Source organism: Dipodomys merriami, unplaced genomic scaffold (genome assembly GCF_024711535.1).
Source record: "Dipodomys merriami isolate MVZ:Mamm:240054 unplaced genomic scaffold, mDipMer1.0.p SCAF_28, whole genome shotgun sequence".
NCBI lineage: Eukaryota > Metazoa > Chordata > Mammalia > Rodentia > Heteromyidae > Dipodomys > Dipodomys merriami.
The window spans coordinates 7,517,296-7,570,720 of NW_027204270.1; the positions used below are offsets into that span (position 1 = coordinate 7,517,296).

At 58.0% G+C, this 53,425-nt stretch overlaps 5 protein-coding genes across 15 annotated transcripts in view; 3 read left to right on the forward strand and 2 right to left on the reverse strand.

The window, feature by feature from the left end:
• Positions 1–20,643: 20,643 nt before the first annotated feature.
• Fbxo2 (F-box protein 2) lies at positions 20,644–26,700 on the reverse strand. Its single transcript, XM_070037363.1, has 6 exons — positions 26,534–26,700; positions 22,978–23,352; positions 22,723–22,852; positions 22,549–22,644; positions 21,255–21,393; positions 20,644–21,010 (listed from the first exon to the last, which is right to left on the reverse strand). The coding sequence occupies exons 1-6, from the start codon at positions 26,553–26,555 to the stop codon at positions 20,876–20,878; spliced, it is 897 nt and encodes a 298-aa protein (XP_069893464.1). The 5' UTR covers positions 26,556–26,700; the 3' UTR covers positions 20,644–20,875.
• A 26-nt stretch (positions 26,701–26,726) lies between these two features.
• On the forward strand, positions 26,727–32,879 carry Fbxo44 (F-box protein 44). 9 transcript variants are annotated; one of them, XR_011375570.1, is made up of 8 exons: positions 27,404–27,490; positions 28,137–28,422; positions 30,556–30,656; positions 30,817–30,912; positions 30,988–31,123; positions 31,917–32,095; positions 32,197–32,310; positions 32,401–32,879. XR_011375570.1 is itself a non-coding variant. In XM_070037366.1 (7 exons), exons 2-6 carry the CDS (start codon positions 28,158–28,160, stop codon positions 32,090–32,092), a joined length of 774 nt encoding a protein of 257 aa, XP_069893467.1. In that variant the 5' UTR covers positions 26,727–26,804; positions 28,137–28,157; the 3' UTR covers positions 32,093–32,095; positions 32,197–32,879. The 9 variants fall into 9 exon arrangements, 8 of the variants coding, with proteins under 8 accessions (XP_069893467.1, XP_069893468.1, XP_069893465.1 ...); XM_070037366.1 differs by lacking the exon at positions 27,404–27,490 and adding an exon at positions 26,727–26,804 and having other exon boundaries at positions 32,197–32,879; XM_070037367.1 differs by having other exon boundaries at positions 30,556–30,685; positions 32,197–32,879.
• Positions 32,880–33,899: 1,020 nt separating this feature from the next.
• On the forward strand, positions 33,900–41,637 carry Fbxo6 (F-box protein 6). 3 transcript variants are annotated; one of them, XM_070037373.1, is made up of 6 exons: positions 33,900–33,983; positions 36,959–37,253; positions 39,370–39,496; positions 40,215–40,310; positions 40,984–41,119; positions 41,205–41,637. In XM_070037373.1, exons 2-6 carry the CDS (start codon positions 36,989–36,991, stop codon positions 41,439–41,441), a joined length of 861 nt encoding a protein of 286 aa, XP_069893474.1. In that variant the 5' UTR covers positions 33,900–33,983; positions 36,959–36,988; the 3' UTR covers positions 41,442–41,637. The 3 variants fall into 3 exon arrangements, with proteins under 3 accessions (XP_069893474.1, XP_069893473.1, XP_069893475.1); XM_070037372.1 differs by having other exon boundaries at positions 33,909–34,171; XM_070037374.1 differs by lacking the exon at positions 33,900–33,983 and adding an exon at positions 34,804–35,067.
• Positions 41,638–41,770: 133 nt separating this feature from the next.
• Mad2l2 (mitotic arrest deficient 2 like 2) lies at positions 41,771–46,630 on the reverse strand. Its single transcript, XM_070037376.1, has 9 exons — positions 46,522–46,630; positions 46,153–46,210; positions 45,934–46,052; positions 44,060–44,131; positions 43,482–43,582; positions 43,072–43,166; positions 42,804–42,877; positions 42,364–42,456; positions 41,771–42,191 (listed from the first exon to the last, which is right to left on the reverse strand). Exons 2-9 carry the CDS (start codon positions 46,190–46,192, stop codon positions 42,150–42,152), a joined length of 636 nt encoding a protein of 211 aa, XP_069893477.1. The 5' UTR covers positions 46,193–46,210; positions 46,522–46,630; the 3' UTR covers positions 41,771–42,149.
• A 6,164-nt stretch (positions 46,631–52,794) lies between these two features.
• The window catches only part of Draxin (dorsal inhibitory axon guidance protein), a 26,543-nt gene continuing 25,912 nt past the window's right edge, over positions 52,795–53,425 (forward strand). Inside the window, exon 1 of the mRNA XM_070037377.1 lies at positions 52,795–52,870. The gene's annotated coding sequence lies outside the window, so the exon portion shown is untranslated. The remainder of the gene's footprint in view (positions 52,871–53,425) is intronic.

Here is a 53,425-nt window from a genome sequence, read left to right on the forward strand (position 1 = left end):
GACAACACCCAGGCCCAGGGTTCAAGCCCCAAGACACACACACACACACACACACACACACACACACACACACACACACACACACGTGCACGCGTGCATGGGCCACATCTGGTCAGTGCCGAGACATGAATATTAGGGAAGAGCTCATTCTGCGGGGAGATGACCGTGTGGCTGTCATGTCTGGGGAAGAGGTTTTAACCTTCAGCGACATCACTGAACTGCAAGTTAGACACTGTCGGGCGTTTTTGGTAAGAAGGGTGAGGCCACACAGCTTGGCCCGAGTAGTCATTGTCGGCAGCGTGGTGCACTGAGGTCCATTGTTGCCCTATCTTTCTAGTGAATCGGCTCAAAAGTTTTCATAATGAAAAACAGAAAACCAAAAATAGGATCTGGGATGAGAGGTTTCCAGGCAGAAGTGCCACAAAGCTGGCAGTTCTCCACTCTGGCAGGTTCGGAGAGCAGCTGGAATGCAATGCACGATGGGCGGAGCCACAGCAGGGGCCGGGCAGCAGGGGGCCGGGCAGCACTGAACTGCCCAAGGAGCCCTGAGAGCGGAGGACAGGAACTGTTGCACAGACTGCTTCTTCAGATTGCGGTGACTGTAACAAAATGCCCCAGGCAAGACACTAAGCACAAAAAAGAAACCAGTTTGTAACTCTGGGGAAGAGGCTGTAAGATGAGAGACGCCAGGCTGGGCTGGCCGGCCTCTCGCGGGGCCACTGTGCCAGCAGGGAAGATCCCCCACCGGCCCCCCAGTTCAGAACCCCAGGCCAGGGGATAACGTGGGACAGTGACCCCAGGAGCGCAGCTGTAGCCTGGGACCCCAGAGAAGGAGAGGCAGAGGGGAGGAGCCTGCCTGCACCCCAGGGCTCACCTCTGAGTTCAGCATCTGAGTGAGCCCCTCAAACACACATGACCTGTGCAGTTGACACTCTGTGTATGTAAGAAAGCTCCAGGTGTACCCTCACATGGGCCCCAGGACCCTTGCACAGGCCACCCCAGGCCTCTCAACATGGTTATTAGCTTGATAAACCAAGTATATGCTGGCCCATTCAGCATCTTTCTGCCACAACAGGTATTGCCTGAAGTGGGCCAGAAGGCCCCTCAGGGCTGACTTTTGCGAGGGTTCCGGGACACAGAACTCCTTCTGGACCAGGAGATATGGCTGGAACAGTGCAGCGCTATTGCCACCATGAGGAAAGTCAACATTAATAGCGGGAACAGAAAAGAGTGGACAGATGGAGAAATAACTGGGCCCCAGCTGACACTCCTGAGCTGCTGAGTCCAACAGCCATGGAGGCTGATTCACTGCCACACGCAGATACAACGCGCATATGTCCGCTTTGTTCAAGCCCCTTCGAGCTGAGCTGGAAGTGAGTTCTTCTGTAGGGACAAGCAGAAAAGCTGCAGCTACCAGCTTCTCCCTAACATGGAGGGAGTCTGTGTCACAGGCTCAGAGGCTATTACATCCGCATTTGCCTGTGGAAAAAGAAGGGGGAGGGGAGAGGAGACAGACAGACAGACAGATTTTGATTTAGGGACTGGCCAATGCTGCAGCTCAAGTCTGGAGGTCGTCTGCGGTAGAGCCCTCCCTCACCCCAGGGGTGTCGGTCTTTACTTCCACGCACCACTTCCACTGATTGGACAAGGCTCACGCACGCTCCGGAAGGCACTTTGCTTTATCAAGTTGGGCAGATGTAAATGTTCATCTCCGTCCAAAGTCACCTCCCAGAAGCATGGCATCATAGGCCAACCAAACAGACTCATATATTATCTGTCCCATGTGTTCAACCCCCTAAGATAGACCAAAGTAACTCAGGTCCCGAGAGGCCCCGTGGTCTGTCCAAGGTCACCCAGCAGTGCAGCAGCAGAGCCTGGGCTCCCTCTGCCCTTGCTGCACCCGCTGCACCCCCAACCCCCCCCCCCCCGGGAGCTCACTAGGACGCTAGAGCTCATCTGGGCCATAAGTCCCAGAGGACAAAGGCTGGCAGGTGTCTGATTTGTATCTCATTTACATGTCATTCCCTGAAGCTCATAACACACATGTTCCCAGTTGAGCCCCTCAATACACACACACCCCTGACCCCTGCTTCGTCCCCAGGCCCAGGGCACCAGCACCCCGGCCTGGTCACCTGCTCACCACTGCTTCTCCAGCCTCCAGAGGTAATTGGGCTCCAAAGCCAGGAAGCCCGGGCCCCTGCCCCCCTCCCCCCTCCCCCCAGGACCAGGGATCTGCTCCTGTGCCACACACAACGTGGGAAGAGGCCGAGTGGGAGCTGCTCTCTGGTGGGGCGGCGGGAATGGACATTTTTTATTTTAATGGTCCTGTATTTATTTTTATGTAGCTTTGAATTTATGACGAAGGATGTCGGTTTTCCATTTACGGCTGTAATGTAATGTTTTCCTTAAACTAGATTTCAGTTCTTTAAAGTGAGTCCATGGAAATAAAAAATAGTAAGTGAATAACGGAAAAGGCGGGTGTCAATACAGCCAAAGCAAAAAAGAGGAGTTCCATCAGCCAGTACTGCGGGGAGGGGCCACTCAGGGGTGAGGCCCTGTGTTACAAACGTGGGCCTCTTCCCCTCCCCCACCGCCATGTCTGGCTTTTGTTTTCCTACCCATGAGCCAAGAAGTAATGATTACACATACACAGATATTATGTGATCATTCAAATCAGGCAATTAACCTAACTTCCTGGGATAGTCATCATTCCTTTGTGATCCGTCTTTTTTCGGCAGTTCTGGAGTTTGAACTCAGGGCTTTGTGCTTCTGAGGCTGGCGCTCTGCTGGGTCACGCCTCCATTCCTTTTGGCTTTAGGTAATGTTCAGGGATGGCCTCATACTTTGGTTCATGTTGACCTCCAACCTCAGCCTCTCTCTTAGCTGGGATTACAGGCAGGCACTACCACACCAGGCCCGAATTCATCACTCCCTTGTTGTGAAAGCACTCAAGTGTGTTGGCTTGAGGACACGCCCCAGCCACCCAGTCAATGGGATGTGCCAGAGTCCTGGGGTTCCAGCTCAGCACCGGTTCTCAGGACCCCATATCTTGTCTGCAGAGCATCTTCTCCTGCTCGATTCCTCCCAGGCTTTCCAGAAGGCAGTGATGTTTCTCTCTCTGGCCCATTCACCCACACGGAAACAAACCCTTCTTCCACCCAGAGAAAGTACCGGTCCCCCCTCCCCTCACCCCGCCATCGTTAATACGCCTGCTAAATTAATAACTTGCAATGAATGGCCCAAGAGCCCTGGCTTCGCACCTTTTTTTTTTTTTTCAATCGGCAAAAGACCCGACGCGAATTTGAATAGAAAGGCAGTTTTCATGTCTGAGCCAGTGTCGTGACTCATACCTGGAGAGCGGTGCGGCGTGGGCGTCCTCTGCGCTCCGGGGATCGTGAGCAAAGCCGCGGCTGTGCGGGGCGCGGGGCGTGACCGAGGGGCGGCGGGCTGCGGGCCGTCCGTGCGTCCGTGCAGCCGGGCGGGTGCGGGCGGCAGGGGACACCCAGGACCCCGCGGGCCCGCTGCGTCCTGACGCGTCGGGGGCCTGTCACAGCCACGTGGGGAACGGCCACGGACCGCTCCGGCCGGGCCCGGGGCCCTGCTCCCTGGCGCGGATCCACGCCGGGCAGTGGGCCGGGCCGTGGGCGACCGGAGCTGGGGCCCGGAGGAGCCACCGGAGGCCAGGCTGCGGCGTGTCCGGCTCCCCGCACGCCCCGCTGGGCCCTGCCGGCCTCACCCGCCCGGCGCGCCCTGACAGGGATCCCACGACGCCGTGGCGGCGTGGGCGGCGTGACGCCGGCGTGGTGACGTCATGCGGCGAGGCCAATGAGAGAGGGCGGCGGCTGGGCGGCGGCCCGTGCGCCGCGCTGACCTCGCCAGGGCGCCACGCGAGGACGAGGGGAGCGGGACGGGGCGCCTGGGCCCCCCCCCCGGCCGGCCCGCGCCCCCTCCGAGCCCCACCGGCCGCGCTCCGCCCTGACCACGCTCCCGGCCCGCCCGCGCCGCAGAGCCCGGGCTAGACCTGCGGGAGCTCACGCCGCTGCTCGCCCGGCCCCGGGAGAACGCGGGGACCCTGCGCAGGCGTGACACCCGACCTCGGACCCTCCGCCGAGGTCAGGCGGCCATGTGAGATCGCCAGGCCCAGCCCCTCCCCCCGTGGGCATGGGGTCCCCCACCTCAGGACAGCCACGTCCTCAGCGCCCGACACCCCACGCTGACAGCCCCACGCACTCCCTCCCTCCCTCCGGCTGTCTCCACACACCCCAGGCTGACTGAACCCCCAGCACCGCCACGAGCCACACACGCACACGGACACACGGACACCGCACACACGCACCACACCACACACACACGCCACACCACACACACGGACACTGTGCACACACCACACCACACACACCACACACACACACACCACACACCACACACACACGCACACACCACACACACGGACACTGTGCACACACCACACACACGCGCCACACCACACATACACACACCACACACCACACACACACCCCACACACACGCACCACACCACACACACATGCACCACACACACCACACACCACACACCACACACACACACACACACACACCACACACCACACCACACACACGCACACACCACACACCACACACACACACCACACACACACCACACACCACACCACACACACGCGCCACACCACACACACGCACCACACCACACACACATGCACCACACACACCACACACACCACACACCACACACCACACACACACCACACACACACACCACACCACACACACATGCACCACACACACCACACACCACACACCACACACACCACACACACCACACACCACACACCACACACACGCGCGCCACACCACACACACACGCGCCACACCACACACACACCACACACACGGACACTGCACACACACACCACACACCACACACACCACACACACACACACCACACAGACACTGTGCACACACCACACACACGCATGGACACTGCACACGCACCACACACACTCACCACACACACACACCACACACACGCACGGACACTGCACACACACACCACACACACGCATGGACACTGCACACACCACACACACACACCACACATATGCACGGACACTGCACACACACACCACACTCACCACACACACACCCGGACATTGCACACACACCACACACACACACCACACACACGCACGGACACTGCACACACCACACACACGCATGGACACTGCACACGCACACACCACACACGCATGGACACTGCACACACCACACATGCACAGACACTGCACACACACACCACACACACACACCACACACTCACACACGGACACTGCACACACACCACACCAGGACCACCAAACTCCCTCAGGCAGCAAGGGAGGCATCCGGATGGACAGGAAAGGCCCCTGGAGTGGGGAAATTCTGTCTCTATCTGTCTCTGTCTCTCTCTCTGTCTGTCTGTCTGTCTGTCTCTCTCTCTCTGTCTGTCTGTCTCTGTCTCTCTGTTTCTTTTCTCTTTCTCTCTCTCCTCCTCTCTCAGCGGTGATTAAACTCTGCTGTGGTATAGCTGCAGACAAAGGAAACCTATAATAGGATTAGAATTGTCATAAATTAAAATCAGAAATGCAATAGCTGCGTTGCGGGCCTCCCTCTGTGCGCTCAGAGCCGCTCTGTGGAGGCCCAGGCTGAAGGTTCAGCTGCAGGCCACGACCCCCAGGCCAGGACAGGGGACCCTTCTAGAATACTGCACAAGGGCAGTCAGGGAAAACTCGCACAGGCCCCAACCAGGGCAGGCAGCTGGGTCTCCCCAGAACCCCATGATGCAGCCCAGCCTCGCTCTCCACCAGCTCGGGGCCTGCGGACCTGCTGATGCACACGCTACCCCCACCCCACCCCCCCCACCCCCGTCAGATGACCCCAGGCCCTGTGATAGAAAGGCCACTTTGCCAGGGGAAAGTCCTGCATTGGAGCTTCATCTAGCCATTCCTTTGGACATTCTGTGTGCATTTATTGAGTGTCAACTGTATGCCAGACTCCCTCCTCATCACTAGTGAAGCATCAGCAAGCAGCACAGGCAAGGACACACAGCTGACATTTCAGTGAGGTGGGGGGTGGCAATTTCATTTGTTATTGAGGAGGAGCCTGAAAGGAGAAGTCCAGGAACCCCAGTAAATGTTGAGTGGGAGGGAGGGAATATATGGCAAGAGATTCTTGTGAAGATCTAAAGTTACAGCTGAGTTCTAAAGGATAAACTAAGAGGGTGAGGGAGAAGAACATGTTCAAAGGCCCTGGGGTAGGGCAGAGAGGATTCCTGTCTGAAGTTTATCCAACTTGGGTGATGGGGGGGAAAATGTGTGGCTTTTTTTTTTTTTTAAGAATTGTACATTTAAAGCCGGTACTCATGGCTCATACCTATCATTGTAGCTATTGGGTAGGCTGAGATCTGAGGATCCCAGATCAAAGCCAGCCTGAGCAGGAAAGTCGGTGACACTTTTATCTCCAATTCACCACCAAAAACTGGAAGTAGAGCTGTGGTTCAAGAGGTAGAGTGCTAGCCTTGAGCAAATAGCCCAGGACAGTGTTCAGGTCCTGACTACAAGCACCAGGACTGGCTCTCTCTCTCTCTCTCTCTCTCTCTCTCTCTCTCTCTCTCTCTCTCTCTCTTTCTCACACACACACACACACACACACACACACACACACATAATGCAAATTTAGGCATGAATGCAAATTTACTAAAAGATATTTTTTAAAGCTGACAAATATCACAAAATACAGGGGGAATCTTTTTATATTAAGTGTGTGCCATACTTCAATAACATTTCTTCTCTCTGGAGAGAACTGTATTGAAGACCCTCAACTGGGAACCAGCTCTTGGGCTCTGACTGGTCAGCGCCAGTCACAGCCAGTGCCTGGGTGGCAGGGACCCTGCACACCTATCTTCATGTCCTGACCTCAGGAGACCTGGGCTGGGCGTGGGAATGCTCCTTACATGCGCTCGGGGACTGTGAACGCACCCTGCCGTCTCCCACACACGCACCTTTGCCACAGTAGCACAGAGCCGCACGGCTGCTGACCTGGCTCCGCTCCTCCAGGGCGGCAGGACAGGACGGACAGGCAGGCGGGTGGGCCAGGTGGGTGCTGCGGGGCCCGGGCAGCTGGGAGGTGGCCGAGTAGGACTATGGAGGTGGAGCATTTTGTGCTCAAGGGTGGCACTTTGTCCTTGAACCACACCTCCACGTCCAGCTTTTTGATGGTGAATGAGAGGTGAGTCTTTTCTGCCTGGGCTGGCTTTGAACTGCGATCCTCGGCTCTCAGCCTCCTGAGTAGCTTGGTTTAAAAGGCATGAGGCGTGAGCTTCAGCAGTTCTTGAGGCTGAAGCAGGAGCTGTCCCTCAGACACGCTGGCAGGACCCCACTCAGGCCCAAGCCCTGAGCTCACCCCACTCTTAAGCCCACCCCACCTTCGCCCTCTGCGGCCTCCATCCTCTGTACCCCAAGGCCCAAGCCCAGCCAGAATCATTGCGCGCACTTATTAAGCCACTAATTAATTGAATTTTTCCCCCTCATTGCATGCTGTTAATTAGTTTCTTGTAGTAACAGACACTATTATTCTTGGAAGTAATAACTTGGTCCGGCAGGCAGTTTTAATGTTACTTGTAATTACTGGAGGAGGCGGGCCTTGGGCCCCGGTGGGCGGGGCTAAATCGGGAACAGAAAAGGAGCTCTAGGCCCAGCAAGCCCGGGTCTAAAAGACAGTTTTTATTTCCTCTCTTCATAGTATTCTGCATTTTTGCAACTTTTCTCCAATAAAAACCACTCTTTCTGCAACAGCATCAGTAATCTTTTTGCTGGGCACCGGTGGCTCTCACCTGTCATCCTAGCTACTTCAGGAGGCTGAGATCTGAGGATCATGGTTTGAAGCCAGCCCAGGCAGCAAAGTCCGGGAGACTCTTATCTCCAATAAACTACTTAGAAAAAGCCAGAAGTTGTGGCGTGACTCCAGTGGTAGAGCACTAGCCTTAAGCACTAAGAGGCTCAGGGACAGACAGCGCCCAGACCCTGAGTCCAAGCCCCATAAACTTTTGTGGGAATCACTCAAACCACATCCAGAGTTGAGCTTGGTGATGCACACCTATAATCCCAGCCTTTGGGAGGCTGAGTCAGGAGAACCACAGGTTCAAGGGCAGCCTGGGCTACATAGACCCTGCATCAAATAAATACATAAATAAATAACTGATGAGATAAGACATATTCACAGTAGGGAACCGCTGAGCCTTCTTTGCCTCAGCCTCCTGGCTCAGAGTTTGCAGACTAGTGAGAGGCATGGGGGGGGGGGGGAGAGAGAGAGAGAGAGAGAGTACTGTAGGGAGAGAAAAATAGCCTGCAGATCAGATAGCCAGGGTCCCCTTAAGAAGATGACAGCTAAAAGAAGAGGAGCAGGAGGAGGAAGAGGAGGAGGAGGAGGAAGAGGAGGAGGAGGAGGAAGACATCTAAGCACAAATCAGGAAAATGAGGGAAGAAAAGAAAACACGACACATCATTCGTACAAAGAGAATGTTCTAGAAAATCCTCTCTAGAGGAGGCCCTGCTACCCAGAGCCTACGGCAACGGGAGGAAAGGAAGCCCGCAGCCTGGCCACTGCTCCCGGGACTTCCATCACGCCCGCTCGTGAGAGCTTTGTGGAAATAGTGGGGTGTCAGGAGGAACGGAAGAGGGGGTGAGGGCCGGGGCAGCACTTTCCCCTCACCCTGCTTCCTCTGAGGCTCACTTCCTGGGGTGCCCCCTGGATGGGCCTGCCTCCCCCACCCCCAGAGCTGTCCATGGCCTTTCTGCGGCCCCAGGGCAATGGTCCATTCCAAAACCATGTCTGCCCCCCACCCCAAGATCCCAGGCCTAAGCCCACCCTCCCAGGCTGGGCAGGAAGCAGCCTTTCCCACTAATTACAATAACAGATCACCGCTGTCTCACAACCTAAACGTAATTCTTTTCCTATTTGCCTGGCACCTAATAGTCTCTCAATAAATACTTGTGAATGAACACAGGCCTGAGAAATAGCGGCGGCGCGGCCTCGCCCCTCCCATCCCTCTCTGCCTTGTTACAGCCCTAATCTTCCCACACTGCACCGCCATTTCTCAGCCCCACCGGGCTGTAACTCACCGGCTCCCAGTGCAGCCTAGTCTTTTCCTTCTTTCTTCCTGCAGTCCCCCAGATGTCCCTAGCCCATCCCTTGACGTGGGGATCACTAGCCCCTGACCCCACGGGGACATCACATCTCTCTGTATCTCTGAAGGGAAGTAGGAAACTCAGGTCAAGATTCCAGAGGTGAGTCAGGGGGCGGTGCCTCCCATCTGTAATCCCAGCTACTCAAGAGGCTGAGATCTGGGGCTGGGAAGGTGGCTTAGTGGTAGAGAGCTTGCCTTGCATGCCAGAGGCCCTGGGTTCGATTCCTCAGCACCACATAAGCAAAAAGAAAAAAGCCAGAAGTGGTGCTGTGGCTCAAGTGGTAGAGCACTAGCCTTGAAGAGCTGAGGGACAGCGCCCAGGCCCAGAGTTCAGGCCCCACAACCGGACCCAAAAAAAAAAAAAAGGCTGAGATCTGAGGATAGCAGTTTGAAGCCAGCCCAGGCAGGAAAATCCCTGTGAGACTCTTACCTCTAATTAACCACCAGAAAACCAAAAGTGGCGCTGTGGCTCAAGTAGTAGAGCACTAGCCTTGAGCACTAAAGGGGTTCAAGGACAGCTCCTAGGCCCTGAGTTCAAGCCACACAACCAACAAAAAAATAAATTAAAAAAAATTCCAGATGTGAGCCAGGTACCGGTGGCTCACACCTGAAATCCCAGCTACTCAGGAGGCTGAGATCTAAGATCGCAGTTCAAAGCCCAGACAGACAAATCCATGAGACTTTTTTCTCCAATTAACCACCAAAAAGCTGAAAGTGGAGCTGTGTCTCAAGTGGTAGAGCACCAGCCTAGAACAGAGAAAGCTCAGGGCAGTAAGTACCCAGGTCCTGAGTTCCAGCCTGAATACTGGTGTGCTTATGCATGCACACACACACACACACACACTCACACACACATCAAGTCCTGGGAAGGCCAATGTCTATAGGCTTTGCAGACAATACGAGTCCTGAGCCTGGGGAACTTGAAGGCCCCGTTCCCAACTTCCCCAGGATCAGCGGGCGATGGCAGAGACGGCCCACTACCTGCCACTCCAGCAACACTTCTACTTATACCTGAATTATGCAAATCAATACCAACGTCAATACATGATTTCCTCTAACAAGTGGAGAATGTGTAGGAAGAGGAGACCTGGAGAGAGAGGACGCCCCATTACAAGCTCGTTGTTCTGCTTTTCTCTTGGCCCAAGGGACAAATGGCTGCCAGATGAAGAGAAGGTTTGACGGGCAGGGCGGGGCAGGAAGAGGGCAGAACATGAGATGGAGGGGTCCCTGGACCCTCACTCACAGGATAAAGCTGTGAGCTTGGAGACATTCTTTCCTACTCAGTGGTTTTAAGTGTCGCCCAAGTCGGAATTCCCCCTCCCCCCCAGAATACATAGAGGTTAAGAAGACAGCAGTGAGGGGGGCTGGGAAGGTGGCTTAATGGTAGAATGCTTGCCTAGCATGCATGAAGCCCTGGGTTCGATTCCTCAGTACCACTTACACAGACAAAACCAGATGTGGCGCTGTGGCTCAAGTGGTAGAGACAAAAGCAGCTCAGGGACAGTGCCCAGGCCTGGGCCGGGGTTCCTCACCCCCACCCCCATCAGTGCTCTACCCCTTGAGCCACAGCACCACTTCCGGTTTTCTGGTGGTTTATTGGAGATCAGAGTCTCACGGACTTTCCTGCCCAGGCTGGCTTTGAACCGTGATCCTCCAATCTCAGCCTCCTGATTAGCTAGGATTACCGGCCACTGGTGCTTGGCTCCATCTCACATTTTTGCCCTGGCCAGCCTCCGCTGGGACTCTCCATTTACACTTCTGGTATGGCTGGGATGACAGGCGTGGGCCACGTGGCCCAGCTTTGCTGTTGTTGTTGTTGACATGGGATCTTGCTAACTTTTTTGCCTTTGCTTCTTTTGGCCAGGCTGGCCTTGAACTTCCATTCTCCCCATCTCTGCCTCCCAAGCATGTAGAAAGCACAGGTGTAAGCCACTGAGCCCAGTGAACGCAGGGCTTCTTGCTCTCATTTAGTTGGGATTGCTTTTGTTTTTGTTTCTTTTGGGTTTTGTGCCAATCCTGGAGCTTGAACTGAGCACCTGGGCTCTGGCCTTGAGCTTTTGTTTTGGGTCCGGTTGTGGGGCCTGAACTCTGGGCCTGGGCGCTGTCCCTCAGCTCTTCAGCTCAAGGCTAGCGCTCTACCACTTGAGCCACAGCGCCACTTCCGGCATTTTTTTTCTTTTTGCTTATGTGGTGCTGAGGAATCGAACCCAGGGCCTCAGGCATGCAAGGCAAGTGCTCTACCACTGAGCCACCTTCCCAGCCCCTGTCCTTGAGCTTTTGGCTCAAGGCCAGTTGCTCTCCCACAGCTCTACTTTTGGCTTTTTTTTTTTTTTTTGGTAGTTAATTGGAGATAAGAATCTGATGGACTTTCTTTCCCAGGCTGACTTTGAACCAAGATCCTCAGATCTCACCCTCCTGAGTAGCTAGGATTACAGGTGTGTGCCACAAGCACCTGGCTCACTTAGCTTTTCCACTCAAAAACTTGAGCACCCTTCCACTTCTGGCTTTTTTTTTTTTTGTCAGAATGGGGCTTGAACTCAGGGCCTGGGCACTGTCCCTGAGCTTCTTTTGCTCAAGGCTAGCACTCTACCACGTCTGGCTTTTTCTGTGTATGTGGTACTGAGGAATCGAACCCAGGGCTTCACACGTGCCAGGCAAGCACTCTACCACTGAGCCACATTCCCAGCCCTTTCTGGCTTTTTTTCATGGTGAACAGGAGGTGAGAGTCTCATGGACTGGTCTTGATTTTCGATCCTCAACTCTCAGCCTCCTCAGTAGGTAGGATTACAGGTGTGAGCCACCAGATGCTGGTCCCCTGGTCCCCAGGCAAGAGACCAGGACACAACCCAAGAGCCCTTTGTTCAGCAAATGAACAGTCACCAGGCTCCGCAATGTGGTGGCTCTGACCCTGGTCTCCGGAGGCGGATGCCGCCACCGAGTTCCAGCTCTAGTCCTGAAGGCCAAGTTACCCTCCATGCCTCCATCCACCCATCTCTAAAGGAGACCAGAGCCGGGTGCCAGTGACTCACGCCTGTCATCCTAGCTACTCAGGAGGCTGAGATCTGAGGATCGCAGGTCAAAGCCAGCCCAGGCAGAAAAGTCTGTCAGACTCTGATCTCCAATTAACCACCAGAAAACCTGAAGTGGTGCTGTGGCTCAAGTGGTAGAACACTAACCTTGAGCTGAAGAGCTCAGGAACAGCTCCCAGGCCCAGAGTTCAAGCCCCACAACCGACCAAAAATAAATAAATAAATAAATAAATAAATAAATAAATAAATAAATAAATAAATAAATAAATGAGATGAGTGTCCAGGTCTGATCCACAGCAAATACTCAGCCCTTCTGGCTCCCAGCTCTTCAGACAAGGAGAAGGGAAATAGATCGTACCGGTACATCAGCTGTGGTGAGCCAGAGGTCGTGGATGATTGGGGGGTGAGGGGGTGAGGCCCTCAACCTGGTTCGTTAGTCTCTGGGGAGGCCACGGGGCACTCTGGGAAGGCTTCCTGGAGGTGGTGACACTGAGGCCAGTCATATGTGGTAAACCAGAAAAGTAATGGCTTCTTGGGAAAGGGCTTGGCTGGAGGCAGCCGGGGTATGTGCAGCCAGCAGCCACAGCAGGAAGAAGTAAAAAATGGATAGAAAAGCACTGTCCAGTGCCTGGTGAAGGCCTCCAAGAGAGCCAGAGGGCCCTGGACAGGGACAAAATGAGCTTTGCTCCTGGGCAAGGCTGTCCTGCAGGTGTGGAGGGGGCAGGTGCAGAGGTGTGGAGGGGTGAGGCTAGGGGCTTAGGCGAGCCCAGACCCCCCCCCACCGCCTGGCTTGCACCTCGCAGCACCAGTCCCACCCCGGGGGCTGTGGCAGCCGGGGCTCGGATGGGAGAAGTTATTCATGGCTCCTCCACACGGCAGGCCGTGGCGCATTTGCTGCTTTGCCCGGTCTGTTTTGAAACTGGGAAAAGGAGCCCCGGGCTTCCAGGCAGCCCTCAGAACCCGCCCCGTTCTGACATTTAAATTACAGATGGCGTTTTCCATTAAACAGGCGCTGGCGGCCGCTTGAATGTAGCTATCAGTTCGGGTTTGTTCTGGAAGAGATGAAAGGGGAGAGGCCGGCAGAGGGGAGGGGGCACTTCCAGGAGGGGCTGAGGTGCCAGGGCCATCTCCTGGCTGCCCAAGAGTCCTGGCCACCGCCCGCTCCCCGTCCCCCTTGGCACCCCCACTTACACAGGGGATGGGGGGCGGGGTCTGGCTGCCAGGGGGTGCAGAGAGCAGCCTGGGATGAAAGATGCCAGGGACCCAACGAACTCTGCAGGAGGGCGATGTGACACTAACTAGCGGCACACTGGGCCCACCAGGCTGGATGTAAGGTGAGGCCCAGGGGGGCGAGGGGCTGATGTCCTGGGACAGCCTCGCCTGTCCAGGCCTCTGCCCGCCTGCGCGGGCTTGCTCTCCTACCTGAGGCTGCTGCTCTCCAGGCTGTTGGGCGGGCGCTGTCCAAGGTGCTGAAATCCGCCATCCCGGCCTGGCCCCGCCAGGCAGCTTGCTATGAAGATCTCCATCCTTCTAGCTCAGTCTCCCCTCCCACCAAGGTGACTAGCTCCCACATGGAACATCACAACGGGAACCCCAGCACCCCAACTTGGTGAGGCCACAGCACAACTGGAGGCTCTTCCGGGAGTATCCTGGGTCCAGGCCGGGCCCCCTCTCCCCCCATCCCCAGTTTCCTTCTAGACCCTGGGCTGAGGGGCCCAGTCCTGAAGGGCCAGCTTTGAAGGAGCCTTGCGCGCGTGCGCAGCAGATGCCTGGGCAGGTGCGAGGCCTGGCGCATCCCCCTGTCCCCGCCCGCGCCCCCGCCCCCGCCCCCGCCCCTGGTCAGCAGCCCGGGGCCCAGACCACCCCCCCTCCACCCCAGAAAAACATACAGAAAGCCCTTCCAGCAGGCCTGGAGCAGCTCACCCCAGGATTAAGTCGAGCCCAGGAGAGAACGAACACTCACAAGACTGCATGCTCATCGTGTAAAGTAGAATTTATTGAGACGAACTCCAGGAAATGGAAACGAGAGGGTTTTCTTTTTCTTTGTTGCTGTGTTTGTTTTCTTCTCTTGCTGTCTTGTTTGAGAGGGGAAGGAGGAGGCCCAGAAACGGAGGGATAAAAGGTGAACAAATGCAACAGTGATACTCCCTAGACTATGGCAAAAACTAACTGTACAACTTGTGGGTGGGGATGGGGGGACTGATAGAGGGGGAGAGAGGAGGGGAGACATTATCCAAAAAGAAATGTACTTTTGCCAGGCACTGGTGGCTCACGCCTGTAATCCTAGCTACTCAGGAGGCTGAGATCTGAGGATCGCAGTTCAAAGCCAGCCCGGGCAGGAAAGCCCGTGAGACTCCTATCTCCAATGAACCATCAGAAAACCGGAAGTGGCGCTGTGGCTCAAGTGGCAGAGCGCTCGCCTGGAGCTGAAGAGCTGAGGGACAGCGCCCAGGCCCAGAGTTCAGGCCCCACGAGGAACAAGCAACCAAATAAATGTACTGCCAGGTGGCTGGCACTCTGCCACCCCCTGCCAGGCCCCAGGCCAGCACCCTGTGCACCCAGCTGGCAATGTGTCTCTGAGACGAAATCCAATCTGCGAGGCTCGGCCGGCTCAGCAGCACGGAAGGCATCAGACCACGAGCCTGCTTTTCGGGGAATCATTCATTGTTCCGGTATTGGAGAGGAGAGTAATTGATCTGAGGGGAGGGGAGGGGCTGCGGCTTCCTCCCCGGCCCACGGCCTGATTTCCAATGCAGCCGGGAGCCTGTCAGGTCAGAGTCACGGCAATAAAGAGAGGCGCCGGCCTCCGCAGATTGGATTACTCCCCTCGCTGGAGACGAAAAACAAGATTTAATTCCCCCAGAAATGCCAGCCGAGAAAAATCAGTTTCCCTGCCTGCTTTCCTTTTGCTTTTTCTCTTTGCCAGACATCTTTGTCTTGGCGCAGCCTGGGAGCGCCTGTAATCCCGGCCCCCTCCCCGGCCCCCTCCCCGGCCCTCTCCCCGGCCCCCTCCCCAGCCCCCTCCCCAGCTCTGCCCCCCCAGCCCTGAAGCCTGGGAGAGCCTCCAGAGCCACGGTCCTCCCCCCCCCCCCCGCCATCGCCATCCATCGCCCTGGCAGAGAGCCATCGCCCTGGCAGAGAGCCATCACCCTGGCAGAGAGCCATCGCCCTGGCAGAGAGCCTGCCGACCTCTGGTGCAGCCGACCTGTGCCCGGAGGACAGAGGGCCCACACGGGAAGCCTGGGGCTCCCAGGGCAGCCCTGCAGCCCACTGCGCCACCGCCGCCAGGAAGCTCGCCCGGCTTTAGGAGACAGAGCTCCAACACCCAGACTCCTCTCCTGCCCTCTTACTATTCCACCAGTTACCAAACTCGTCTGCTTCCTTCATTTCTTTAGTTTCTTTCTCTCTTTCTATTGGCAGCATTGTGACTGGGACTCGAGACCTCAACTCTACAACTTGCCACACACACACACACACACACACAAAACCAGCCCTTTGTGCTTTATTCTTTTCAAGTGAGATCATTTTGCCCCAGTGGACCTACACGACCCTCCTGCCACCTCTGCCTCCCTTTGAGCTGAGACTACAGGTGCTCCCTACCCTACCTAGCTTGTTAGTTGAGATGGGGGCCTCCATAGCTGAGCTCATCTCCCACTGTGAGCCCTCTGCTCCCTGCCTCCCCATCCCTGGAATTACAGTCATGAGCTACCAGGCCCAGCCTCAGTTTCTTTCACAAATTTGTCCACAACTCCCCTTATAAGCAGCCTCCGCTGTGAGGGCTGGGTGAACAGGCCTGCATTTGCTCTTTACCACAGTGTCCCGCTGGAATGAAGAAACTGAGGCAAGCTGGCTGAGGTTTGCAGCGAGGAGGCCAGCGCTGGAAACCCCACCCTCCCTGTGAGCGTCCTGGGGGACAGGGACCTCAGCGTTGGGCTCCGGAGGATCGCAGTCTGGCATACAAGTGGTGCTCAATACACGCTCACCTGCAGACGGCATCACCCAGGAGCTGCAGGTCTGGCACGGGCCCGCTCCCCTCCCTTGTCAGTACCCCCTCCGCCCCCAATTCCAGGGTGAAGGCCTCAGCGGACCCCCAGATTCGCAGAGGAGCTTGCTGTGTGGCCCGCGTGCGGTCTCTGAGTCGCTCCTGGGACGCGCAGCCCAGTGGAGCTCAGCGCTGGACAATCGACCGCAGCGCTTTCCACGCGCCGGGCTCCGGGGACTGGAGCCTGGGGACCCTGGGGCACAGCCCTTGGGCATCTGAGAAAATGAGCTCTGGGTAGGTGGCGGGGTCCCTTCAAAGCCAGTCTCCCCCAAATCACAAGCCCCGCCTCCTTCTGGGAGTTACCAAGAGTCACAAACTGAGATTTGGTGGCCGGGACTCAGTGCAGCCCACAGCCGGGTGGGCTGCAAACTGGAGATGGAGGCCTCACCCCACTTGGTCTGCAGGCCACAGGGAGGACCCCACATCTCAGAGCCCCGGTTTGCTCCTACTCACACTGGGTGACCAGGCGGAGAGCCCAGGGAGGATGGCAGGAGGGAGAGGAGGCTGGGGACCCCTGCACTCAGCTCACCGATCAAAGTTCACCCCAGAAAAGCAAGACACGACCCGGTCACCCGCGTTCTCAGGTTGCAAGTGTTATGAGTAGGTGCAGGGGCCCCAGGAGCTTCCATAGAACCTTCTAGCATAATGTGCATGCTGGTTCCACACTCCCCATTCTCTTCCTGGGCTCCAGACCTTTTCCTCATCCAGGAAGTCCCTCCTCACATCTACCTGCAGTCTTTCCTGCTGCCTAGACACAGACTTCCAGCAGAAGCCTCGGAGACAGCCCCGCCCCCTTCCAGCCGGCCCTCCCCCCCCCACACACACACAGCTGATAGTGGCTGGCTCAGGGCCATAATCTTGCTAAGGATTAATTGGCTTTTGTTGGGGAATGAATGCCATCTCATCTTAATCTTCTGCATTATTCTCCTTGTTCTGCAGAGTCAACACAAGATTAGGTTTAATTTACAGGGGGAGAGAAAAATAGAGAAGTCATTACTCACTGGGCGCGCAGGGTCGGATCGGCCTGGGTGTGCAGTGCTCACGGCTGGGGTTGGGGGGGGGGGGGCGGGAAGGCCTGGGCTCCACGGAGGCACAGACCCCAGACCCCTGGGTGCCACCAGCCTGTCCCTGTCCCGCAGGAGACCCAGCTCCAGAGATGAACCTCACGACCCCTGGGGCTAAGAGCAGCTCCAAAGCCCAGGCCCTGAGGACAGACAGCCATTCAGCCCAGAGCAGAGGGGAGAGAGATCTGGGTTTGGATTCGAATCCCACCTCTGACAGTGGTACATGAGTTGTGGCTGGGGCGCCTTGACAATACTGACACCTCGTGGTCAGCGACGGAACTGCTCCTTCCAGCTCCACAAATCCATGACTACGAATGCTTCACGTTACAAAACTCGGATTGGAAGGGCGACAGGCACTCGCCTGTAATCCCAGCCACTCAGGAGGCTGAGATCTGAGGACGGTGGTTCAAAGCCAGCCTGGGCAGGCAAGTTCGTGAGCCTCTTCTCTCTCCGATTAACCACCAAAAGGCTGGAAATGGAGGTGTGGCTCCAATGGTAGAGCAGCAACCCGCCTCCCTTAAGCAGAAAGGCCGAGCCAATAAAGCTGAGTGAGAACCCAAGGCCGTGAGTTCTAGCCCTGGTACTGGCACCAAATATACAGAGGCAGATTTGCAGGGAAAGCAAATCAATCCAAGAGGCACAGAGGAACTTTTTTCCCTACAAAATTGCAAAACAATTGCTAAACAAAATTGCAAAACAGAGGTGTCCCCCCCAAAAAAAAAATCTGCATACTTGCTTTTACCTCCCAGCCCCTAACCAAAATGTCCTGGAAGCCCCTAGCACCTCCTCCTGCTGGGGCCTAGGATCCGTGTCGCCTTCATCTGTCGCTCTCCGTCTATCTGCTCGCCCCGAAACCTCCACAGCCATCTCTGCCCCCTGGGGGGGGGGACCACTGAGCAGATGGACTCAGCCCAAGCACTTAGCACAAGACCCTCCTGCCAGCCCTTGGCACCTACAAAGATCTGTCCCTCCAGGAAACTGATACGTGTCTGCTTTCTACAACGCTGACACCCCAGAGGGCAGAGCACACAGTGAGTCCGCCAGAAACCCTTTCGGGGTTGCCAGCTTCCATCTCCAAGTTCATTGTTCCAGCCATAAATAAATAAGAGTCATTCATTCCTAGCCCCAGGGCCTTTGCACATGCTGCTCCTGAAGATCTCCCCCAGAAACCTGCTCATCTGATTCCTCTTCAGTATCCCACTCAAGTGTTAACTCTTCAGAGGTCTTTCCTGATTGCCTTGATCAGGAAATATTTCTCCCACTCATGTCTCCTACTTTATTTTTCTCTACTATAGAGGTTCCTGAGTGAGTAGAATCTTTTTTTTTTTTTTTGTATCAGCCATAGGACTTGAACTCAGGGCCTGGGCACTGTCCCTGAGATTTTTGTGCACAACTGGCTCTGTACCACTTCGAGCTGCAGCTCTACTTCTGACTTTCTGGTGGTTAATTGGAGAAAAGGGTCTCATAGACTTCCCTGCCTAAGCTGGCTTTGTTGCTTGTATTTTTTTTTCTTTTTGCTTATGTGGTGCTGAGGAATCGAACCCGGGTCCTCATGCATGCAAGGCAAGCGCTCTACCACTGAGCCACCTTCCCAGCCCCCTAAACTAGCTTTGAACCACAATCCTCACATCTCAGCCTCCTGAGGATTAGGATTGCAGACATGAGCCACAGACACCTGGTTTAGAATCTTACTTATATGATTACCTAGCTTTGTGGCCTGAGGCAAGTTACTTTACCTCTCTGTGCTTTTGTTTTTTCATCTGTAAAAACTGGGAAACATAACGGTGTCCATTTTATAAGGTTATTGTGATATATGTATGCATACATACCTATAATATTAATTTATAATCTTAGAGCCGTGCTGGTTTGTACACTGAGAGCTGTATCGTGTTGGTAATTATCTTGGTTTTCTTTACGTTTGATTGATTACATTTACCTTTCTCCTTCTAGACTGTAAATTCTGCAGTGTGCGCTCCAGAACCATTGATAAATTAGGAGGCAGCCCAGGGGACACACAGGCCCGGTGGGCCATTGGCTGTCCCTGTCGGAGAGCTCCGGGCTGCCCCCTGCTGGACAGCTGGGGCCTTGCCTTGAAGGACAGGGCTCTCGGCCTTGGGGTAGAGCCGTGGGTGGAGGGAACTTCACAGCCAGGGGTTGGGGCACAGAGGAGCTGATGCCCCTGGGTTGGGGCTCTGTGTGTCCCTGGCCCCGAGTGTCTCCCGTCCGTGTGCCCCGTGTGTGCCGCGCAGCGGGGGGGGGGGGGGGTGAGCCTTCGGGGGGGGGGACGCGCCTCACACCCGAGACCCCGGCCTCAGGGCCGGCGCCTGGACGGCTCCATGTCCACTGTCCCTCCAGTGAAAGGTGCTGGGGCAGCAGCCCGAGGGCCACCCCCAGATCTCCTCGGTGGGGTCCCTGCCCCCCCCCAGAGGCCACAGCAGCCTCGAGGCACAACACCCAGCCTGGGGTGTCTGGTCGGGGTCAGCCTCTCCGCGCCCCCCAGCCTGTCCCTCCCCCGTCCCACCCCTCCCCTCCCGCTGCCAATCTCCAGCTGGAGCCCTGGCAGCTCCCCTCCCCACCCCCCAGGGGATCCCCCCATTCAGAGAGCCCTCCCCCTCCCAGCACCCCCTGACCTCCGGGCCTGGGGCGGGCCTGCTCCCAGTTCCCCACTGCCCTGGCCAGCCTCCTCCGGGGCGCGGCGGGCCTCGCCACACCAGGGAAGGACCGCCATGCCCACCCCTGCGCCCCATTAGCCCAGGGCCCCCGGACACCTCCCAGGGGTGGCACTCCCCTGGGACACCTGCCTTCGCTCCAGGGCCCCACACGGGGGAGGGAGGGGGTTCGAATCCCGGGAGGGAAGGAACGCATGGGGGAAGGACCCCCCCCCCCCGGCTGCGCCGCGGCTCAGCCGAGTCCCCGGAGGTCTGAGCGCAGGACCCAGGCCGCCCAGGCCGCCCAGGCCGAGGCCCCCGGCTGGATCCGGTCGTTACCCAGCGCTGGGGCAGCGGAGGGGGCCCCGGGGCGCAGCCTTCCCCCCCCCAGCCCGGGTCCGGGCAGCTCGGTGCCCGGCAGGCGCCAGGCCCCCGCCCCCCCCCCCTTAGCCGCACAATCCCAGCCTTTGTCCGCGGCTGCCCAGGCCCCGGCGCCCCTGGAAACGGGATCCGCTGGAACCCCATCAAGTACTTTTCCATCCGGGCCAGGGGCCCTCAGGAGACGGGGTGCAAAGGGGAGGCGTCCGCTCAGCGCCTCTCCGTCCGTCCGTCCGTTCGTTCCTTGGACAAATAGCCTTTATTGAGCGCCGCCCGCAGGCAGGCGCGGGCTAGAGCGCGGGGTCAGCAGCGGGCCCACGGCCCGGGTCGCACGCGCGGGGGGCTCGGTCTCCCCCCAGCCAACCCCTCTCCCCCCGCGGGGGCCGGCGAGGATGCACTACCCACTAAGTTAAGGCCTAGCTCCCGGCCTCGGCCTCCGGGGCGGCCGGGGGACGGGGGGGGGGGGGGTCACTCAGGGCTCCACCCACACGCTGCTGTTGGTCACCCGGGCCCCGAACCAGCCCTTCCAGTACACGGAGTCCTGCCCGGCGTGCTCGAAGCGGACGAAGCGGACGCCCGGCCCGTAGTCGGTGAAGGTGTGCGAGATCTGGGAGGACGAAGAGAGTGAGTCAACGCCCCCGGTCCCGAGGCCACGCCCTCCCCGCGCAGACCACGCCCCCACCACGGTCCCCGCCCTCACCGCACTGGCTTATAAGACCACGCCTCCGGTGAGGTCACGCTCTCACCTTAAGACCACGCCCTTTACGCCACAGGCCCCGCCCCGTGCAAGCCCCCCGGAGGAGAGCTTCTTTGTGGGCGTGGCTCCCACGGCCCCGCCCCCACGGCCTCACCTCCATCCAGCCGCCGTCCTCGCTGTCCTGGGGCACGGCCACCTGCCCGCTGTTGAACTCGGCCAGCACGTCCTCGTGCTCCGACAGCAGCCTCACCGTGAGCTCGTACAGGCAGCCGGCGTCGTTGCGGCCCGAGTACCTGGGAGAGGGGAGGGCAGGGCAGGGACGAAGCAGCCCCTGCTGAGCACCTCTGGGACCTGCCCTCCATCCTGTCAGCTCAGCGTCCCTGCCCGGCCAACGTTCAACCGGTGACCCCCGATTCCCAGATAAAGAAATCAGAAAAGGAAGGGACTGGGCCCCAGATCCAAACCCCAGTCAAGGCACGGAACCACGTTTTGTTGGGAAGGTGGACTGATCACACGCACACACACACACACACACACACACACACCAATGTGCTAACATTCAAAACGCAGGAGAAGCAGGGCGCTACTGGCTCCTGTCTGTAATCCTAACTACTCAAGAGGCTGAGATCTGAGGATTGAGATTCGAAGCCAGCCCAGGCAGGAAAATTCCATGAGAGTCCTATCTCCAATTAACCACCAAAAATCCAGAGACAGAACTGTGGTCCAAGTGAGAGAGCTCCAGACTTGAGTGGAAAAGCTAAGAGACAGTGTCCAAGCCCTGAGTTCAAGCCCCAGCACCGACACACAAATAACTAAGAAAATAAATAAACAAATATATATCAGGAGAGAAGATGAAGGTCCACTTTTTCCTAAAGATTGTAGAGCTGATAGAGGGGGTGAGGTTGAACACAGTGCATGCACTCATGCGTACAACTAATGTTCAGTAATTAAAAAAAAATAGGTAGGGCTGGGAAAGTGGTTCAGTGGTAGAGCGCTTGCCTCGCATGCATGAGGCCCTGAGTTCGATTCCTCAGCACCCCATACACAGATAAAACGGAAGTGGCGCTGTGGCTCAAGTGGTGGAGCGCTAGCCTTGAGCTGAAGAGCTGAGGGACAGCGCCCAGGCCCAGAGTTCAGGCCCTGAGCCTGCCCCCCCCCCCAAAAAAAATTAAGTGATCACAAATCTGGCCTCCCGCCCCCAGGGCCCAGGCCCCGCCCCCAGCGCTCTGGCCCCGCCCCCAGCGCTCTGGCCCCGCCCCAGCACCCTGGCCCCTCCCCGAGCGCCCTGGCCCCGCCCCCAGCACTCTGTCCCCGCCCCAGCGCCCTGGCCCCTCCCCGAGCGCCCTGGCCCCGCCCCCAGCGCTCTGGCCCCGCCCCAGCACCCTGGCCCCTCCCCGAGCGTCCTGGCCCCGCCCCCAGCGCCCTGGCCCCGCCCCAGCGCCTCTCACCAGTCCTTCACCACGATGGCCGGCTGGGTGGTGTCCAGCAGCTCCTCCCAGTAGCCCTCAGCCTGCAGGTCAATGACCTGCGCTTTGCGACACCACCTGCGGGAACCGGGGTCAGGGTGGGGGTGGCGCCCCCTCCCCCTGGCCCGCGCCCCTTCCTTCTCCCTTCCCCCTTACTCGAAGGAGGAGGCGAAGTACTTCTTCACGCTGTCGTCGTGGATGAAGTCCACGCCGCCGTCCCCGGGCATCTCCTCCACCCTCCAGCCGTCCCCGCCGTGCTCCACGTCGCTCCAGCCTTCCAAGTCCTCTGCGGAGACGGGACAGACCCCGCCCGGGTCAGCGGCCCCGCGGGGGTCCTGGCCATGAATGGGGTGCGCGTGCGCGACCCCTGGATGATGGGGGGCACGCTGCAGCCCCGCCCGCGGGCCTCACCTTCCCCGCAGGGGTTGCGCAGCAGGTTGCGGCGCCGCTTGCTCAGGAAGTAGAAGTGCTGCCAGTGTTCGCGCGCGTCGTCGGCGTCGCCCGCGGGCACCAGCCCCTCCTGCTGGCACTTGAGCAGCCACAGCGGGGCGCCGTCCACCAGCTCCTTCCAGCGCAGGCACACCAGGCGGCAGGCCTGCACCAGCTGCGCCGCGGGCAGCTCGGCCAGCACGCGCAGCAGCAGCGGCTCGGGCAGCTCGGCCAGGTACGCGGCCGCCGCCGCCGCCTCCTCCCCGGGCTGCTCCTCCTCCGCGCTCCCCTCGGCGCTCGCCGCCTCCTCCCCGGGCTGCTCCTCCGGGCTCGCCTCCTCCGGCTGGCCCACGCTCTCTGCGGGCGGGGGTCGTGGGGGAAGGCTCTGACTCCCCTAGCCTGACCCCACGGCAAACCCTAGATCCGTCCTCACCCACAACTGACCAGAGATTCTGCGATGGGGGGGGGGGCCTGGGCCCAGGGAGGAGACCCAAGAGGCAGACCCCCAGATGGGCTCCCCTCATACTGAAGAAATGACTCAACTGCCTCCCCCCCCCCAGACCCCGGCAGAGGAAACTGAGGCCCGGTGGCTTTTCTCAGGTCACACCACAGAAGGGATCCTGACATCACTGATGGCAGATGACTCTAGCATGTTACTGTTTTTTTCGGTGGTGAGGAGGCGGAGAGACACTCCTGGGGCTTGAACTGTGCTGCCCCTGAGCTTTTGTGCTCAAAGCTAGCCCTCTACAGCTTGAGCCACAGCTCCACTTCTGGCTTCTTTTGGTGACTAATTGGAGATAGGAGTCTCACTGCAGCCAGGCACTAAGTGGACTCACACCTGTAATCTTAGTTCCTCAAGAGGCTGAGATCTGAAGATCATGGTTCAAAGCCAGCTCAAGCAGGAAAGGCTGAAAGTGGAGATGTGGGTCAAGTGGTAGAGCACTAGCCTTGAGTACAGAAGCTAATGGACAGCACCCAGGCCCTGAATTCAGGACCTAGGACTAGTACTACCACCACCACCCCCAAAAAAAAAATCTCACAGACTTTCCTGCCCAGACTAGCTTTGAACTGTGATCCTCAGATCTCAGCTCCTGAAGAGCTAAGATTACAGATGTGAGCCACTCATGCCAGGCTCTAGCATTGTTCTAATACTTCAATCCACCAAGGCCCTTGCTCCCCTCCCCTCCTCCAGATGCCTTTCCAGTCCCCTGCCCCCTCTTAAGTCCAGGTTCAAAGGCAGTAAAATGGCTTCCTATCTTTGTCCTTGGGTGCAATCCTCTCATAAATGCCTTGGTCTTCAAGGGGTGGCCTGATCTGGAGAAGATCAGAACTGCCTCCTCCCCAGGATGCTTACTGGGATCTTAGCAAACGTGAGGCACTGTTCTAAGCATTTCAATTGCTCCTTACATCCTCATACCTCATCACCTTCCAGGGTGCCCCTGTGTTCACCAATGAGGAATCAGGCACAGACAGGTGAAAGGACTGCGGGGAGGGGGGGAGGTGGTCACAAAACTCTGGCTGAAGTCTACATTGGCACCCAGAGAGTTTGGCTCCAAGGCCAACTTTGTCACAGTGCCAACAAAAGAATTCATTGAGGCTGGGCACAGGTGGCTCATGCCTGCAATCCTTGCTACTTCAGGAGGCTGAAAGAGAGAGGATCACAGTTTGAGGCCATCCTGGGCCAAAAAAATCCACTGGACTCCATTTCCAAAATAATCAGCAAAAAGCAAGGCTGGAGGTGTGGCTCAGGCAGTAGAGTCACAGCAGAGTAAGCAAACGGAGCAAGTGGAAGGTCCCAAGTGCAAACCCTGAGAAAAAATCATTGAATGAATAGGTATGGTTATGAATTTGATTTTGTGGGTGAAATGGTATGTGATTTGTGGAAGGTTTGACCTGCCAGGATTAGGGAAGGAGACAAGAGGACCCAAGAACTGGGGAGAAATGAGGACAAGACCGGGAGCCCCAACTCTCCCCAGCTGGCCACTCTGTATGGCTCAGGAGCCAAGGAGCGGTCATCGGTCAGAGAGATGTACAGGTGTTTGGGAAAGGAATATGTCACCCCTCATTCTCCCATACCTGACCCCTAGTTTCTTCACCTATGAAAGGGGGGGTGACCATTGTGCCAGGGCATTGGGATGATGCTGTGGTCCTCAGAACACAGTCCCCAGCGGAAAAGGCAAGGCTATTCTCATCCCAAGACCTGGGCAGATGTCTGGGCCCACGGGACCTGCTCTTGGATTCCAGCCCACCTCATCTGGGCCACCTAAGACTTGAGTAAACAGATACCAAGTTACCAGTATCTCAGGAGGGAGAACCTGAGGGGAGGATTCACAGAACCACTCTGGATGGGTTGGAGGCTACCCCTCGCTCCCAGACCCAGGGAGGAGGAATTCCAGAGGACCCTGGACAGCCAAGGGAGTGGCTGTTAGGGAGTGGGCAGGGGGCAGACCCTGGGCTGCCGAGGGGAAATGCTGCTCACAGCTCTCTGGGGACTGAGATCCAGTGTCTTCTCGTTCCAACACCACTCCTGCCCTGCCCTGGCCCCATTGGACACCTGATGCTCCCCGAAAGGTGCACCTCCCTCGGTCCCCTCTCTGGCCCCTAGGCCTGGCGCTGAGGCCCCAGATCCGATTACGGGCCCCAGCCCCCACTCTCACCCACACAAGTCCCCACATTGTTGCTGTCGGAAAGTTATCTGGCTCTGAAAGCGGCCTCTGGGCTGATTCACTTACCTGGGTTGGAGCGGACCAGGGAGTCCAGGGAATAGCTAGGCCTTGGGAAAAATCACAAGCCCTTTCTGGTGCCCCAGTTGCATGGGGGCCAGACTGAGGGGAGGGGGGAGCTGGGGTTTCAGGACTGGAGAAAGGGTTGGTTGCCTAAGTATGCACTTCGGGGTGTGGGTGATGGGTAGGCCGGTTTGTCCTCACCCTGACTCAGCAGGCCCAGCGGGCTACTGGAGACATGGAGGGGGTCTTTGGTGCCAGAAAAGATGACTGGGCAGTCCCGGAGAGCCCAGGGCACTGGCCAAGGCCAGCCCCAGACTCTTCTTCACCCCTAGCATGGTCCTCACTGCGCATGCCCGCCCCCCAGCCTAAGGGCAGCCCCTCCAGAGGGAAGCCCAGGAGAGGGAGGCTGGGATGGGTGGATTCGAGGCCAGGAGTAAATCCAAAAGCCTACAGGAATCCAAGCGCTCGAGGCTGGAGCTGGCATATGGAAGAAGTTGCTGGAAGAAAAACCTCGCAGGCACCTCCATCCCAGACGCCTGGGGCGGGAGGGGGAGGAGGCCCCGCACCCTCTGGAAGCCGGGAGGCCTCCGAGGCCATTTCTGGGCCCCAGGAGTCCTCACTCCCGCCGGTCGCCTCTCCAAGCCCCCCGCCTGGCCGCGACACCGCACGGAAGCCTGCGCTCCGGGGCTGCGTCCCGGGCTTTACGCGCGAGGAAGTTTGCGCGCCGGATCTCGGGGACCCTCTTTGGGGCGCTCGCCCGCCTGCCCCGTCTCCCCTCCGCTCTGGGGCGACTGGATCCAGGCGGCAGCTACCTGGGTCCCCGTCTCCGTCCATCGCTGCGGAGCGCGGTCGCTAGAGGAGGAGGAGGAGGAGAAGGAGGAGCCGAGCGCTGCGGGCCGCGAGTCCCGGCCGGCGACGAGTCCCAGGCGCTGCCCGCGTCTGGCCGGGTCCCGACGGCCGCGCCTCTTAAAGGCCCCGCGCCCGCCTCGCCCCGCCCCGCCCTTGGCCCCGCGCCCCGCCAACCCCGCACCCGCGAACCCCCGAGGCTGCCGGCTCCCGGGAAGAACCAGGAGGTCAGGAAAGGTCAGGAGTCGGTTTTTAAACTGGCGAGGGTGGGTGGGCCCCAAGGGTGCCTGCAGGGCGGAGGGTCAGGGCGAGCTCGGGGCTCGCGGAGGATGCGGGGCGCCGGCCTAGGCGGAGTTAGGATGGATAAAGCGGCTCCCTCCGCCCCGCCCCCGACCCGGGTAATTTTCCTTGGACCCGATTGGGATGGGGGGGAGGGAAAACGCGCCTCGCGGGGCGGGGCCCTGCAGTGCGAGGGGCGGGGCTAGAGGCGGGGCCCGGCGGTGGGTGTGCGGGGCGGGGTTGGAGGCGGGGCCCGGCTGTGCGCGGGGCGGGGTTGGAGGCGGGGCGGGGCTGGAGGCGGGGCCCGGAGGTATGCGGGGCGGGGTTGGAGGCGGGGCCCGGCTGCGCGATGGGCGGGGCTGGAGGCGGGGCGGGGCTGGAGACGGGGCCCGGAGGTATGCGGGGCGGGGTTGGAGGCGGGGTCCTGCTTGTATGGGGCAGGGCTGGAGGCGGGCCCAACAGTGTGCGGGGCGGGGTTCGGCGGTGTGAGGGGCGTGGCCCAGAGGTGTGGAGGGCGGGGCTGAAGGCGGGGCCCGGCGGGGCGGGGCTGGAGGCGGGGCCCAGCCGCATCCTCGGTCACCCAAGGCCTTGACAGCTGCAGCCCCGCGGGCCCCGCGGGATCACGAAGCGGAGGCTGAGCGTAGGTAACGCTCGAGTGGGCTGTGGGGAGCGCGGGGCAGGGGGCGTCCGCCGCAGGCTGGGGTCCTGCGGGGCGGGCTCCGCCGTCCCCGCCGCAGTGCGAGACTCCCGGGGAGGCCCGGCACCAACCAGGCCCAAGCCGCCGGGCTCGGGGCTGCGCTGCCCCGCGCGGCCGGGTACGCGGGCTGGGGGTGGCCATCGGTGTGCGGGGCGGGGGGTAGGGAGGCCGGAGGGGGCGCCCTTCCCCATCGCCCGCCCTCGGTCCAGTCCCAGGTGGGCGGATCGCTTTCTCTCGGACCGTGCGGGGTCGGGGTTTGGCCCGCGCCCGCCCATCTCCCAGCTCGCGTTCGGGGTGGGCGGGGGGCTGGGCCCCGCTGCGTTCGGCTCAACGACGCGGATCCGGACGGAGAAGGGCTGCCGCCTCGGGACGGGCTCCTCCCTCCGCCGGGCTGCGTGACCTTGGGCCGCTCCTCCGGGGCTGTGCTGCGGGGCGCCAGCGGGGGGTGGAGGTCGGAGCTCACCTTTCCCGGCTCTCCTGCCCCGTGCGCCGCCCCGGCACGGCCCCGGGGCCGCGGGGAGCCGCCACCGCCGGGGGCGCCGGGGGAGAGGACGCCCGGGCACGGGCCTCAGCCGGGCCTTCCGCTCCCGCAGGAGGGGCGTCCGGGCCGGGCCATGGCGGTGGGGAACATCAACGAGCTCCCCGAGAACATCCTGCTGGAGCTCTTCACGCACGTGCCCGCCCGCCAGCTGCTGCTGCGCTGCCGCCCGGTCTGCAGCCTCTGGCGGGACCTCATCGACCTGGTGACGCTCTGGAAGCGCAAGTGCGTGCGCGACGGCTTCATCCCCCGGGACTGGGACCAGCCTGTGGCCGACTGGAAGATCTTCTACTTCCTGCGCAGCCTGCAAAGGAATCTCCTGCACAACCCCTGTGCTGAAGGTGGGGTGCAGAGGGCCTGGCGGCGCGCACGCGCGTCCACACACACACACACACACACACACACACACACACACACACACTCACACCATGAGGGCAGCTAATGTTTGCTGAACTGCCAAGGTGAGCCAGGGCCTTTGGCTGGCTAAACACTTCTCACGATAACTTAGAGGTCATTCATTACTGCATCCATTTTTTCAGATGGGTAAACTGAGGCCAACTAATCCACTTCTGGATTCGTTCTCCCAGCTAGGTACTAATAGCTCACTCCTGCCACCCTGGCTACTCATGGTGCACTGAGAGTTGAAAGATTGAGGTTTGAAGCCAGCCCAGGTAGAATAGTCTGCCAGACTCCAGATTCTATCCCCATAACAGCCAGGAAACAAAAGAAGAAAAGAAAAGCCAGGCTAGAGACATGGCTCAAGTTGATAAAGCACCAGCCAAACAAGCTCAAGGATCTGAGTTCTGAGTTCAAACCCTGGTACCAGCTCCCCCCCCCCAAAAAAAGAGACTAGATCTTCCAGGTCCTTCCTAGAATAGGGAATGCCCAAGACACAAATCAGAGCCAGGGGGGAGGGGGATTGTTTTTGGTTTTGTGTCAGTCCTAGGGCTTAAACTCAAGGCCTGGGTACTGTCCTTGAGGGTTTTTTGTTTGTTTGTTTGTTTGTTTTACTTGAGGCTAGAGTTCTACCACTTCCAGCCTTTTGCTGGTTAATTGGAGATAAAGAGTCTCAGACTTTCCTGCCTGGATTGGCTTTGAACTGTGATCCTCAGCTCTCAGCTTCCTGAGTAACTGGGGTGACAGAGGTAAGCCACCAGTGCCTAGCGCAAGCCATGTTTTGTTGGCCTCATTCACTGATTTCAGGGTTAGGTCTACTGAGACTGTCCCAGATGGCAGTCTTGCTTCTGGGAAACCCAAGACTTCTTTCTAGCATGAAGAGTGAGAAAATAATTTTGAAAAGAGCTCCAAGTCAAGTGGCGGTGGCCCACACCTGTAATCCTAGCTACTCAGGAGGCTGAGATCTAAGGATCATGGTTCAAAGCCAGCTCAGGCAGGAAAGTCTGTGAGACTCTTATCTCCAAATAACCACCAGAAAACTGGAAGTGGCACTGTGGCTTAAAGTGGTGGAGTGCTTGTCTTGAGCTGAAGAGCTCAAGGACAGCGCCTCGGCCCAGAATTCAAGCCCCATGACCACCCCCACCCCCAAAAAAATGGCTCCAGAGTTTTAGGGATCTGTCTGCCAGGACTCACCAGCACCCAAGCTCTTCACCAACATTTTGCAAATTATAGTCCACCAGCCAAATCTAGCCTAGGGACTAGTTTTATGTTTCTAAAGGGTTGTAAAACACAAAACAAGGCCAGCAGTAATGTCTCACTTCTGTAATCCCAGCTACTTGGGAAACAGAGATCAATAGACCAGCCTAGAGAAAAAAGTTACTGAGAACCTACCTCAGGCCAGTGAAAAGCGGGGTGTAGTAGTTTATGGCTATCATCCCACCAACTCAGGAGGAAGAACCTAAAGTAAAAAGGGACTGGTGGCATGACTCAAGTAGAAAAGCACCTGCCTGGAAAGTCAGTGCATTCAAGCCCCAGTACCACTGAGAAAGAGAGAGAGAGAGAGAGAGAGAGAGAGAGAGAGAGAGAGAGAGAGAGAGAGAGAGAGAGAGAGAGAGAGAGAGAGAGAGAGAGAGAGGAAGAAGAAGAAGAAGAAGAAGAAGAAGAAGAAGAAGAAGAAGAAGAAAGAAGAAGTGGAGGAGAATTGTGGTCCACAAAAGCTAAAATCCTGTGGCACTTTGTATCAAGTTTTCTAGATTTTGTTCTGTTTAATGAAAAGACCAAGCTCAGAGGGGAAAAGCAGTTTATGTAGGGACACACAGCCCAGTACTGTTGGATTCTGTGAGACACGAGTCTGTCCGGCCCATGGCTGTACCCTCCATGCAGAAGGGGCCTGGTACTTATTCTTAGTGCCCCGGACACAAGAAACACCTGATGCTGGGGTGGGGCCTGTCCATTCGGTGGCCCACAGGGCAAGAGGGCAGCTTGTCGGGGCTTCTGGAGCGGAGAGGGAGGACGGAAGGGGTGTGTGGAAAGGGGGTGCAAGGGGACATCCTGCATGGGGAACTCTGCCTTCCCAGCAGAAGGCTTTGAGTTCTGGAGCCTGGATGTGAATGGAGGGGACGAGTGGAAGGTGGAAGACCTCTCTAAAGACCAGAGGAAGGAGTTCCCCAATGACCAGGTCAAGAAATACTTCGTGACATCTTATTAGTAAGATCTGGGGGTCTCGGGGAGTGGGGGAATGCCTAAGACACCCTGAGGGCTTCTGGCCTGGGGGAGGAGCAGCCTAGCTCCCAGTTCCTGCTGCTGAGCCCCAGCCCCGTGCCCCTCCACCTCCCCAGCACCTGCCTCAAGTCCCAGGTAGTGGACCTCAAGGCCGAAGGGTACTGGGAGGAGCTGATGGACAACACCCGGCCGGACATCGAGGTCAAGGACTGGTGAGTGCCCGGGCAAGGGGAGGGGGGCTCAGACACTCCACCCCCCCCGCCCCCATCCCCTCCCTCTGTCTGCAGGTTTGCAGCCAGGCCAGACTGCGGGTCCAAGTACCAGCTGTGCGTTCAGCTCCTGTCCTCCGCTCACGCACCACTGGGGACCTTCCAGCCCGACCCTGCAATGATCCAGCAGAAGAGCGATGCCAAGTGGAGGGAGGTGAGTTAGGGCAGGTGGAGGGGCTGGGCAGGCCCTGGGGGGGGTGAGGGCGGGTGTGCCCTGAGCGGGCGTGATGGGGGGGGCGCAAAGAGGCGGGACAGGGTCCTAAGAGAGACTGCTGAGTCAGTGCAAGGGTCAATTCTAAGCTCTGCCTTTTTGCATCTGGGTTTTGGAACTCCGGAGCCTGGCTCACTTCATCTGTGAACTAGTAATAAGAAGCTTCCTGGGGGGAAGAGGGAGGGGGAGGGCAGCTGGGAAGGTGGCTTAGTGGTAGAGTGCTTGCCTAGCATGCATGAACTGAGTTCCATTCCTCAGTACTATATGAACAGAATAAAAACAGAAGTGGCGCTGTGGCTCAAGTGGTAGAGTGCTAGCCTTGAGCAAAAGAAGCTCAGGGACAGTGACTAGGCCCTGAGTTCAAACCCCAGGACTGGCCAAAAAAGCCAGAAGCGGAAATGTGGCTCAAGTGGTAAAATGCTAGCTCAGAGATAGCACCCTGGCCTTGAGTTCAAGTCCTAGGACCACATTTGCAGCCACAATAATAGACTTAAAAAAAATAACTAATTTTAGTTCAATTTAACAAACCCATACACACACCTGGTATTGGCTCCATTTTACAGATGAGAAAACAGAGGCATAGAGAGCTAAAATGACCTGCCCACAACCACAGAGCTAAGCCCCAAACTGCACCTGCTGACCCAGGTCCAGCCTTGAGGACAGAGCCTTTTTCTTGCTCCCTTGGCCATTTGGGGCCAGCTCATCTGACCCTCTCCCTCCTTCTTCCTGCCCCCAGGTCTCCCACACATTCTCCAACTACCCACCCGGCGTCCGCTACATCTGGTTTCAGCACGGCGGCGTGGACACTCACTACTGGGCCGGCTGGTACGGGCCCAGGGTCACCAACAGCAGCATCACCATCGGGCCCCCGCTTCCCTGACACCCCCTGAATCCCCATCCACCGAGCTCTGAATGGTGAGCAGCTGTCAGAGAAGAGTCTGCCTTAAGAAGAAGGAGGGCTGGAAGCCAGCTATCCCCAGACCTCCCAGTTTGACCTCCTGCCCGCCCCCCCTCAGCTGCCTCTTTGTGGAGCCTGTCAGTCTGGTCAGCCTTCAGATGCCGGAGGCCCCCACTCTCCACCAAGGTCCCGATCTGATGCTGGCCCCCTTAAGAGATGAAACGGGAGGCAGGTGAATGTGTCCCCCAGGCTGCTGTGAGAGAGCTCCCCAAGCCTGGAGGCCAGCCCACATCCCTGTGTGTGCCTTCTGCTCCCCCCTCAGGGATCTGTCCCCTGTGCCCTTTGGAGCCCCTGAAGCAGGAGACGGCAGGACATGGGGCAAACCTGTGGCAGATGCTGGCTGGTGACCCCATGCCTCAGGCGGATCTGGGGGTGGTTCCCCCGACCCCTCTGTCCTCTGTCCCCCTGAGCTCCCTCCTGGTGCTCAGACCTGCTCCCGAGTTGCACAGGACAGGCCTGGGATAGTGAGTGGGGTCCTGCTTAGGACTTTCCAGGGGGAGCCAGACTAGTACTTCCAAAACGCAGGGCAGGGCTTCCCTAGGAATCCCGCATTGGGCCGCAGGATAGGTGTGGGCGCACAGGAAGTGGCAGCCACAGAAAGGGAAAAGGGGATCCCGCAAACGAGGGCCAGCAGTCCCAAGTCCCCCGAGGGGCTGCCATTTCTCCCTGCCCACCCAGCCAGGCCCGCCATGCCAGCCCCTCCCCCACTGCATGTGGCCAAATAAAAGGTGTTCTCAGTGGGCTGGTGCCCCGTGGCTTGTGTCTGCACGGGCTGTGGGGGGCTTCACACAGGCAGGGGTGACAGGTCACCGGAACCACAGGCAGACAGATGGTCCTTGTCCTCTCTTTTTGGCCAAGACCGGGACTCTCATTCGGTACCTGATGCTCCCTCGCATTGGCTGGCGCTCTACCCCCTGGACCACGTCTCCAACCCCATTCCCGGCCGGGCATCCCACACACGCCCGAGCTCTGGCTGTGAGGGGCCGGCGGCGCGTGGGTTTCTCTGGGCAGCCCTGGCACCAGTTCCTACTGGCCACGCTTTCCCCAGAGCCCGAGTGACCGCGGGGGAGGCCACTTCCGGTCTGCCGGTGGTTCATCGGACTTTGCTGCCCGGGCTGGCTTCGAACCGCGATCCTCAGATCGCAGCCTCCGGAGCAGCTTAGGATGACAGGCGTGAGCCGCCGGCGCCCGGCTGTGCCTGAGTCCCACGGTCAGCGTGCGGACCGGGCCGGGGTGCGCAGGGCCCGCGCCCGGCTGGACCGCGGCGCGCGGCGCGGTGCTCAGCCGGGGCAGCCCCGGGGTGGCGGCCGGAAGGGACGGGAGGGTTTCACCTCCGAGTCCCCGCGGCCCGGGCAGGGCGCGGCGGAGGCAGCGCCGGGCGCGCCCGGGGTCAGGGCGGCCTCTCGGCCTCGCACGCCGACGCAGGAGCGGAAGTCGGAGCCGCAGCGGCGGGCGCGCGGGTCGGGGGGAGGCCCGGGCGCGAGGCTCGGGGGGAGGCCCGGGCGCGAGGCTCGGGGGGAGGCCCGGGCGCGAGGCTCGGGGGGAGGCCCGGGCCCGCGGGTCAGGGGGAAGGCCCGGGCGCGCGGGTCGGGGGGAGGCCCGGGCGCGCGGGTCGGGGGGAGGCCCGGGCGCGGGGCTCGGGGGGAGGCCCGGGCGCGCGGCTCCGTGAAGGCCCGGGCTCGGGTGTCGCGAGGCCCCGGGCGGGGGCGGGGGCGGGGCGCGTGACGCCGGGCGGGGCGCGTGACGCGGAGGCCGGGGCGGGGCGACTGCGGACCGCACCGCCGAGGCCCAGGCCGACCCGAGCGGCGGTGTCTCCCGGGTTCTCGCCACCCGCCCGGGTCGCAGGTCGGCGGGGACGGCGGGGTCGACGCTCGGGGCAGGGTCGAGGCCGGGCGGGGCGCCGACTGCGCCCGGCCCTCCGCCCTCTGCGGGCCTGGCCCTGGGCGGAGGGCGGTAACGGGACCACCGGCCTCCGCGCGCCGGGGGATCGCGGATCGCGGACGGCGGCGGCGAGCGCCCGCAGCCTGGGCCCCGTAAGGCCGGGGGGGGGGAGGGAGCGGGCCCGTGCGCGCGTGACCCCGCTGGCCACCCGGAACCGCCCGAGACGTCGGCCGCTGACCCGCCCGGCGCGCCGAGGCCTGGCCAGGCCGGGGCCCGGGACCTGGCGGGACGTTTGCTTCCTAGGTGGGGACGGGATGGGGGGGGGGGACCCCGGGCGGCCGGCCTGGCCCCCGGGGTGCCCCGGGACCTAGTTCCACAGGTGTGTGTGTGCCGATCCTAGGGCTGGAACTGAGGACTTGTGCGCTGTCCCTGAGCTTTTTCACGCAGGGCTGGTTGGGGCTCTACCACTTGAGCCACAGCTCCACTTCTGGCTTGCTTTTGGTGGTTAATTGAGGATGAGAGCCTCCGCTTCCCTGTGCATTGTCAACACTTTAAAGTGGTCTGATCTCACTTGTTACGAAGCTATTTCCTGTCCCTCCCTAGCATAGCCACAGGGACCTAAGATCCTTTTTCTGGCCCTGAGGATTGACCAGACAGAGCTTCCTCTGGGCCCTGTCTGCACCCTCAGAAGAGCCTGGGAAAAGCTTGCCCCACAGAGGTGGACCACATTCTCCATACCAGCCAGATGCAGGTAAAACCCTCCCTGTCTCATCCCAAACCTCACCCAAGGCGGAACTTTAGTCCTGGAGCTCGTACAGCCACATTCCTGGCCTTCCCAGGCCAGGCTGGAGGAATGTGTGATTGAGCTACACTAGGTGAGCAGTGGATAATTGTATTTTGTATTTTCATTTTTTGCCAGTCCTGGGGCTTGAACTCGGGGCCTGGGCACTGTTCCTGAGTTTCTTTTGCTCACAGCTAGCACTCTGCCACAAGCGCTTTTTCTTTCTGTGGCACAGAGGAATGGAACCCAGGTCTTCATGCATGCTAGGTAAGCACTTTACCTAAGCCACACTCCCAGCCCTGGTATTCTGACAGCGAAAATCTCCATCACCAAGCCCTCAAGGAATTTGTACCCCACTGTGTCACCTCTAGGAAATCTTACCGGGCATCCAACTAGCTTCAAAAGGCTCTTTTAACATTTTATTTATTTATTTTGTGCTGGTCCTGGGGCTAGAAGTCCGAGCTTGGGCACTGTCCCTGAGCATTTTTGCTCAAGGCTAGCTAGCATGCCACCACTTGAGCAACAGACTCACTGCTGGCTTTTTTGGTAGTTACTTGGAGATAAGGAAGGGTCTTATAGACTTTCTAGCCCTGGCTGGCTTCCAACTGTTATCCTCAGATCTCAGCCTCCTGAGTAGCTAGGTTGTTTTGTTTTTAATGTAAAAACTGGAGTTCCTTGTGGTCTCAGCTGGCTTTGAACTCTTTTTTTGTTTTTTGGTTTTTTTTTTTGCCGGTCATGGGCCTGAACTCTGGGTCTGGGCACTGTCCCTCAGCTCTTCAGCTCAAGGCTAGTGTTCTACCACTTGAGCTACAGCACCATTTCTGGCCTTTTCTGTTTATGTGGTGCTGAGGAATTGAACCCAGGGCTTCATGCATGCAAAGCAAGCACTCTACCACTGAGCTACCTTCCCAGCCCTGAATTCTTTTTTTGGTCAGTCATGGGGCTTGAACTCTGGGCTTGGGCACTGTCCTTGGCGCTCTTCAGCTCAAAGCAAGCGCTCTACCACTTGAGCCACAGTGCCACTTCCGGTTTTCTAGTGCTTTATTGGAGATTAAAAGAGTCTCACTGGCTTCCCTGCCCGGGCTGGCTTTGAACCGTGATGATCAGATCTCAGCCTCCTGAGTAGCTAGGATTCCAGGCGTGAGCCACCGGCGCCCGGCAGCTTTGAACTCTTGATTGTTCTGCCTCCACCTCCCAACGGCTGGTCATTACTGGCTTATGCCTAGTTAGGATAGCAGAAGGGCTTTAAGACTTTTTTCCCTTTGGTCACTTGTGGGCCTTAAATTCATGGCCTGGGCGCTGTCCCTGAGCCTCTTTGTGCTCAAGGCTAGCATTCTACCAATCAAGTCACAACTGTACTTCATTTTTGAGTGGTTATTTGGAGATAAGAGTCTCATGGCGACTTTTCCGCCTGGGTTGCCTTTGAACTGATCCTCAGATCTCAGCCTCCTGAGTAGCTAGGATTATAGTGTTGTAAGGTGAATTATCCCAGTAGCCACATTTTTGGAATATGAAATATTGGAGTCTTTATTATACAGTTAACAGGCTGCAGGCAGCCAGTTGTTACAAAGGTCTGCAAGTCCCCAAATACACATAACACAGCTAGGAAACAGGCTAAAGAGGAAAGAACAAAACAATACCAACAATCCAAGTTAGCTCCAATGGAAAGCTGAATTGGGACACCATGATGGCTGGAGATGAGCCTGGAGACGGGGCAGAGACAGGACACAGGAGATAATCATGGAGACACGTGGCATCGTGTAATTGCCTCTAGGCTTATCCGGGCCTAAGTAGGTCGCCAGGGGGTTGGGGGGGGGGGGGCGGACACAGATCCACAGGAAATTTCCAGTCCCAGGCACTGGACTAACAAGTTTAGTAACCTATCAGCCAAGTGCCCATTCCTGCCTCCAGGGATCTGGGCACCCCCATCACCTGGGAGGCAGGTGATAGGAAGTTTTCTTCCCCTAGCATAAAGACTAGATCTCAGACCCTACAATCCACCATGTGGCCAATATGGCACCGGCCAGACCTGACCTCCTTACTTCAATAGGCATGAGCCACCAGAGCCCAGCTTTAAGACTTGTATCTCTAGGATTGGGTGCACATGCACACCTTAGTACTGCTCCCTGCTCTCGGCTCACTGCTGCTGTCCCCACAGGCCTGAGAGTGACCCCCAGCCACCGCCACCATGACCAAGATCAACATCAACGAGCTCCCCGAGAACATCCTGCTGGAGCTCTTCACGCACGTGCCCGCCCGCCAGCTGCTGCTGCGCTGCCGCCCGGTCTGCAGCCTCTGGCGGGACCTCATCGACCTGGTGACGCTCTGGAAGCGCAAGTGCGTGCGTGACGGCTTCATCACCCGGGACTGGGACCAGCCTGTGGCCGACTGGAAGATCTTCTACTTCCTGCGCAGCCTGCAAAGGAATCTCCTGCGCAACCCCTGTGCTGAAGGTGGGGTGCACTGCCACAGCATGGGTCCTTTCTCCTTCCTGAACCTCGGGGCCTTTGCACCTGCTGGGATGGTCTCATGCCCCTCACTCCTACCAAGCTCCCTTGGTTCTCCTTAATTCTTCAGGTCAGTTAAGAGATCTACCCTGACCACTCATCCAGAAACAGTGCCCCTGCCTGTCACTGTCCTCGTAGCACTTCCTGTAATGTAGTTATGAGTTATATAACCTAGTATGAGAAGTGCCACCAGGACAGTGACAGGCACCTACCCTTTCCCTCTGCTACAGACCTCATGTTCTCTGGGCACAGTGGATCTTGTCACCCCATGGAGTGACAAGGACGCTTTTTCAGGGCACATCACAGATCCACCTGTCCCTGGGTTCCTTTTGCTCAAGGCTAGCACTTCACCACTTGAACCACAGCGTCACTTCAGGCTTTTCCTGTGGTTAATTGGAGATGAGTCTCATAAACTTTCCTGCCCCAGCTGGCTTTGAACTGTGATTCTCAGATCTTGGCTTCCTGAGTAGTTCAGATTACAGATGTGAGGCGCGGGCACTGGGCCTGCCTGGGGTTTATCCTGGGCTTCTGCGCCAGGTTCTCGGCTGAGGCTTCATAGTCATTGTCTCCCCACCTCTGGTGTTGCAGTAGGTGAAGGGAGGCGTGACAGGTGAGTGCAGCTGCAGTGTGAGACACCCCACACACACACACCTAGAATGGTCTGTTTGCCCCTTCCTGCCTTCCTCCATTCAGCACCTACTACATCCTGTGCAGTAGAGAGTACAAGGCCTAGTCTGTGTTCAAGACCCTTTTGGTCAATTTCCCTTTTTCTCCCTGGGCCCCTGGGAGTTGGTGACAGTTGACAATGAGCTCCACCAGCTACAAAGCATGCTCCAACCCTGCAAATGACTTCCTGGAGAGCCGCACTGCTGAGCACAGAGCTCTGGTCCTGGCTGATTGGGATCAGTCCCCTCCTGCCTGACTCCACAGAGCAGCTGCCTGGTTCCATCACCTGAGAGCCAGGATGTAGTGGCATTGCACTGGGCCCCACATGCAGCCAGTCAGCCCTTCCCTAACCTAAACGTAGACCAGCCCAGCTTCTGGAAATTCTACTGGAAAACTCCCAGAGCACAAGGAAATAGTTGTGGAGATGGGTGGAGTGGTTTGGAAATGCACCAGGTAATGGTGTGCTTGGTCTAGAGCACATTGGTGGAAGGGTGGGCCTTGAACAGGACACCCCTGAGCCTCCTGCCAGGTCCTCTGTGAGCACTAGCCCAGGGGATTCCAGTAACCCCACCTGGCACCCACCCAGGAAGAGGGGGTCTGTCAATGGGGAGCCAAATCAGTCCTCAGCCCAGAAGTCTCCTAGGTCTCCTTCCCGACGCTGGGGGGCGCCGGAGAGCAGGTGGTCTGTGTGTGGGAAAACTCCGGCGAGCACCTTCAGCTCCATCTCAGACTCGGTAGTTCTGTACCAAGGCAACATGGAAGGAAGTTGGATGGAGAGTTTCTGTAGGTTTCTGTCGGTGTCTGCAGCTACACAGCTGGAGCAGTGGCTCAAGTTGAGAACATGCCTAGCAAGGCCCTGAATTTAAATCCAGTATTGCCAAACAGTGACGATGAAAGTGATATTAACTGTACCTTAGGAGTCGGGACCATTTGGGGCAGAGCAGGAGAGGTAGCAAGTCATAGTCTGTTGGAAGGAGCAAGCAGACTAACCCCTAGGGGACCATAACCCCAGAAATCTGACCACAGTGAGCCTTGCTCACTTGGCCATGCTTTCTCCCAGGCGAGCTGGGATTGGCGCTCCATGATAGACCACCTGCTGAGCATGTGCAAGACCCGCGGTTCCCCGAAGTACAAAACAATGAAAATGATACTAAGCATTATGGGCCAGGTGCTAGTGGCTCACACTTGTAATCCTAGCTCGTCAGGAAGCTGAGATCTGAGGATTATGGTTCAAAGCCAGGCCGGGCAAGAAAATCTGAGACTCATCTCCATTTAACCACCAAAAAGCTGGAAATAGAGTTGTGGCTTAAGTGAGCACAAAGGCAGTGTCCAGGCCCTGAGTTCAAGCCTCAGGACCAGCTCAAATAATACTAAAAGAAATCTTTGTCTTTCCTAGAGGACATGGCGTCCTGGCGAATTGACTCCAATGGGGGACACCACTGGAAGGTAGAGAGCCTCCCAGGAGACCATGGCGCTGACTTCCCCGACCCCAAAGTCAAGAAATACTTCGTCACATCCTTTGAGTAAGACCAAGAAATTGGAGCTGGGCGCTGGTCCTCACACATGTAATCCCAGCTACTCAGGACGCTGAGATCTGAGGATTGTGGCTTGAAGCCAGCCTGGGCAGAAAAGTCCCCCTGAGACTCTTATCTCCAATAAACTACTCAGAAAAGGCTGGAAGCGGAGCTGTGGCCCAAAATGGCAGAAAAAGAACTCAGGGATAGTGCCCAGGCCCTAAATTCAAGCCCCATGACAAAATACAAGTTGAAATGAGGGCAGAGTGCCAGGATACCTACCTTTGTCCTAGGCAAATCAAGGCCTGATGCTCAGGCAGGTGGCTCCCAAACACACCAGTGCCCACGGCTAACTGGAGCCACTAAACCTGGTCCCCTGTCCTCAGCAGCAGGAGCGCACTGGGCAGTTACAGCAGGGCAGGGTGTCCACAGCTGTCTTTGATGGGGCTGAGTCACCGAAGGGACTGACTGTATGTGGCCCTGGAAACTGAGGCTTTGGCCTGGATCAAATGCTGCCCAGACCCAGCTGGGCCAGACTTGCTGCTCCAGTTTCCAGTGGCTCAGGTCCAGGGAAATAGATGGTAAACTGCAGCCAGTGCCTGTCCTGCAGTGATGAAGGGGGGGGGGGGTCCCTGGGTCCCCTGGAACTGCCTTCCTGGTCCCCAAGGGCTGCCCAGCCTGCCTGCCTCACTCGGCTGGAAACACAAGCCTTGCCCTCTGCCCTCAGAATGTGCCTCAAGTCTCAGCTGGTGGATCTCAAAGCCGAGGGCTACTGGGAGGAGCTGATGGACACAGTGCGGCCTGACATCGTGGTGAAAGACTGGTGAGTGGGGTTCTTGTCTGGCCCCAACTCTACATTACCACACACACGCACGCACGCACGCACGCACGCACGCACGCACGCACACCAGCCACTGGTTCAGAGAATCCAGAATGCACTCTGCCCAGTGCTGTCCTGGGCATGGGCTGCCCCATAGCCCAATCCTCTGAGCCAGTCCTTGCTGCTCCCGCCCTCCCCCACACAGTCAGCAGCGTACATTAGCCAGTGTGGGGCTGAACAGAGGTCTACCCAGGGGTCATCACGAACACAACTCTGGCCTCCCAGCCTTCTCCCTGATTATCCCAGGAATCACTGCTGTAGTGCTGGGGGTGCCCCCAGGGTTGCACATGTGCTAAGCCTGCACCAGTGCCTGGCCAGCAAATGGGGACCCCAGGTCCAGCCAGGCCTCATGGCCAGCTCTGAGAAGAGCCACACCAGCTGTGGTGCTGTCTGTCTGAGCCCCACACACGCCTCTCATGAGGCCCAGGCCCACTGTAGTGTTTAGGGAACATGGCTGGCTATGTAAAGTCATGTCAGTTGAATGCCCGCAGGGTGTCCCTCTCAGGTGGGTGACTGAGGGACCTTGTGGGTAGACTGCGTCCCAGGGCCTGGCAGGGCGCAGGGAGCAAGCTCAGGCAGGGACACCGCTCTCAGCCCTGTCCTCTGTCCTCTCCAGGTTTGCGGCCCGGGCAGACTGTGGCTGCACCTACCACCTCCGGGTGCAGCTGGCCTCGGCCGACTACATCGTCTTGGCGTCCTTCGAGCCCCCACCTGTGACCATTGAACAGTGGAGCGATGCCACCTGGAAAGAGGTAAGCACCCCCACCCCCACCCCAACCAGCTCTCCTAGACTCCTTCTCTGTGCTCACTTGCTCCTCCCATTCGCCCCCACCCCAGGTCTCCCACACCTTCTCAGACTACCCACCAGGCGTCCGTCACATCCTCTTCCAGCACGGGGGGCAGGACACCCAGTTCTGGGCTGGCTGGTACGGCCCTCGTGTCACCAACAGCAGCATCATCATCAGCTACAAACCAGCCAGGAACCCGGCCCCCGCCCCTCCAAGGCCCGAGAGGCTGCGGCGGGGGACGGAGGACAGCCCATCGCTCTTCCCGCTGCGCTTCCACAGGCCGTGAGCAGCCACAGCCACCTCTGCCGTCGTCTCTCCCAGCCTCTGTCCTAGTCAGCCAAAGGCCTCTCCAGGCAGATGGCGCTCCAGCCTTCAGCAGGGCCTCCCGCCCCAGGAGCCCTGCCTCCGTCCAGCTTGGGAAACCTCCAGCTTGTGGTGATTTGCTGATGCTTTGTTGAAATAAATATTTTCAGGAAAACCCAGCCTGGGTGGCATTTGCAGTGAGGTGGGGGTTACTGGGTCTCAGGGAGGAGCTTTCCCTCCCCTTCCCTGCCCCGCCCCGCCCCGCCCCGCCCCACCCCGCCCCGCCCCGCCCGTTAACATGGCTGTACCTGCCTTCTCACTCATTATACATAGCCATCAGCCCTTGGGGCCCTTTATTGAAACACCTCACAGAACAGTAGTTGAGATGCACAGTGTGAACAACTGAACCCCAGGAGGTGAGCCCTGCAGGCCCAGCATCCCTCACTGCCTCCCTCCCCCACCAGGTAAGAACCTGCAGGCCCAGCATCCCTCACTGCTGCGCCCTCCCTCCCCCAACCGCACCTCCCCAGCCCTCTCCTCCACCATGGCAAGCCGACCTGAGCAGCCCTGTGGGGAGAAGGCGCCATACAGGGGCAATAAGAGCACTTGGAGTCAGGGAGCCAGGGTCCCTGCCCTGGGCTGGGGACCCCAGTGACACACAGCGTGGCCTCCGTGGATTGCAGGCGCAGCCTCAGCTGCTTTTATGAGCTCTCTCTTCCACATACAGCTGCATCTAGGAGAGAGAAAGCCAGGGTTGGAGGATAAGCAGGAGCCCACTCTACAGGTCTGGATTTCTAGCAGGCCTGGGGAGAGGTGCTGTGGGCCCAGTGGTGTTTCCAAGTCTGAGCATCCGGCCCTCATCCCAGCATCCCTAAAATAAACTGCTCTGTCCCCCTACCTCTCACCTTTAAGATGTCTGACGTCATGGTTTTGAGGGGTATCAGCCGGGGGTCGTGCATGTGGACATCCTGCTCATCTGCCAGGATCCAGGGAAAGTCCTAGGAGTGGGCAGGACTGAGGTGTGGTGGGGACTGGAGCCAGGCCAGCTCTGGCTCTGCCACCCCTCCCGGCAGAGTGGGGTCCCAGGACTCCAGAGGGAGACATGTTCCTTCCAGACTCCTCCAGGAGCCCCGGTGACCCTGGACCCCTGAGCTGCTTTAGAGCAGCACCACTGCTGGAACCACAAGTTCCCCTTCCCACAGCCAGGACGAGCTGGCAAGCCAAACATGGCTCCACTGGGCTCCCATAGGTTTTAGATGCTCAGACGCAGCACTGGCCTGGTGGCACTGTCACGAACAGCATCCAGACCACCTAGAACAGAGACCCCCAGCCTGTGGCCTCTCACCTTGATGACCTGGATCTTCTCCATGTTGCGGGTGGCAGCTTCTCTCGTGTGCACCAGGACTGTGAAGGTGCAGCCTGGGGAGGAGAGCTTGGTTTGCCCCTGCCTGTTCCCATCTGCCCTCCCTACCTCCCTCCCCACCTGCAAGCCCCAGAGTGCGCTGTAAGGGTTGGGAAGACCCAGTTGGAAAGGCTGCAGCTTTCTGGAGGGGTGGGCCTAGGTTCTGAAGGGCAGGGAGGAAGGGATGAGGTTGCGGGCGCGATGAGCACACCTGGGGGGTTGTGATCCAGCACAGCATCACACACGCTGATCTTCAGGATGAAGGCTCGGAGCAGCTGCTCCACGTGGGACAGCAGGGAATCTGAGCTAGAAAGGGGAAGCAGACTCACGGCTCAGTATGACCTGCCCCAGCATGGGCCCAGAACCCCACAGCACCTCTGAGGACCAGCCAGCCCCATGCCTCAGGTGGGATGGAGGGGGAGATGCTGAGCGCCTTCCCTCAAGGGAGACGCAGGACAAAACCCCCAGCCCTTCATACCACCACCAGGTCCCCAAGCCTGGAGGAGACAGGGTTACCTAAAGCCACACAGCCAGTGGGAAGAGGGAGGTTGGCTCCAGTGGCCTGCCTTAACCATAAGAGTATCAGCAGACCAGCTAACGCATTCTAAGGTGTGGGGGTACCTGATGGAGAGCAGGGGGGGCTGGGTGATTTCAAAGACGAACTTCTCCACTGGGCGGTGCTCTTTATCCAGAATCACCACGACCACTTTCTCCACATCATTCTGCAAAGGTAGGGACCTAGACTCCCAAGCTGGGCGTAGGGCCCACCCCCTACCCAGGGAAGATTGGGGAGGGGCCCCTGCTACCCTCTTCAGCTGCTGACCACTGCTACATTGGGCACCAGAAGTCAGGCTGGGAGGAGAGGATGCGGAACCCCGAGGATGGCCCAGCAAGTCTCAGAGGTGAGTCTGGACTGGACAGGAGCTCAGATAGAACTTATGGGACACACATGGAAAGAATCCAGAATGTTCTGAGCCATCCCACATATCCCAAGTTCCTGGTTTGGCCCAAGGTGTCCTGATAGGGTTCACACACCCAAGCCTTGTTACTGGCTGCAGTGGTCTCCAGAGTGCAGAAATGGGCTTTAGGGGGTTAAGCCATAGGCACCTTGAATGGCCCTCATTTTATTCCACCCAAAAGTGGGAAGATGAGCATGGAAGGAAGGACTTGGGGTCAGGAAGGGCCTGGCACCCCCTCACCTTCTCCAGCAGTGGCTTGACGCAGTGCAGCGTGTCCTGGATGTACTGATTCAGCTCCGGGTGGCAGGACATCTGTATACAATCCCACACACTGTTGAGGCCCAAGCACAGTGGAGAATACCAGTCCCTTCCACCCTACCACTTGGCCCAGATGCTCCTTATGACTGCCGGCCTTAGAGACCCAGAACTATTGGACTAACAACTATGCATTTACCCGTGTGAAGAGAACTTTAAAGACAAAAATTTAGTCTCAACATTAGCATTTAAAATAGCATTGGGGGGCTGGGAAGGTGGCTCAGTGGTAGAGTGCTTTTCTTGCATGTATGAGGCCCTGGGTCCGATTCCTCAGCACCACATAAGCAGAAAAAGCTGGAAGTTGGTGCTATGGCTCAGGTGGTAGAACCCTAACCTTGAGCTGAAGAACTGAGGGACAGTGCCAGGCTGAGTTCAGGCCCCACAATGAACCAAAAAATAATCATAATAGCATTAGGTACTCAGCACTGGAGGCTAACGCCTGTAATTATAGCTATTCAAGAGGCTGAGATCTGAAGACAGAGGTTCAAAGTCAGCCCTGGCAGAAAAGGTCCTGAGATTCTTCAGTTAACTACAAAAGACAGAAGTGGAGCTGAGGTTCAAGTGGTAGAGCCCCAGGCTTAAGCGAAAAAGCTAAGCGTCAGCACCCAGGCCCTGAATTCAAGCTCCAATACTGGCACAAAATAAAATAACATTAAGTGCTCAACAAAGTGGCTCATGCCTGTAATCCTAGCTACTCAGGAGGCTGAGATCAGAGGATCAAGTTTCAAAAGCCAGCCTGGACAGGAAAGCCCATGAGACTCTTATCCCTAATTAACCACCAAAAAGAAGAAGGGGAATGATGGCTCAAAGGGTAGAGCTCCAGCCTTGAGAAAAAAAAGCTCAGGGATAACACTCAGTTCAAGCCCCAGGACCAACACATGCATGTACACACACAAAACCCATATAGCATCAGGCAAATCCCTTAATTTATCCTTGGTGATCTAATAAAAAGAGAGGATTAAATGAAGTACCTACACACAGTACCTAGTACCTAGTGCTCAATAGGTGCTGATTCTCACTTGTTTTTCCTTGTACATCCTTTAAGCTCCTCCTACCTCCCAATACCTAGTGGTTATCTATGCTAAATTAATTGAATACCTGCTAAGGAGACCTTTCTAGGAAGTGGAGATGAGCAGCATGCTTATCATAATTTTGTCTTTTGATTTTATTTTATTTTTTGGTTGGTCATGGGGCTTGAAATCTGGTCCTGGGTGCTGTCCCTCAGCTCTTCAGCTCAAGGCTAGGGCTCTACCACTGGAACCTCAGCCCCACTTTCGATTTTCTGAGTGGTTTATTGGAGATAAGAGTCTCATGGCCTTTCCTGCCTGGGCTGGCTTTGAACGGCAGATCTCTGCCTCCTGAGTAGCTAGGATTACAGGCATTTTTGCCTCTGGCATCTCACTAGGTGAGACTCTTGTCTCCAATTAACCACCTAAGTACTGGAAGTAGAGCTGTAGATGAGTGATAAGAGCGCCAGTCTTGGTAAAAACACAAGACCCTAAGTTTAAACCCCAGTACATGTGTGTGTGCGCGCGCAATTGAATTTCCTTAAGGTAGAGGAGAAGGCAAGGAGAAGCTGGGGATGAGGGGTAAGAGGCTGTCTAGCCATCAGAGACTGTCAAAAATGAAAGAGGCCTTAAAGTGTTAGAGTTATTGAAAAATCCACCTCCATCAGGAGGCTGAGGATCAGGGTTCAAAGCCAGGCCAGGCAGGGAAGCTCAGGCACAGAGTTCAAGCTCCAGGACCGGCAACAACAACAAAAACTCCCCCCTCTACAGTCCGAGATTTTGGGGGCTCACCTGGACCGGCACGTTGTACTTCTTGCGCTTCTGGAAGATACCCACCGGGTAGACCTCGCGCACATAGAGGATCAGGTGCACGGCCACCTCCAGGAACTCGCACAGCACGTCGGCCACCACTGCAGAGGAGGCGCAAGCCCGTGGGCGAGGCCGCGCAGCCCAGACCCTGCTCCCGCAGGACCCCCGCCCAGACACGCACCGCAGGTCCCGTCTCCCTACCTTGGCCGAAGTTGAGGTCCTGTCTGGTGAGCGTGGTCATTCTTCCCGCCTCCGGGGCCTGGGCAGGGGAAGGTTCCAGCGGCCCCGGGCGCAGGCCCGCGGGTCCCGCCCCGACGCCCCTTCACGCGGCACCGCCGCAGCCACGGGCCCCCTTCGTCCCCGGCCTCCCGCTCGGGAGCATCAGCCGCACCGCGATCGGCCTCAGTCCCCCGGCTGCCCGCACGCCGCTGAGTCGCCCGCGCCCCCCAAAAAACAAGCCGCGGACGCGGAGGGAAACCGCTGGAGGCGCAGGGCCCGGGGCGCAGGGGAGGACGATGGGAAAACGCAGCCGAGGGGGAAGAAGTCCCGCCCTCTGCCCAGCCAGGTCACCTCTCGGCACCAGCTCCGGCCTCGGCGCCCACCCGGGCTCAGCTCGGTGACCACCACAGGCGAGAACCGACGACTACTCGCGAATCCCGCGCAACCCGCGACAGCGGCGCCGCTTGGTGACGTCCGCGGCACTCCGGCCCAGAGTAGACACGCCCACTTGTCTAAACTGACCAATCCGGACCTCGGAATCGCGCTGTGGGCGTGTCGTGTCGGGGGCGGGGCCTGGGTTGGACGTCAGCGATCTCTGCACCCGGATGTGAGCTACAGTCTCAGACTTCAGGCTGGTGGTACGCCAGGCGACTGGGTCTCCTTCGCTCGCCTTATATTCTTTTCCTCCAGGGCATTTCTCTTGCTTTAGGGGCGCCAGAAAGGACGAGGAGGAGTTGCTGAGGGCAGCTGGGAACTACAGTCAGCGACTGGTGCTGCTACTAGTAGTCACCATCCTCGGCTGCCCAACAGAAAGCGAATCCGTTGTCTTGGGGCGGGGACGGGGGAGGGCTGGGGTGCATCCTAAGTGCGTGCCGAGGGCCTTGAGTTCATCCTCAGCACTTCCGTTAAAAATAAGTAAGTAAGCCGGGCGCTGGTGGCTCACGCCTGTAATCCTAGCTACTCAGGAGGCTGAGATCTGAGGATCGCGGTTCAAAGCCAGCCCGGGCAGGAAAGACTGTGAGACTCCTATCTCCAATAAACCACCAGAAAACCGGAAGTGGCGCTGTAGCTCAAGTGGTAGAGCGCTCGCCTTGAGCTGAAGAGCTGAGGGACAGCGCCCAGGCCCAGAGTTCAAGCCCCATGACCGACAAAAAAAAAAAAAAAAAAAAAAAAAAAAAGTAAGTAATAGCTGATCTTCGTAAGCTGCAGCCTAGTGCTGGGCACTGGACTGAATGTGCTTGTGCGTTGTCACTGAATCCTCGGAGTAACTCTTATCCGATTGTGCTCCTTTTGGCAGATGAGCCTAATGAGGTTTAGAGAGGGAAAGAAATCTTCCCTGAGTCGTACAGCTGGGACAGGGGTGGAGCAGACAGAGGAGCCTTCTGCGAACAGTTTACTGCTCTCCAGTACCAGCGAGGCGCGAACTCCATTTTGGAAGATTCCTCAGAGATGATTATATTCATATGAACATCATTTAATTCCCTCATAACCTCTACGAGCTTAGTATCCATTCAACATTCGCATTTACAGATGGTGAAACATACCAGGCATGTTCCTTTATTGACCAAAGTTGAAGTGGAAAACAAAAGTATTTATTTGGACACTAGGAATTAAACCTTTTTTTTTTTTTTTTTTTTTGCATACTGCTGTTTGAACTCAGTTCCTCACACTTGATCTGCCACTTCAGCCCTGCCTCTTGCTCCCCACCCCCAGGCTTCAAAGCTAGAGTCTTTCAGGTAGGAAGAATCTCCCAGATCATCCCTCTGGCCTCCTGTTCAGCTGGGTTCACAGACATATACCACCACACCAGGCTTGCTGATTGAGATAAAGTCTCAATTTTTTACCGAGGTTGACTTTGAATGGAGATCTTTTCGATCTTCACCTCCCTAGTAGCTGAGAGTATAGGTGTGAATCACCACACCCACTGGGGTTTAACTTACAGTACCAAAGGTTACAAATGAGGAATTTAAGGTCAGAGAAATAACTATGGAGTTAATGGGTGACTAGATCAGAACCAAGAGGATTTTTGTCTCTGGCCTCTAGGGACATCAGAGACTGTGGAAGTTTCATCTACCAGTTTGTATAAGATCTAGTTGGAATATTGACTGTTTACAGATCATTATTGGGGACTTGTACCATTGTCCCAGATGCCTTCAAACCTGCATTTGCACAGTGCTAATGGGAAGAGGTAAGTAACAAGAGGATTAAGGCAGGAATGTCAACAGAGCCTTTTTCAAAAATGCAGTCCTAGGAAATATCCATCACAATCCCCAAGGAACCTATTAAACCTCTGGCTATCCAGCTGCCAGCTCAGGGTGCACAGCAGGGCACTGGCCCTTTAACAAGCTCCCCAGGGGACTGTGGGATTGCCACCATAGTTTGTCTGCATTTTGTAAAATGTCAATGCTTAACCCAAAAGAATGGATGATTTTGTGTCAATAACTGATGCAGCCAGCAGCACATTTGGGGCATAGCAACTCCTCTGAAGAGTTGGGATCTGGGTACTGGTGGCTCATGCCTATAACTCTAACTACTCAGGAGGCTGAGTAGTTAGGCTGGTTTGAAACCAGCCTGTACAGACAACAGGAGACACTTTATCTCTAATTAGCCAGCAAAAAGCCAGAAGTAGAGATGTAGCTGAAACAGTAGGGTACCAGCCTTGAGTGGAAAAAGCAAAGGCACAACACTGAGGCCTTGAGTTCAAAGTTCAAGCCCTAGTATTGGCACCTCAAAAACAAAAAAAAAGTGAGGGACCCTGCCCACAGCTCACCATGTGGGAGAAGAACTCTCTGTACGGAGCCACTGTGTAGAAAGTGCTCAGTGGTTTGTAGACCTGGGGGAAATTTCATCACGGTGGACGTTTGGTTACTTGGAGGAAATCCAGGATCCTTCTCCCCCTACTCCTCCCCTTACCAGTTTTTACTCTAGCAGCTTTTTCATTGGCAACTTGGCAGAGGCCATAGCAAGAGGATAGTTCCTTGGGGATGGGACAGGAGCAAGGGCAAGGGCAAGGGAACTGGGAACTCTGCCTGGAGCTCAGGAACATCTGGGCTCCCTATCATAATCCAATCGGCATGATGGATGGTCTTGGGAGGCCCAGATCACATTATAGGGTTAATTTTATTACATTTTTGAATAGCCATTTGCTGGGAGAGTTTGCCCCTCCCCCACTGAAGTTATTTGCATGATTTTCACCATAATGACACATGTAGTAGGGGGCTTGTGAGGGGAAGGTGGATGTTGAGGAGAGGGTGCTTATTTGCCAGTTGGAGTGGTCCCTAAGGCTCTGCATTGGGACTGGAGAGAATCTCACTCCCAACTCTCAAGAGATGTTCAAATGGCGATGTAGAGACGAGTTGCCACAAGAAAGCACCAACACCAGCACCAGTCCCCAAAAGATGTGGCATACGGTGGTTTGGTCTGTTGTGGTTGCTTAACAAACACGATGTCCCAGCTGCTCTGGAGGCTGAGACCTCAGGATCGTGGTTTGCAGCCAGCCTGGGCAGGAAAAGTTTATGAGAATCTTACTTCCAATTAACCAATAAAAAGCCAAAAGCGTATCTGTGGCCCAAGTGGTAGAACGCTAGCCTTGAGAGGGAAGGGCTTGCTAAGGGACAGCACCTAGGTCCTAAGTTCGAGCCCCAGTACTGACCCACAAAAATAACCAACCACAAATAAGTAAACTAGGTAAAACAATAGACAAGGATGTGCCCAGCCCCCCAAGATGCTGCCCAATCCCCACCCTCATGTCCTCCAGACTGATCACAAGAAGTATCCTTTATCCTACCCTGCCTGACCACTTCAGGATGCAAACACATAGGGGTGGACAAAGGAGAGAAAAAAGAGAGAGGGTGGGGGAGAGGGTGCTGATGCTTTTAAGGGCTCATTGTGCCTCCTAAGCAGGGACCTTGCCTCATGCTTTTAGTTCAACATCCCACCCAGCACCTGTGTTATGTTCAGCCTCTTTGTGACTGTGTGTTAAGTGGCTGAATAAAGAATTTGGAGAGCTGGATGCCAATGGCTCACACCTGTAATCCTAGCTACTCAGGAGGCTGAGATCTGAGGGTCACAAAAACCAGCCCAGGGGGGCTGGGAAGGTGGCTCAGTGGTAGAGCACTTACCTTGCATGCCTGATGCCCTGGGTTCAATTCCTCAGCACCACATAAGCAGGGAAAAAAAGCCAGAAGTGACGCAGTAGCTCAAGTGGTAGAGCGCTAGCCTTGAGCTGAAGAGCTGAGGGACAGCACCCAGGCCCAGAGTTCAGGCCCCACAACTGGACCCAAAAACAAACAAACAAACAAACAAAAAACCAGCCCAGGCAGACAAAACTGAGATTTTTGTTGTTGTGGTTTCGGTCGTGGTGCTTGAAGTCTGGGCCTGGGTCCTGTCCCTGAGCTCTTCAGCACAAGGCAAGCGCTCTACAACTTGAGCCACAGCACTACTTCAGGTTTTCTGGTGGTTTATTGGAGATAAGAGTCCCATAGACTTTGCTGCCCAGGCTGGCTTTGAATCGTGATCCTCAGATCTCAGCCTCCGGAGTAGCTAGGATTATAGGCGCGAGCCACTGGAGCCCAGTGATTTTTTTTTTTTTTAAGTCTCCAACTGACTAGCAAAAAGCTGGAAATGGAGGTATGGCTCAAACATTGGTCTTTACAAGCTCACATGATGCCATGTCAGCTCCCTCTCTGAACTTCTCCTGCTCTCTCTCTCTCTCTCTCTCTCTCTCTCTCTCTCTCTCTCTCTCTCTCTCTCTCTCTCTCTCACACACACACACACACACACACACACACATAGACACACACACACACACACACATAGACACACACACACACATCAAGGGCTCATCTACCTCATGACCTTTGCACTGGGCTTTTCCTTTTAATTACATTATTTCTCTCCCTATAGCCACAAGACTCATTAACTCATTGGGCATGCAAAAAAACAAAAACAAAATCCATCTCGCCCTCTACGAGGTCTCCCCCATAAAGCCTTTATTTTGTTACTTTGTTAAAGTGTGTATCTTCTTTCTGCTGCATTGGAAGGCAAGCTGCACAGGGCAGAGGTCTCTGTCCTCTTTGCTTACCCTGCTGCTGGCCAGCACATAGTAGGCGTTCAACATAATAGGTGATTCAAACCTTCCACAGAGTAGACAGCCCCAGTCTTTACATGCAGCCATTCTGATGCCTGTCCTACCAAGAGTCTGACCATCACCAAGCCAGCTCGTTTGGGGGTGGGGGAGGGCTTTCCTAAGGGCAGGACCCTGAGGTCCTAAAAACATGGTTTTCCTGCTGAGAACTGCACTTGATCCTGAAATCCTGAGACCCAGTTCAGAGAAGCCAGCGAACTCGATGAGGCCACAGGCCAGCACAGTAGAGAGCCCGTCCCCCCACCCCCCCCCCCCCCCCCCCCCGCCTGCGCAGCGCGGCTCGGAACGCTCGGAGCAACCATTCGTCACACTCCGCAAAGATGGAGAAAAGCGACGGAAGCGGACGCAGCCCAGCGCGCCCGGCGCCGCCGCGCCCGCCCCCCACGTGCCCGGGCCGCCCCCCTGCGGCGCCCCGCTCTTTGATCTCCGCGGTGCCCGTGGCCCCCGTGACCCCGTACTGAGTTATGGGGGCCATGGGACCCATCACCCGGCATTCCCGGACTCCCAGGGTCTGCGTGGTGATGGATGATGAGCCGCCCCCAACCCCGACGGTTGGCTTTGTCCGATGAGGGCCGGCTTCGGCCGGGCGAGGCGGGAGGCAGCCCCAGTGTGTTGTGTGCTTGGCGAGGTGTGTGTGTTGGGGTCTCTCTCTCTCTCTCTCTCTCTTCCCCCCCCCGGGGCGGCGGGAAGGGACACAGGGCGCGAGGTGGTACCACTTTAAAGACCCCGGGTACCCCAAAAGAGAGCGACTTGTCAGACCTCGCCTCCCCCTACTCCGCGCACTTTCCGAGACCACAAAGGCCTCCCCCAGCCCGCCCTCCCCCGGCCCCTCCCCGTCCGCCTCCGGTCCCCCTCCGTCCCCTCTCCCCGCCCCGGCCGCGCCGTGCGCTTTGACAGTCCAGGCGGAATAATCCTTTTGGGGACCAGCCGCCCCCCCTCCCCGCGGGACGCGGCCGCAGCTGAGCGCGCGGACTCGAGCCATTGTTGGGGGTCCGCCAGAGACCCCCCGCCGCGGCACTTGATCGTCCGCTCCCCCGCGGGGCCGCTGCCGGGGCCCCTCCCGTCCCACGCGCGCCGGGGCCCCGCCGGCCCGAGAGCAGCCGCCCGCCTCGCCCGGAGCCCGCCGGGCTGCGCCCGCCTTTGTCTGCCTCCTTTGTCTGCCCCGCGCCCGGGCGGCGCGGCGCGGCCTCGGGGGAGCGGGCCCCGAACGCCGAGCGCAGCTGGCGAGGGCGCGCCGGCCGGGAGCGCGCGGGGACCCGGCCCCGGCCGCCCCTGGGCGGGGGGCGGAGGACCCGGCGCTGCCCGCGGCCCCGCGCCCCTCCTCCGCCCCCCTCCCCGCGCGCCCGTCCACCCCCCCACCCGCGCCCCTCCCTTCCCCCTCCCGCTCCCCGCGCGCCCCTCCCTCCCCCCATGCGTCCCTCCTCCCCGCCCGCCCCCTCCGACCCGTCCCGCTCAGCCTGGGCGCAGCCGCCCGCCGACCGCGCACCTCGGCACGCCTGCCCGCTCCGCTCCCGCAGGCGCCCGGCCCCGGCCTCGGCCCCGCCGACCGCACAGGTAAGGCCCGGCCCCGCCCTCCTGCCCCACCGGGCGGCGCCGGAACAAAGGTGGGCTACCTGCGGCTGGAGGGAGGAGGCGACTTTCTCCCCTGCCCTCGGACCCGCTCGGCCGTCCGCCCGTCTCTTCGCTGCTCCTCGCCCTCGCCGCGCGTCCCCTCGGATCGGCCCCCACTCCCGGCCTCCCGCGCGTCCCCTTGGATCGGCCCCCACTCCCGGCCTCCCGCGCGTCCCCTCGGATCGGCCCCCACTCCCGGCCTCCCGCGCGTCCCCACGGACCGGGACTCCACTCCCGGCCTCCCGCGCGTCCCCTCGGATCGGCCTCCACTCCCGGCCTCCCGCGCGTCCCCTCGGGTCGGGCCTCCACTCCCGGCCTCCCGCGCGTCCCCTCGGGTCGGGCCTTCACTCCCGGCCTCCCGCGCGTCCCCTCGGGTCGGGCCTCCACTCCCGGCCTCCCGCGCGTCCCCGCCCTTGCCCCTGGTCACTCACTTTCCCACGCTGACACCTCGCGCGCGCCCTCGCCCGCTCTGCTCCGCAGCCTTCTTTCTCCCTGCGG

Excerpts from the sequence above, each read along its gene's own strand:
- Fbxo2 (XM_070037363.1), bottom strand. The coding sequence starts at position 26,555 with ATGGACGGAGACGGGGACCCAG. Across the intron at positions 22,645-22,722 it reads TACTTCGCCTCCTCCTTCGA|GTGGTGTCGCAAAGCGCAGG; the intron begins GTAAGGGGGAAG and ends CGGTTCCCGCAG. Across the intron at positions 21,394-22,548 it reads GCCATCGTGGTGAAGGACTG|GTACTCGGGCCGCAACGACG; the intron begins GTGAGAGGCGCT and ends CCCCTCTCCCAG.
- Mad2l2 (XM_070037376.1), bottom strand. The coding sequence starts at position 46,192 with ATGACCACGCTCACCAGACAGGACCTCAACTTCGGCCAAG. Across the intron at positions 42,878-43,071 it reads GCTGGATCACAACCCCCCAG|GCTGCACCTTCACAGTCCTG; the intron begins GTGTGCTCATCG and ends TCTCCTCCCCAG. Across the intron at positions 42,457-42,803 it reads AGAAGATCCAGGTCATCAAG|GACTTTCCCTGGATCCTGGC; the intron begins GTGAGAGGCCAC and ends GCCCACTCCTAG.
- Fbxo44 (XM_070037366.1), top strand. The coding sequence starts at position 28,158 with ATGGCGGTGGGGAACATCAACGAGCTCCCCGAGAACATCCTGCTGGAG. Across the intron at positions 30,657-30,816 it reads AGGAGTTCCCCAATGACCAG|CACCTGCCTCAAGTCCCAGG; the intron begins GTCAAGAAATAC and ends CCACCTCCCCAG. Across the intron at positions 30,913-30,987 it reads GACATCGAGGTCAAGGACTG|GTTTGCAGCCAGGCCAGACT; the intron begins GTGAGTGCCCGG and ends CTCTGTCTGCAG.
- Fbxo6 (XM_070037373.1), top strand. The coding sequence starts at position 36,989 with ATGACCAAGATCAACATCAACGAGCTCCCCGAGAACATCCTGCTGGAG. Across the intron at positions 37,254-39,369 it reads GCGCAACCCCTGTGCTGAAG|AGGACATGGCGTCCTGGCGA; the intron begins GTGGGGTGCACT and ends TGTCTTTCCTAG. Across the intron at positions 40,311-40,983 it reads GACATCGTGGTGAAAGACTG|GTTTGCGGCCCGGGCAGACT; the intron begins GTGAGTGGGGTT and ends TGTCCTCTCCAG.